The following is a 72,089-nucleotide window of genomic DNA, read 5'->3' as shown; positions in this document are numbered from 1 at the left end:
ACTGCAAGGAAACAACATTATGGAGAGAGTTGAGGGAGATTGATGAGTAGCTTTCAACACTCACCCAGGAGATGGATGACCTGGTGTGGCAAATAAAAGATTTAGAAGTTGTGATCAAAAATAAAAAGGAGCTTCGTGTCAAGGTTGCTGCAGAGCTCAAGAAGTAATTTGATAATAAGAAGTGAGTACTCGAGTGAGGACAAGAAGCAATGCAACGGGTGCTTTTACTCGAAGTCGAGTTTCCTGCTTAGCAGGCTAAACAATTGAAGGCATTGAGCTCAACCCGTGAAGCCATGCGGTGCATCATATAGCATCAATGAGCAGGTTTTGGCATATGAAGGTGATGAACTTCTTTAGGCTACACACACAAAAAATAAATAAATAAAATAAAATAAAAATAAAAATAAAAATTCATGGTTGGCGTTAGGCCAATTTTTAATCACTAGACCTTAGTGGTGGGCATACTTTTTATACGTGTCTGCCACACCCATATTGAACTAAATACTTCTGTGGTGAATGTTGAACTACCTTTATTTATTAATATTTCTTTAAAAATCTGGAATTCATGGCCCGACCGTATTTGATTGGCTATACATTATTGAATTGGAATGAAAAGTAGATACCCAAAACTATAAGATGTCCTATAGTTGGCCATTTGGGATGTCATGTTGGGTTCTTTTATTCCTAAATTCTATTAATACTTAGGCAGTTATCACACCTTGTGTCTTCGGCCTTGCCTGCTTCCAACAAAATTTCTTTATAGGGGCTTCATTAATAGATTCCATCTTGGGCCCTCTTGAGGCAGTGTTTTGCGATTGATATCCTCTTTGCAGTTTTACCGGTCATGGGACGAAGACATCAATCTGCTGGTGAGTAGCTTGCTCTACCTTGTAGTTCCTCTTAACAGCTCTCTTGCTTTGGAGGTGTCTCTTTTTAATCTTGTACAACTCCTCTGTTGGTTGTCTGTCTTCGTTCATTCCTTGAGAACCGCTTGTCTGGCCAGGGTTGGTGATGTCTAGAATGGTTCACACGTATTCATGACATTCATATCCCTGACATACCCACATTGGGTTATTTCACAGCTTCCCCTTAGTTGACCATGAGTTAAGGCTACCATTAGGCTTTGGTCTCTCTGGATAACCTCCACTCGGTCACTGTTGAGGGCTAAGTGCTAGCAACTAATTCTTGGTGTACTTAACCAGGCGCTCCTGCCATCCTGTTGCTTACCGGGGTTGATATGGCCTTAGCTTATTGGTAGCTGCTTGTTGTTCATAGGGAGATTGGTGAGCACTCCTCCCTTCCACTTATTGGCGTCAATCCTGGACATCCTACCAAAATTGACATCTTTCGTTACGAGCTGGCTTCATCGGTACGAAGGTGTCTTTCACTGTCTAAGCCTTGCCTGGGTCGGAAAGGTCTATGGTTTGTGCTGCACTGGGTTCCAACCTTGGTTCTGCTGCCAGAACATCTTCTTTAGGCACATGTCGCAAATGAAAGTTTGAGGCTCGTCCTCATACATTTGCGACTCTAAGCTCTCAAAATCTTGACATGGAATAAGGACTTTCCTTTGTCTTTCACGGGCCCTTTTTTTTCATGTTGGCTGAGCTTTCGGTTGACTCATTCTTCCTAATCGATGGGGTGATCGGCTTTAAGCTCTTGTCTGTAGTGGTGACTGGCATCTCTTTTGAAGTCTTGTCGATCAGAGTGGCGATTCTTCTGTCTTAGCTACCACTGGTTTGGTTTTCGTGAGCGAGGTACCCAGCTTAGGTGAGTACGAGGGTGCAACTGTGTGCTTCTCCTTCAATAGGTCGATTGTCATGATGTTAATCTAGACAACGTTGACTGTGATCATTTCAAAAGTGGGTACGATGTTGACTCCCATTACTTGTCCTTTCAAATTTATAAAGGCAAGCAAACCTTTATCTATATTATCATGGACTAGGTTCCTAAACACAACGTAATTTTTAATAAAGTAATTCCTAGTGCCTAGCCATTTACAATAAATCTCACTTTTGATATCCTCAATCAAGGGTTTTTGATGCATGGGAATTTTGATAAACTTGCTTTCAAGTAAGGAGTCGAATATCTAATCGGCCTTGGAAATGTTGAATGTATACAGTTGGGCAGCATCGGGGGCATCCTTTTTTGGGTTTGCCATACGCGATGCCTTGCACTCGACTCTTTTCAGGGTTGGACATTCGTACAATCGTGTTTTGATGATTTCAGCCATGACCACCTCGAAAGAAGCGTCATAGTCCTCACTTGGCTGTGTGGGTACTATGTTTGCAAGAGCCAGCTTGTAGTCTCGATCACGATAAAACGTGCCCCTGGATGTGTTCATCCGTTGTTGCTCCTCTTGGAGGATTCGCTCATACCCGGTGGCCCTGGTCAATAATTCGAATAGGTCACCAAAGTACACACCATTTGAATTTCTTGTGAAGCTCAAAACCCATGCCTTTTAAGGCTAACCTGGTGAACTTAGCCTCGGGTAGGATCATTGGGCAACAGTTTCTTGCGCCCTTAAATCGGGCAATGAATTGTTCAATCGACTCCTCCACAATTGCCTTGGCATGGACAGGTCGGCTGTGGATACCTCCAACTCAGTATGGTGAAACTACATGTGGAACTTTTCTTCCATCTCGGTTCATGTGAATTAGATGGTAGGTTAATGTACCAAGTGAAGGCAACTCTTGTTAGAGATTTCTCAAATAATCTAATCTTCAAGAAGTTGTTACAAGATGCCTCATCGCATTGCATTTGTGAAGCAGCTGATATGTTTTATGGTAGAGGTCTCGTTGTCCTCCAAAAATAGGGTGAACTCTGAGAACCTGAAACCTTTGAAAATTTTAAAATTTTGGTCAATCTATTAAGGGTATAGTTTCCTATAGATCGATGAACAATTTGTTAGTCATTTATTTTCACACTATACTCTTGGATGAGACTAATAATGTCGTCCCGGCCGAGCGTCCTTTACGGTCCTAACGGGTTCTCTAGGTCGAGAACTCTATGCAATTGTTCTATATTTGGGTTTATGGTTGTGTTTGCAATGGTCGTTGGGTAAGGTGCGGCCATGAATTACCCCTAGGACATTTTTACCCTTTGGTAGTCATTACAGGTAAGATGCATGATTGACGGTAGCCCCCTGAACACCTCCATCTTGGATTGCCATTGGTAAGGCGGAGTCACAATTGGAGGTTGCCCCTCGTGTGGCTCAACCCTTTGATAGCCATTTGTTGTAAGGGTGCAATGTCGAAGGTTGCCCCTTAGGCGTGTCCACCCTTTGATATGTGGCTAACGCTACTTGGGGTTTCCCCTGTTGGTAGTTGATCATCTAGGTTCCATAGTAACTGGTTGGGCCGATCAAAGGTTAGACCCTGAGTAGCTTAGTCACGTTACTATATGATGATAGCCAGGTAGTCGATTCCCCCCCCCCCGATTACTTAGGCCAGCTAGGTATTGATTCCTGGAAGAATAATAACTCTATCGGTTAGGATAATCTAGTAGATTATATAATCGACCATCTTAGTCATTCCTTATTGTCAATGGAGTGATAAAGGGCGGCCTTGCGGTTCGATCTAAATGGCTCTGGTTTGGAGCTCAGTACGTTGTTCTTCCTCATATCCAACGGGATGAAGTGGAGAAAGTCTATCGATGGCTTTAAGCCTCACAATGAGACTTTAGGTCGATTTCTCTCTTCTCTTAAGATATGATCTGCATAAGTTTGTAACATGTTGCATACATCTAATGAATTGCTCGAAGAATGTAGCAAAGTCACCAAAAATCTATTAGGAAAAATTACCTTAGTTCAACCTCAATTATGGGCTCATGTTGCTCCACATCTTCTTGCCCTTCTAAAGCATCGACCACATAACTAACCTTTTTCGATTTGGGAGGCATCTTATTCTATTGAGAAATATGATGAACTTTGTTATGTCCCACCAGGCATGCCAAAAATAGTGTTGTCGCCAAGTTAGTCAAATTGGACAACTCGTGTGATCGAGGGTGTCGATTAGGTTTTTGTGTGTGGGTAAATTGCATGGGCATGCCAGAGTGACTCAAGTTAAGAGTTTGACTGAACCGTTGGTGTTCCCCCGCATTGAGCTGAACATATGGAAATTAGGATCAAAGATCCAGGGTCCTCTCAACCACCAATATTTAAGCCTCTGTTCAAGCGATTTATGAAAGGTTGGGGGTCGACCCTTACGAATGAGTTCTTTTTATCTTGTGACAATAGGCATAAGCCTACGGACTTAAGGAATTGTTCTTTCAACAACACCTTTAGTTCAATATTTCTCAAAGTAATAAGGATACACACGCAAATTAAAAAAGGCAAAATGTTGGCAATTTCATTAATAGTTGGAAATGATGATCACTATAATCGATAAGTTGTGAGATAACCAAATGAATAAACAAAAAAGGAAAAGATAAATACCTGATAGGTTAGACAATCGTGGAGGGTGTGATTAGCTAAATCGGAACTCAGATGATCATGGTCATACAACTTAAGGTTGTAGAAAAATTACTTCTACTCTTAAGGTACTATAGCAGGAGCTACTGGGCAGTAGCTATGTAAAACTAAGATACGCTAGGCTAGGCTTAGAAAGATAAATAAGAGATAATCTAAAGGATGGATTGATGTGTTTGGCGTAGGGCCCCGAGCTCTTCTTCGATTGCTCTTTTTATAAATTGCCAAGGTGGTGAAATCCTTGTTCGGGTTTCCTTGCTGATCCTGAATCATTCGCTCTCACGTCGTAGTTTTGGATACGAGAATTCCCTTAATTACTCTTGAACTAGCGACTTGGATTGGAAAAGGACTCCAGTCAAATCCAGACTCCCTGGCTTCTTGGATCTTCTTCTCATAGATGATTTGTCAAGGAGATATTCACAGTTCACTAAAGACTGAGCCTAAATATGTCTACACCTAGATCAATCCCGTCCACTCAACGTCTCTGCTGATGGCCTGCTACATAAATCCAGCCAGGGACCACTAGAGTTTCTCTTGATCTGGGCCACCAAATCAGATTTTGAGAACTTCATGGACTGATCCATGTGTCAGATCAACCATGGCCACTCCCATAGTATCCCCCCTCCTTCACTTCAAGGTGTTGGATAGTTGGGATCAAACCTCCTTCTGCATTTAACCATCTTATAGGTGATGGTTTGGAGCAATAAATGGATTTCACACCCAATACACCTGTGGCATCAACCCAAATCTGATCTAGTTCTCCCATTCTCTTTATTTTGATTGATGTACGATGGGGAGGATTGATCGAGCCAATGTGTCTGTTTCTCCCAACCTGGGTTGGGTTCGCTTGGACATCGGTCCGATCTTCGGGTCTTTGGAATTTTCTCAAATGCTATAGCTACTTTGAATGTCTCTAAGGAGATATCCCATTTTGAAAGGACTGAAAGAGACGACCTTACTAACAATATCATAGTCGGATTTGTGATAGATCCATTTTCTTAGTAGGTCTCTTATACATGTGCTGAGTATATTGTCTCATTAATGGGAATGATAATCCTGACCACGTGGCATGCGCTGATTCATTTTCCTAAAGGGGGCGTAAGGTTCATGCCTTCACATATATATTTGAATGTGTATCATTGAAGGAAGTTCAAATGGAAATACTCTCAGATGAGAGTATATTTCACGCCAGTTGCGATCATGTAGTGTTGATACGTGGTGACCTTTGATTGGACGATGTCAAGGCATTGAAAATGGATGTAAACAACTACTGCAACTATCTCTACAGTAAAACTATTATTAGCTAGTTTTTTTATGGATAAAATCTAAGCCATTTATGTAGAGAAAAGAAGAAGAACAAAGTATAAAATTCACAAAACTCTTAATTATACAAATGATAACTACAATTTATACTTACAACTTACAAAATTTATACTTACAACTACAACATTTACAACTACAGTTACAAGACTACTACACCACACAACTACAACTTCACACATCACAACTACAACACACTCCTCTGCTTAGGGCCTTTAGATGTTAATGTTGGTTAAAATAAAGGGTTTATGAAAATCCCACGTGCACTAATGTGAGCCATGTGAAAAGTCAATTAAAGAGATACCTACGTGGTTATATCTGCTCCATTTACTAAAGTCAGTGGTTTTTGCCAAAGTTAGTCATTGAAGTCAGTGTTGACTATACAATATTCCCCCTCAATACTGACTTTCTTTAATTGTGAATCTCTTAATCATGTCAAGCACTTTTTAATGTTGTGTGAAGAGTGTGGAGCTAAATCCTTTTATAAATATATCAACAACTTGGCCTTTTGTTTCGATTGGTGATAGTGTTATATCTTCTTATAGGATATTTTCTTGAATATAGTGATAATGTATTTTAACACGTTTGGTCCTTGCATGGAAGACAATATTCTCAGCTAACTTGATAGATGACAAGTGACCGAACCTAAGGCTTGATAATCCCAAGTGCAGGGCTGCGATGCAGTAATAACTCGGTGAGACCGAGATCGAATTCTTAGGGAATGAGGATTATAGCCTAGAATTAATCTAATAGTAAAGGTTTGTCTGGGTTTTCAATCTAGTGACTAGGTTAAAGGGTTTTTAAATGATAAATAAAAGACTAAGGATCCAGGAATTCACTCATAATAATCACAACATCTAATTTACTGATTCAATATATATCTCAATTGGAATCAAAGTCCTATCCTATCCAATCAGAAGATAATTCTGTTAAATCAATCACTAACACTAGTAAAATATGATTTCAATTGAATAATTCTCTCATGAAGCACTTGGACATCAACTGCATGGAATTTAAATTATCTATTATGTCAGGGGTCTACAATAGATTAGAGAATTTTATAGATTGATTCATTCTCTAAATAAGCTTTGTAATTGCACTTCTAAGCATTCAATATGCCCGGAGTTGACAATGGATCAAAGATGAAACAACACAAAAACTTTAAAGTAAAATCTAAATTTACTTCAATCTACTATCATCATTCAACTCAATGTTATTGAATCAAATAAACTAATTAATGTAATTGAAATATAAACTTCATTCCTTAGCATTAACTAAGAGATTATCCTAACATGACTAACATCTGAAAAGATAAACTAGAAAGATAAACTATAATTGAGGGGAAGAAGAAGAATGACGACTTCATGGAAGCTTTGTCACCCCTATGTCTTTCTCCCAAGTCCTAATTCGTACTTAAAAAATCCTAAAACACCCATTTAAATAGAAAAAATCGGCATCGACTTGAAATCGACTTCAAATTTATGTACTTTAGTTACACTTCGGTCGCATTGACTGTAGCCTTTAATCGCACTGAATATCACTTCGATCACACCAAACTGGTCTATCGGTAGCAGCAGATTTTCTTCCAAAAATCAAAATTTCTTGCTAGATTGTTATGTGTACATTCGGTCAGATCGAATCAGCCTCGAGTAGGATCAAACAGTCTGTTATTTCTATTAATAGACTTTGTGATTTTTCTAGCCTTTTCTTCATCCTTTGTCATTGGTTTTCTTGGATCTTTGGCATGTGAAATCTTTAATAATGTCATCTAAATCTCCAATTCTTCATTATCTTTGGCTTTATCTCTATTCGAGTTTTAATATTTTAAGCACGTATTTTTCTTTAAGTCCAAAATCTCCTCGTATATGAAAAATATATATAATTAAATCGAATTAACACTTTAAATGCTAAAAAAGCTAATGTAATTAAACAAATAGATATGTAATATTTAGGCATTATCAACAAATTGTCACAATAAAGTAATTTAGTTTCTCTATTAGTTAATGTAGTTTCTCCAACAAGTGTTGGTTAGGTGAATTCTTGAGCAACAATTGTTGCAAATCTATACTCTGCTTTGGTAGTTGACAATAAAATTTTTGGTTGTCTGTTGCTACATCAAGAGATTGTTGTCAAACCAAGGCTTAAGAAATATCTAATAATGGATCAGTGACTTGTGGTATCTCCAATAAAGCCAATATCACAATATCTAATTAGCTTGTACTTGCCTTTCTTGTGTATAAGATCGTAATTAGCAGTGCCTTTGATGTATCATATGATTCTTCAAACAACCTCTAATGAGGTTTCCTTAGTTCCTACATGAACTGGTTGGCTACTCCAACTATATGCAAAATGTTGGTTCGAATTAGTGTCAAATAGATCAGACTCCCGACGAGTTGCCTATATATTGTTGAATCCTTGAGGGGCATCACCTTCACTTGCCTTCAGTTTCTTATTTATCTCCATTGGTGTTGATATGGGCTTGCAGTCAACCATGCTGAACTTTTGTAAGTCTCTTGTATATTTTGTTGACAAAAGAAAAGACCTTCCCTTACTCCATCTATTATGAATCATATAAAATGCTTGAGTTCCCTGAGCTCCCTCATTTGAAACCATATTAGTAAATTTTCTTTACTCAAGTGATTTCCTCAATGTCATCTCCAGTGATAATTAGATTATTGACGTAGCTGAAAATTATGGATAACCTACTTTTTTAGCTTTTATGAATAAGCTAAAATTTATAGGTACAACAAAATATCCATTCTTTAACAAGAATTCAACAATCTTGATGCACCATACTCTTGGTGCCTATTTTAATCCATAGAGGACTTTCATAATTTACAGGTGTAATTTGGTTTATCCCTATTCACGTACCTTTGTGGTTGCTCCATATAGATGTCCCGATTAATCTCCCCATAAAGAAAGACGTTCTTCACATCCATTTTCCATAGCATCCATGACTTGTTTGCAACCAAGGCTAACAATACACATACTATCATTATTTTTGCCGCGTGACTGAAGTTTTATCATACTCAATTTAGTGTTGTTGTGAGAATGCTCGAGCAACCATTTTGTTTTTATACCTTTCGATTGATCCATCAACACGGGTCTTCAGTTTATATACCCATTTACATGAAATGGGTTTTACTACTGCTGGCTAGGGAACCAGATCCCACGTTTGGTTTACTTTTTGTAGCACGATCTCTTTGTTAATTCATTACCTTGTCATGCTTTTTCATGTGATGTTGGCTCATGATACTAATTGAAATTGCACGGATTATCTACCACGGCACATGAGGAAGCTTGACAGAGCTTAGCATTACAGTTGTGGGGGGGAGGGGGGGGGGGGGGAATTGAAAACTTTAAATTTCTTTGCCTAATTATCTAATTTACCAATTAAAACTAATAAAACAAATTAACACTAATGCTTCCAAACCAAAGTGTGTCCTGCTTCTAAGCCAAAGTGCGTCCTAGCACATAGACTATAAATGATGTAACAATTAAGTAACTAGTTGATAAAGACAGTGAGCTTGTGTGTACTTACAAGCTAAGCACCTAGCATACAACCCAATTTAAGCATTCATATGATTTAACTAATTAAACACAAACATGAATATAATTGTGCTCAAATGACAATCATAAACAAAAGCATATATAGTGGTTTAGTTTTCCTACTCTACTCCTGGCGTATACACTCTTATCAATTGTACCAGTATTCATTATCTTAAGAGTTTTGAATAGGTTCAACCTATCTTTACAATGGTTTCTCTAAGGCTAACCACTAACCTACACGTACACTCCCATGTAAGAAGAACACGTTTTCACCCGTGTTGGTGGCTCCCACAAGAGACTTTAGTTGGTCTTTTATTGGCTTACCACTAACCATTAGTGATCTTAATCCAAGGCCCTACATACACTCCCACCGAAGGCTCCCCATAAAGACTGACACATACACAACTGTGTCTGGTGAATTCTCATACACAAGAGCCTTGGTCCTACATAAGAACCTATTTGAGTTTGGGTCACAATCTCTACACTTAATCCTACACAAGGAATAAGCGTGAATGGACTCTAAAATTGACAACTTACTCTACTGGTGCAGGTACCCGCACGACTGCAGGTTAGCCCGGCTCATCCAAATTCTAACATCAATGATATGGGTGTACATCAAGTTAAACCGAGTCGAGTTGGCCTCAACTCGGCCACTATTTGACCTCAGCTCGAACTCGGCTTAGCTCGGTCCTCAAGCCTGACTGGCTGGCTCGGCTCGGTTCGGTCAACAGCTTGGGCTAGTTCAAGCCAAGATTGAGCTGAGTTCGCCATTGCAGCATTTTTACAAACACCTTAACTGCACCTTCAAAATCTCACTGTATTTGAAACAGTAACAATGGTTTTACAGGTATTTTATTAAACACCTTCTAAGCAACATAAAAATCAAGAAAAAAGGGGTGTTGGTTTCATATACATACCTTCCTTGCCACCAGCCACACTTCTTTAAGTTATTTCATCAAACGCTTAGTGAGCAACATCAATAGCAAAGTAACCTACTCACCGAACTGGTTCGATCCGAGTTCGATTCGAGTTGGGTTCGATGCGAGTCGAGTCGAGCTGGGTGTTGAGGGTTAAATATTGTATATTATGCCCCATTTATATCTTATTTTTATGAACATGATAATGCTTAATGTTCTATTTTACTCATGTTTGTGTTATAAGGTGAATTTAAGAGCTTAAATTGAAAAGGCTGTTAAAAGCATGGATTTGATGCTCAAGAATCACCGAAGCAAGGGATGGATCTTAGGAGACTAAGATTAAAAAATTCATATGTCAAAAATTCAAGAAAACCAAGTGAGGAATGAAGAGAATCAAATATTTGAAGTGAAGAAAATGAATCCTGAAATTGTCCTTAAAAAGCATATTCTGAAACTTTGGGTCATTTTGTGAAATTGCGCAGAGTGAAGTATATTCTAGAAAACTGCGCAGAGTGAAGTCTATTTTAGCAAACTGTATAAATTTGAGGCGGTTTCTAGAGTTTTCCAACTAGGTGCGAAAGTTGGAGTTCCACAACTATAAATAGGACTCTTTAGATGTTCCTAGGTATCTGCGAGGGTTTAAGGAGTAGAGCAAAAGGGTGGAGAAGTCGTGGCCAAGAGTTTTTCTTCTTCTGCCTTAGTTGTTTTCATGTTTTTCTTAAGATACTTTGGTCCAATCATGTCTATGGTTGGCTAAACCTCTTAGCTAGGGGCTAAGAGGTGAAGCTTGTAGCATGATGAGATGTTTCTCTTGCTTTGATTCATGTTTATGTTGAACCTTCTTTGATTCTAATTTAATATTTAAGGAATACTTTTAGTTTTTAATGGTTTATTGTGACTAAAATTATAGTAGATCTGCAATAACTTTGAGTATCTTCTTTTCCTGATGTTGAGATTATGGGATTGGTAAATCCTGTTGTTGGCCATCGTCCCATGGGCATGGTTTGGTGATGGAATCCCTTCCAATTCTCACAGTTCTCCTCCATTGAGAATTAGGTCAAGGAAAGTACAGATTTGATCTTAATAGTTATATCTTTCAATTGGATAGGATATGACTCCAATTCCAATTGTGGTACGAATCAAGTAAGAGGGCTCCCTGATTACTGCAAGTGGATCCTTGGCGCTCTAGTTCACTTTTGATATTCGATAAATCCTTCACAATTACTCTCTTTTATTCCATATTTAGATTTAGATCTTTTTCTAGTTATAGTTCTAGTTCTTTTCAGAATACGTACAAGTTTAGTCCTTGTGGTTTTGACTTCGTTTTCACGAGTTATTACTACATCACAACCCTACACTTGGCGTTGTGAACAAGTTTTTGGCACCATTGCCGAGGACTGACGATTGTGTTTTTCTGAGATTAACTAGTTTTGGAATTAGTTTAAGAGTAGGGTTTTTCTACTTTCTATTTCTAGGTTAGGATTTTTTCTGAATTATTTTAGAAATTAACTTAGCTTTCTATTTCTAGGTTTAAAAACTTTCTTTTTCTGTTTTTAGAAACTAATTTACTTTTTAATTCTAGGATAGAAACTTTCCTAATTTGTTGTTAGAAGCTAATTTTTTTTAGAAACTTTCTTAATCTGTTTTTAGAAACTAATTTCCTTTCCTTTTTGTTTTTTAGAAACTAGTTTACTTTCCTTTTTCTTTTTTAGAAACTAACTTACTTTCTATTTTTAGAAACTTTCTTTTTTATTTTTTTAGAAACTAGGTTGCTTTCTTAGTTCTTTTTTTAGAAACTAATTCACTTTCCTTTTTCTAGGTTTAGAAACTTTCCTTTTTCATTTTTGGAAACTAGGTTTTTTTTTTTTTAAAGAAACTTTCCTAACTTGTTTTTAGAAACTAACTCATCTTTCTATTTTTAGAAACTTTCTATTTCTCTTTTTAGAAACTAATTCACTTTCCTTTTTCTTTTGCTGGATCCTAATATAGAAACTTCTAATTTGGTAACTTCTTTCTAATTCTCTCTCTTCCTATTTTTATATTTCTATTTCCCTTTTTCTTTTTAGGTTTAGGTTAGATTCTAAAATTGAGAGCTAAGAGTGTTTCATGCCCAAGTGGGTCCGTGACAACACTCAATGTCTCTTGAGTGAAGGAGGATTGATTGAGGGGTTATCTATCCATCACATGATTAGACACCACTCGAGATCTACAGAGTTAACTGAAGTTATGGTTGCAAATCAATTGGCCAATTAACCTCCTAATCCACCCCAACCTAGGGTGGAGGAAATCCAGGATGAGAACGAGGTGCATTGAGCACTCCCGCCTCGTACTTTACGAGACTATTTACAATCGGCGGGGGTGAGTAGCCCTTCCTATATGGTTTTTTCAAAAAATATAGGAAACATAGACATCAAGCTAGGAGTGATTCAACTCCTTCCGAAGTTCCTTAGGCTTGAATATGAAAATTCATATTTACACTTAAAAGAGTTTGATGAGATCATAGCCACTTTATACTTTCCTAATGTGTCTGAGGACACAATTCGACTGAAACTCTTCTCTTTCTCCTTGAAAGAAAAGGCTAAGACGTGGTTACATTCACTGTGTCCACGATCTATTAGCAGATGGAATGACATGATAAGGGAGTTCATAAAGAAATTCTTCCCGTATCATAAAATGAACACCATCAGAAAGTCAATCATGAACTTCGCCCAAAGGAAAGATGAAACATTCTTCCAATGTTGGGAGCGGTTCAAGGATCTTGTCAGTTCATGCCCACAACACGGTTTTGAAAAGTGGCGCGTAACAAATTTCTTCCATGAAGGACTGATATCTTTTATGCACCAATTTGTCGAGGCAATGTGCAATGGAGAATTCCTGAATAAAGATGTTGATAAAGTGTGGGATTACCTTGATAAACTTGCTGAAACCACACAATCATGGGACATCTCCCTAAGAACGAGCATCACGTCTAAGCCTACTCAATCAAAGGAGAGAAGTGAAATATATCTTTTGAAAGAGGAAGATAATATCAACGCTAAAGTGGCCAGTCTTACAAAGAAACTCGAGGATATGGAATTTAGGAAGGATAAGGATAAGTAAGCTGTCTGTAGTATTTGTGCTTGTAACATTCATACAATTGAAAATTGCCCAACAATACCTGCGTTTCAAGAAATATTGAATAAGCAATCAAATGCTGTAAACATCTACCAAGGGACTCACTTCGAACACATACAACTCCAGCTGGAGAAATCATCCAAATTTCAGTTGGAGGAATGGACACTCTGTTACACCTCAAGGAATCCCTAATCAATTCTTAAATCTAGGGAAACCTTAAGAGGAATTGGTTCAAAATCCTCAATAGCTCATTCAGCAAAGTACTCTTCAAACCTTACAATAACTCACAAAGGCTATACAAAAGATAGACTCACGCGTTACGGTTATAGAGAAAGGGATGCTTCCAGCTCAACATATCCCTAATCCTAAACCGCAATACGGAGTTAGTGAACCAAGCTCTTCAAATCCAATGGAACAAGCTAAGTCTATCACCACTCTTAGGAGTGGGAAGATAATTGACAAATCTATTCCGGTAAGTGCTGAGAAGCCTAAGGACCCGGATGTAGATGAGGCTGATAAACCTAGCAATGCTCCACATGAGGTAGAACCGGAACTTTAAAGCAAATCGATTGCTCCATTTTCCCAATGGTTGATAGCACCAAAACCTCTCTCTAACTCTCAGGATATTCTAGAGGTGCTTAAGCAAGTGAAGGTCAACATTCCTCTACTGGATGCCGTAAAACAGAATTTCTGAAAGAGTTATATACGACCAAAAGATGGCAAAATATTCAAAAGAAAATCTTCTTAACAAAAAAAGTGAGTGCCATCCTAAAGCAAGATGTGCCACAGAAGTACAAAGATCCTGGTGGCCCAACCATCACCTGTGTAATTAAGAATTACTGGATTGAGCATGCACTTCTTGACTTAGGAGCAAGCGTAAATCTGATCCCATACTCGATCTACAAACAACTGGGTCTAGATGAATTAAAACTCACCCAGACCACATTATAATTAGCCGATCACTCAGTTCGTGTGCCGAGAGGGATAATTGAGGATGTGTTGGTCCAGGTTGACAAATTCTACTATCCAGTAGATTTTATTATCCTGGATACTCAACCCATCGTGGATATGAGCACTCAAATTCTTGTCATCCTTAGTTGCCTATTCCTTACTACATCAAATGCAATCATTAATTGTAGGAATGGAGTCATGAATTTGCCTTTTGGGAATATGATATTAGAGCTTAATATCTTTTTCAATATGAGCAAAGAGGCAGAGGATGATGATGATGCCCACGATGTTAACTTGATTGATTCTTTTGTGGAAGATAGAACTCTGATGACCTTATCCTTTGACCCTCTAGGGACGTGCTTGGCCCACTCCCATAATTTAGATGATGATATGATTAGGGAGATGGGTGTCATGCTTAATACTGTGCCGGTACTTGAAGTTAACTGGTGGAGCCCATAATTTGAAGAATTAACCCAAACGGATATAGTGCTTCTACCGTCTAACCTCGAGGCACCGAAGCTTGACTTAAAACCTTTGCCCTCTTATTTAAAATATGTCTATTTAGGTCAAGATGAGACGTACCTGGTAGTGATTTCTTCCCACCTTGAGCGAGAACAAAAGAATATGCTTATTTCTACTCTCATTGAGCACAAATGAGCCTTTGGATGGTCGATTGCGGACCTCAAGAGAATTGACCCTTTGATTTGTACTCACCGCATTTATCTAGAGGATAATGCAAAGATCTCCCCGCAACCACAACGTAGATTAAATCCAAACGTGAAGGAAGTGGTCAAGGCCGATGTTCTTAAGCTATTGGATGTGGGTATCATATACCCTATAACTGATAGCCAATGGGTGAGTCCAACTCCGGTGGTTCCTAAGAAGTCCGGAATCACCATCGTATCCAATGCTGACAATGAACTCGTGTCTACTAGAGTTATTACTGGTTGGAGAATGTGCATTGACTACAGAAAATTGAATACCATCAGAAGGAAGGACCACTTTCCTTTGCCCTTTATTAATCAAATCTTAGAAAGGCTAGCTGGTCAATCCTATTATTGTTTCCTTGACGGGTATTCGGGCTACAACCAGATAGAGATAGCCCCTAAAGATCAAGAAAAGACCACATTCACATGTCCCTTTGGCACCTTTGCTTACCGAATGATGCTATTTGAACTATGTAATGCCCCCGCCACTTTTTAGCGATGTATGATGAGTATTTTTTCTGACATGGTGGGGCAATATTTAGAGGTCTTCATGGATGACTTCTCTATCTTTGGTCCATCCTTCAGTGATTGTTTGGAGAATCTTAAATGTGTGCTGAAACGATGTGAGGAAAAGAATTTGATACTAAATTGGGAGAGGTGTCATTTCATGGTTCGTAACAGGATTGTCCTTAGACATATCATCTCGTCCAAAGGAATTGAGGTAGATAAGGCTAAGATTGATCTTATCTTTAATTTACCTCCACCCAAAAACATACAAGACGTGCAATCCTTTTTAGTACACGCCGAATTTTACAAGAGATTTATAAAGAACTTTAGTTACATCTCTCGTCCTTTATGTAATCTACTTCAGAATGATGTACCATACGAGTGGACTGAGCAGTGTCAGGAAGCTTTTTTTAAGCTTAAGGGCATGTTAACCACTGCACCTATCATGCAGCCACCTGACTGGAGCATTCCTTTTGAAATTATGTGTGATGCGTCTGATTATGCTCTTGGGGCAGTATTAGGCCAGAGAAAAGAGAAAAAGCCCTATGTTATACACTACGCAAGTAGAACTCTAAATCCTACCCAAGTGAATTACTCAACTACGGAGAAGGAACTCTTAGTTGTAGTATTCGCTTTGGACAAATTTAGGTCTTACTTGATCGGATCCAAGATCATCATCTACACTGATTATGCGGCGCTCAATTATCTTCTTTCTAAGAATCTCTACACTGATGATTGGATGGATCCATCTTATTCGCCGAGGTACGCAAATTTAAACTGATTATGTGACTAAACTTCTTTATAAGTCTTGCTTGATAATATGGATCCTCTTACTCCAAGAACTTGATTTGGAAATAAAAGATAAGAATGGAGTATAGAACGTAGTGACTGACCATCTTTCCCGCCATGACATATTTGATTCCCTTGAGACGATGAATATAAATGACATGTTTCGTTATGAACAACTATTTAAAGTCTCCCATTCACCTTGGTTTGTGAATATTGCTAATTATCTTACCACAGGTTTCATGCCAATACATTGAACTGCATAAGATAAGAAGAAATTTTTTGTCGAGGTACGCAAATTCTTTTAGGATGATTCGTATTTGTTTAAATATTGCCCAGACCAAATCTTAAGGAGATGTGTGTCAGATAATGAACACCAAAGTGTCATCTCCTTCTCTCATTCTCAGGCCTGTGGTAGTCACTTTTCTGTAAAAAGACCACGACTAAAATTCTGCAGTACGGCTTTTACTGGCTCACTATGTTCAAGGACACTCATGAGTTTTGTAAAGCTTGTGAGCGTTGTCAGAAATTGAGAGTATTGTCCCGTCGAAATATAATGCCTTTGAACCCCATTCTGATTATTGAATCATTTGATTACTGGGGCATCGATTTCATGAGACCATTCCCTCAATCTTTTAAAAATTTGTATATTTTGCTAACGGTAGACTATATCACTAAATGGGTCGAAGCGATCTCGTGCCGGAACAATGATCATTAAACGGTCATTAAGTTTTTAAAAGAGAACATCCTTTCCTGGTTCAGAATGCCTCGGGTCAATATTAGTGATGGAGGTTCACATTTCTGTAATAGGTCATTTGCGAACTTAATAAAGAAATAGACATCTCCCACAAAATGAGCACTCCATACCACCCACAAACAAGTGGAAAAGTCGAAATTTTCAATAGGGAAATTAAATATATTTTAGAAAAAATGGTTAACCCTGACTGTAAGGACTGGTCAATCCAATTAACCGATGCTTTATGGGCTTATCGTACTACATTTAAGACCTCTATTAGAATGTCTCACTTTAGACTTGTCTATGGGAAGGCTTGTCACTTGCCTGTGGAGTTGGAACATAGGGCCTACTAGGCGATTAAAAATCTGAACTTCAATTTAGACAACGCTGGCTCACTGCGCAAACTTAAGTTGAATGAACTATAAGAAATCTGGAATGATGCATATGAGAAGTCGAGAATTTACAAGGACAAGATGAAGGTGTTTCATGACCAACACATTCTTCGGAAATCATTCACACTAGGTCAGAAAGTCCTTTTGTATAATTATCGGTTACACCTTTTTTCAGGTAAACTCTGATCTCGTTGGACCGACCCTTTCACTATTACTAATATTTATCCTTATGGGGTTATCAAGATTCAGAATCCAAACAATGGCAATGAATTCAAAGTAAATGGACATCTTTTAAAGCCATTTGTTGAAAAATTAGATTCAGAGGACATGTCAATACTTTTGATTGACCCTGTTTACCAAGATTGACCTCCTAGTCTGACAGAGGTATAGGTAGATTTATTTGCTTTCATATGATTTAGGATTAGGATAATTTGCTTTCCGTTGTTTAGGATAGTTTGCTTTCCACTGTTTAGGATAGTTTGTTTTCTGTTAGTTTAATTCTTGTGCTAACCCATCTTCACACTGAGACTATTTGAAAAGCCTCAAAATTCCTACTTTAGGTATTCCTTTCCATCACTTCCCTTCTCTTTTCATTGCCTCTTTTGCGTTATATGCATATTTCTTTTACATTGAGGACAATGTAGATTTTTTGGTTGGGGATAGGGGATTAGGTGAACTAATTAGTGTTTTCTCATTTTTGAGTAAAATTTTTAAATATTTTCAATGTTTCAAGTTGAAATCTGTTTGGGAAGCGATGAATTGTGTACTTAAGAATGCGTTGGGTATAATAAAAATAGAGATTGAATTTTGGATTGTTGGAGTTTGATAAACTAAGTAATTTATCACTTAAGTTCTTGCGCTCAATTGATTAAAAGATAGTTTGAATATCATATTAATCTAAATTACAAGACACATTCAATTTATCTTCTGTAAGACATGCTGGAAATTCTGATTGTTAGTATGTGAATCATTGATAGATGGTGAGAATCAAGTCTGGAGAATTTTATTCACCTTAAAAGAAGAAAAGAACCAGTGAAAAAACAGGAGATCGACAAAGAGGTCATGAAAAAAATAAAAAGAATGTAAAAATAAAAAGAATAAATAAAAATTGACCGTCGATATAAAATCAAAGACTGGAAAAAGAAGGAAAAGGGGATAAGTTCAGAATCAGTACTTGAAATTCAAACTGATCTTTAAGTAATAAGTATGACTAACATGATGAACTAATAGTATTCATACAAGAAGTAAGTTAATTTTCACTGAGCACATTGAAAAACTTGATATGCAAATTATGCTCGATTTAATGGACAAAGAATTTACTTGATTGGTTGCTTATATGGTTTGGCTCTAAGTTTTCAAAACTCCACTTTCGTATCTTAATTCCACCCATTCATACTTAGGTATACAAAAGATTGTTTTCCTAGAGAGGTTTTGGACATTAAGCATTGAGATTTATTTTATGCATACTTTACTCGGGACTAGCAAAATGCTGGTTGGGGATTGTGTTGAGGGTCAAATATTGCATATTATCCCCCAATTTTATCTTGGTTTTATGAACATGATAATGCTTCTATTTTACTCATATTTATATTGCAAGGTGAATTTAAGAGCTTGAATTGAAAATGGTGTTAAAAGCATGGATTTGATGCTCAAGAATCACCTAGGCAAATGATGGATCTTATGAGACAAAGATTGAAGAATTTACATGCTAAAGATCTAAGAAAATCAAGTGAGGGATGAAGAGAATCAAATATTTGAAGTGAATAAAAGAAATCCTAAAGTCGTCTTAAAAAGGCATATTCTGAAACTCTGGGTTATTTTGTGAAATTGCGCAGAGTGAAGTTTATTTTGGAAAACTGCGCATAGTGAAGTAATTTTAGCAAATTGCATAAATTTGAGGCGGTTTCTAGAGTTTTCTAACTAAGTGTGAAAGTTGGAGTTCCACAACTATAAATAAGACTCTCTAGGAAGTTCCTAAGCATCTTCGAGGGTTTAAAGAGTGGAGCAAAAGGGTGGAGAAGCTGTCACCAAGAGTTTTTCTTCTTCCTCCTTAGTTGTTTTTATGTTTTCTAAGGAGACTTTAATTGTACATATTCTGAAAAGAACTAAAACCAGAATTAGAAAAAGTTCTAAATCTAAATATGGAATAAAAGAGAGTAATTGTGAAGGATTTATCAAATATCAAAAGTGAACTAGAGCGCCAAGGATTCACTTGCAGTGATCAGGGAGCCCTCTTACTTAATTCAAGTACCATAATTGGAATTAAAGTCCTATCTTATCAAATTGGAAGATATAATGATTAAGATCAAATATGAACTTTTCCTAACTTAATTCTCAATAGAGGAGAACTGTGATAATTGGAAGGGATTCCATCACCAAACCATGCCCATGAGACGATGGCTAACAAAAGGATTTGCCAATCCCATAATCTCAAAATGAGGAAAAAAAATATTCAAAGCTATTGCAGATCTTCTGTAATTTGAATCATAGTAAACAATTAAAAACTGAAAATATTCCTTAAATATCAAATTAAAATCAAAGAAGGTTTAACATAAACATGAATCAAAGCAAGAGAAACATTTGATCACGCTATAAGCTTCACCTCTTAACTCTAGCTAAGAGGTTTAGCCAACCATAGACATGATTGGATCAAAGTCTCTTAAGAAAAACATGAAAGCAACTAAGGAAAAAGAAGAAAAACCCTTGGCGACGACTTCTCCACCCTTTTACTTCACTTCTTAAACCCTTTAAGATATTTAGGAATATCATAGGGAGTCTTATTTATAGTTGTGGAACTCCAACTTTCGCACCTAGTTGGAAAACTCTAGAAATCGGCTAAAATAGACTTCACTCTGCGCAATTTACTAGAATATACTTCACTCTGCACAATTTTACGGAATGACCCACAGTTTCAGAATATATTTTTTTAGGACAATTTAAGGAATATGTTTGTTTTCAGGACAATTTTAGGATTCCTTTTCTTCACTTCAAATATTTGATTCTATTCATTCCTCACTTAATTTTCTTGGATCCTTGGCATGTGAATTCTTCAATCTTGGTCTCTTAAGATCCATCCCTTGCCTTGGTAATTCTTGAGCATCAAATCCGTGCTTTTAGCACCCTTTTCAATTCAAGCTCTTAAATTCACTTTGCAACACAAACATGAGTAAAATAGAACATTAAGCACTATTATGTTCATAAAACTAAGATAAAATTGGGGGATAATATACAATATTTGACCCTCAACACAATCCTCAACCAGCATTTTGCTAGTCCCGAGTAAAGTATGCGTGAAATAAATCTCAATGCTTAATGTCCAAAACTTCTCTAGGAAAACAGTCTTTTGTACACTCAAGTATGAATGAGTAGAATTAAGATACAAAATGGGAGTTTTGAAAACTTAGACTTGAACCACACAAGCAACCAATCAAGTAAATTCTTTATCCATTAAATCGATTTGCATATCAAGTTTTTTCAATGTGCTCATTGAAAATTAACTTACTTCCTGTACGGATACTATTAGTTCATCATGTTAGCTATACTCATCACTTCAAGATCAGTTTGAAACTCAAGTACTGATTACGAACTTATCCTCTTTTCCTTCTTTTTTTAGTCTTTGATTTTATAATGACGGTTAATTTTTTTATTCATTCTTTTTATTTTTGCATTCTTTTCCATATTTTTCATATATTTTTTATTTTTTTATGACCTCTTTGTCAATCTCCTTTTTTTTTTATTTAAACTGGTTCTTTTCTTTTTTTAAGGTAGATAAAATTTTCCAGATTCGATTCTCACCATCTATCAATGATTCACATACTAACAATCAGAATCTCTAGCATGTCTTACAGAAGACAAATTAAATGTGTCTTGTGATTTAGATTAACATGATATTCAAATTATCTTTTAATCAATTAAGCGCAAGAACTTAGGTGATAGATTATTTAGTTGATCAAAGTATAACAATCCAAAATTCAATCTCTATTTTTATCATACCCAACGCATTCTTAAGTACACAATTTATCGCTTCCCATACATATTTCAACTTGAAACATTGAAAATTTTCGATTTTTTAACTCAAAACTGAGAAAACATTGGTTAGTTCACCTAATCTCCCATCCTCAATCGAAAAATCTACATTGTTCTCGATTTGAAAGAAATAAACATGTAATGCAAAAGAAGCAATGAAAAGAGAAGGGAAGTGATGGAAAAGTGATACCTGAAAAAGGAATTTTGAGGCTTTTCGAATAGTTTCAGTGTGAAGATAAGTTAGCACAAGAATTAAACTAATAGAAAGCAAACTATCCTAAATAGCGGAAAGCAAACTATCCTAATCCTAAATCATATGAAAGCAAATAAATCTACCTATATCTCCGTTAGACTAGGAGGTCAATCTTAGTAAACGGGATCAATCAAAGGTATTGACATGTCCTCTGAATCAAATAAGAACAGAGCTTGCAACACAAATATGACTAAAATAGAATATTATGTATTATCATATTCATAAAATCAATATATAAACGAGGGATAATATGCAATATTTGACCCTCAACACTGGGCCAGCTCAAACTTGGCTCGAACTCATTTTCGAGCTCAAAAATCAGCTCGACTCGGCTTGAACTCAGCTTTAAACCGAGGCGAATCGAGTGGAGAGTTAGCTCTGTTCGTGTACACCTCTAATCAACGAGGGCTAAAAAAAGAAATAGGGAAAAAAAAAATTACGTCCTCACGTGATTCACGGATTTCGAAAGACTTAACCGCCAGCTTCATTTTATGAATGCCTATTTATCCATTATAAACCATTTATAGACTAGCCAAACACTGAATGATTAAAAAGCTACGAGGAATGTATGTAAACAGGCATCCAAATGACCCCTGAATGGAATGTATGTAAACAGGCATCCAAACGACCCCTGAATGAAACGGCATTTCTCCGTTCCTCGATCACCAAATCCTTTCCCGCTCAAAAATCCATCGGTTTTCCTCGATCGCGAGTAATCGATTACGCTTCCAAATCCCAATCCATTCAAATCACCATCTTCCCCACCTCAAAACCAGAAATCTCATGCGCATTTCGACCAAAATCCTGTAAACCCCAACCCCCAAGCCTTTATTGATTTGGCTTTCCGCTTTCTGACGCTCTATCTATCCCTCTTCTGCTCAAATTGCTCCTGTTTTGCTGTCTTCCCAGTTCGAATTCTGACTTCGTTCGTTCCAGACCGGTCCAAAAGCAGTATTGTGATAAAATTTCCATTTTTCTCGAGCTTGATATGGTAAACCCTAACTCCACCATTTTCTTGAGAAATTAGGCTTTTTTTTTTTTTTTAAAAAAAGTGGTTGATGGGCGGAAATGCGAAAGTGTTGCGATCACATTATCTTTTCAGTTTGGATTATATAAATGGAGATTTTGAGTGATCATGACGTGGCAATGCAATCTTCATTTTGGTAAGGTTTCGACTGTTGGTTTGAGTCGAAAATGCCATTGCAGGCTTGTAGCAACCGGGTAGTGGATCCAAACTGTCCATACTATCTGCAGCTCAATCTTGAAAAACACACCAATTGGATGATCCTAGCCATCTAGTCAATGGCCTTCAAATAATCAAATGAAAGGTGAAAATGGAAATGGTTGATTGCCAAACTTCACCATGAAAAAGAAATGGGTAGGATCATTTCAACCTTTCATTGTCAGACCAGAATCCTCTACAATGCCTGTTTCATGCAGTGTGTAAAACGCCCAAGCTCTTTGGCATCGGCTGCGTTGTATATAGAAGTGTACATGAGTCGAACCGAGTCGAGCTTGGCACAGCTCGACTCGGCTCGGCCACTAGCTGACCCCAGCTCGAACTCGGCTCGGTCCTCGAGCCTGACTGGCCAGCTCAGCTCGGTTCGGTCAGCTGTTCAGGCCAGTTCGAGCCAAGTTGAGCCTGTGCGGCATTTTCACAAACACATGGAGTGCGCTTTCAATTTCTTATTGTATGTAAAACAACAACAGTTGTTTACAAGTATTTCATCCAACACCTTGTAGGCAACATCAAAATCAAGAAAGAAGGGTATTTGTTTCATATACATGCCTTCCTTGCCACCAGCCAACACTTTGTTGAGTCATTTCATCAAACACTTGGTGAGCAACATCAATATCAAAGTAACCGAGTCACCGAACTGGTTCGATCCGAGTTTGATTTGAGCTGGGTTTGATCCGAGTCGAGTTGAGCTGGGGCCAGCTCGAACTCGGCTCGAACTCATTTTTGAGCTCAAAAAATAGCTCGAACTCAGCTTCCAACTGAGACGAATCGAGCTTTTTCGAGTCAAGTCGAGCAAGCTAACCGAGCTAACTTGGTTCGTGTACAGCCCTAGTTGTGTATATGAAATCCACCCCATCTATCAGGGCGCTCTTTGCTGGGACCCGGGGCAAAAAATCAGCGAGATAAAACAACTTAGGTGAGCCACACCACAGGGAACAATGAGGATGGGATGCCAATCATAGGTTTGTTTGAGGGGCCACCTTAGCTTCTATCTTTCATCAAACCCATTCATGAGGTTTGATCACGAGGATGAAGGGAAGATAAAAAAAATTAGCTTGATGCAAAACTCAGGTGGGCCTTAATGTGTGAACGTAGAGGTTTTATATTGTTCCAGTTGGTGTGGCCCATTTGAGTTTATTTTATACATACACACACGCACGCACGCGCGTGCACACACACACACACACAGAGTAATGGTCTCCTGTGTATTGTACCATAGGAGAACTTTATGTGCTTGAGGCTACCTACTTGGATTGGGTGGGCTGGGGTTAGGCTCTACCGTGATGCGTTTGTAAAATCCACTCGGCCCATTAGGTTCTTGATGTCAATTTGGCTGTAGGGTGAAAAGACTAGGTGGATTCGTGATTCATGTGGGCCACACCAAGGGAACCAGCGGGTGATGGGAGGCCTACCGTTGAATTTTTTTAGGGTCTATTGTGATGTTTATGTGAAATCGACTCCAACCATTAGCTTCCTCATAACAATACTTGTATAGGAGCCAAACTTGAGGACCGCATGTGATTTATGTGGGCCACAACAAGTGAAACAATTTGGAAGGTGGGGGTCCCTTGCATTGTTGTGCTCATATGACGCACCTGAATTATGGATGCAGGTGATTTTTTAGCTCTATGGCTAAATTTTCGTCATGCGCCTTGTGGTCAGAATAAATTTCACATATACACCATGGTGGAGCTCGCCTTAGCCCTCCCTCCTTGGTTTGCCTGCTCGACTCTTGGACATTGGCATGCACACTCACCCGCCAGTAGTGACCTCACAACTGGTTGGTGCTGGAAGTGTTGTGGGCCCCACCATGATGTGTGTGTTTTATCCATTTTGGCCATCCATTTTGCTAGATCAATTTATGCATGAGCCCAAAAAATAAGGTAGAGCCAAAATCTTAGGTGGACCACACCACATGAAACAATGGTGATTGAACGCTCACCATTAAAATTTTCCTGGGGGCCACAGAAGTTTTGGATAAAGCCGATATTTGTGTTTTCCCTTCATCGCGGTATGTATGACCTAATTGTGGATGTTTGATCCTAGGTGGATCGTGCTCAGGTTCTTGACTGATGTTTGAACGTGATAGAAATGGTTATATTTTGACTAGAGTCACTACTAGCCAATTAATCTGATTCTATAGTTGGCTAGACCCTGTAGAAACGTTAGGATAGAGAATCCAAAGATTCCCTGTCCTAAAGACTGAATATTCTGAGTAAGGGACCACAATTATAGAGAGGGAAGGGATTAGGCATCTGCTTTGCTTGTATAAACGTATGGTCTCTACTTCACAAGATCTCACGAATTATTGGGGATTAGGATTAGTTCTTGCGCACTAATGATACAAGGTATGTGCAATGCCGTGTTGGATGCAAGGCCTATGACAAATTGTAGCCTAGGCTGGATAAATCTGCCTTGACTTTCTCACTTAACAAAGCGATAACCAACCGGTCCAAGTTTCTGATGGACAAGATCCGATTAACTTGGCGAGTCGTAGAGCATATGCTTGAACTAATCGGGTGCTGAGTGTTATGTATGCAATGTAATTATGTATGTAAAGATGTGTCTGTGATGCAGTGTTAAATGCAACCTATGACAAGCAGCGGTTTCAGCTAGATAAATCTGCCTTGACTCTTCTACTTGCTAAAGCGTAAACTAATCGACCAAAATTTTTGATGGGAAGGATCTGATTATATCAACAAGCCGTAGAGCATACGCTCATAATCGATTAGGTGCATGATGCTATGTGGTGTAATGCCATGGGTTGGATAAGTAGGGGGGTGGAGAAGGGAATATATGTTGTATGATGCTTGTGTAAGATGGCTGAAGTTGATTGAAAGTTGGACAATAGAATGGACAGTGGTGTCGCAAGGATTAGATCGACTGATTTGGATTGAGGCTTTGGTTGCTCAGGCGGCTAAGGCTTTGGGTTAAACCGGGTTGACCTGGGCTGGACTCTTTCCTATTGCTCTTTCCTCTTCTTAGTGGAGGGATGGAATGGCTAAGGAAGGGGTTTCTACTTGAATGGAGAAGGCTTGGATTTTTTGGGATGATTAAAATAAGAGGGGGATGAGGCAATTTATAGCCCCCAAGCATGGTTTTCTTGTGATTATTGGCAAGTGCAGGGCTAAAAAGGGTTTGGATGGCCTGGATTTGAGATTGCCATGTGACAAGATCTCAATGGTAAGATTAAATGGCATGGATTGTAATTTTGGTGCAAGGGAGGGGCACCAAAGTCTTTTCAGTTCTCCTACATGATTATACCTTTCAAAAGAGAGGCTCCACTTGTGTTGCTTCTTCCTGCTAATGCAGAGGAGTTGCCGCTAGAGCCACATGAAGCTCCCTGCTTTGGCAAGTGAGCTTCCATACATGTGTGGAGGCTTTGCTTCCTTTAGTGCTTGGTTTCTAGTGTTTTGGATTTTTTAAAAGACTTTGGATATATGGGCTGGGATAAGGGTTGGCTTAAGGCTTGATTTGACTAGGCGAGTTGACTCAACAGGTTGACCTGGCGAGTTAACTAGGTTTGGCTAGGCTGAGTTTAGCTGGGCTTCGATTAGGTTCTTAGGGTTAGGGTTTAGGATTGGCCATGAGGGAGATCGTAGTCATGGCGGTCGTAATCTTCGTAGTCGTGGTAGACGAGGACAAGGACGTGATGGTTCCCACATTTGTTAGCACTGCGATGGAACCAATCACATTGTTGATTATTGCTGGCAACTCTATGGTCGTCCTACGTGTGCCGCTGCTTCTGTTGCTTCCACAGTTGTTCCTGAGGGACAGTCTTCCACCCTAGCAGATGAGTGGTTCTCTTCAAGGGAGTCTCTCATCATTTCTCGGGTTGCATGTAATGCCTTGATGCGGCTTCATGTTCGTGATATTCTCGAGCCTTCTTATGCAGCTTCGGCCCAGTTAAGTACTGCTCTTCTCGCATCATCATCTCCTACCCTCTAGGTCATAGACTCTGGAGTATCTTCCTATATGATTGGTAAGTCACAACTCTTTTCCTCTTATTCTCCTTCTCCCCACACTCAATATGTCACAGTCGTAGATGGAATCCAAAATCCCATCTTTGGGATTAGTTCTATCTCTTAATGAGGACATCCAAGCACCATACCAGAGGAGGGTTGAGCCAATCTCCTTATGGCTAGATGACCATTATGTGGGGCCCACTTGGCCCAATTCACATTCTTAGCTATGTTGAAGACTCCACACTAGGAAGATGCACGTGGGTTGTGTATTCGAGCTTGATGGACAGATTGGACCGTTGGATCGAGTGGACACGATGATCGGACCGTTGGATCATCATTATCAGACATCTTGATTGTGAACCCCCTTGGGCCATGAAATAGTTTAGTTGTTTAGATTGTTTACATGCTTCATTATTTTTATATAACTTATATTTGTGTTGAGATTAAGGAGTTAGGAACAACTTTTAATTTATTAAGCGTCTTTATATTGAGAATCTTATCTGAGAGCGTCTTTTTATAAAAGGTCTTTTCTGATACTATAAAAGAGAAAGATAGGTGTGTGAAGCCCTAATGCCATTATTATGGGGGAAAAAAAGCTGTGTTTTCTCTTCTTCACGTGATTTGAAGACTACTCCATGTGATTTGGAGCTTGGGTGTGGTGTGATTCCATTCCTTATTTAACGGAGGTACGAGGCTTCCATCTATCATTTTCTCTCTTCCGTTCTATCTAAAAGATGTATTTTTCAAAAAAAAAAACTTCATCTCTCTTCTTCCCTTCCTATCCAAGACCATCCAAATCATCTTTTTCTTCAACATTTCATCATCCAACTTCAACCCCAACCAAAATCAACCATTGAGGACCCAAAAACCCAAGCCAATGACCTACACGTGTAAGCCCCTAGGCTGACCGTATGGACAACTGCTCAATCTTTTAATTTCCCCTTACTTCCCCCATCAAAACGCCTTGATTCCCCATCCATAACCCTACCCTAAACCCTAAACCCTAGATCCCCAATTTCCTATTTTCCCCAATTTCTAAAAACCCTAATTCCAAAATTCTCATTTCTTATGAACTCTAATTTTTCAAATTTCATATTTTCCCCTTCCTAATCCTAATCATAAAACTTACAAGTCTGTCCCTTGAGTGTAAAACGTGCCTATGCTAAATTGGAAGTTTTATCCTTCAATCGGGCCTAGTTTTAATTGATATATGTGATTTCTTAGCATGTGGGCATATGATTTAGGTTCAATCAGATTTTATTTCCTATTGCTTACTCTTAATTACTTAGTGGGTTAGTATATTTTGTTAATTGAATTACTTTATGAACTCTTTCATAATATTCACGTTGCATGCTAGCATTAAATTATGTCCTGCATCATCTCCCTTTCTCCTTCTTTGCCTCCGTCCTCAATCTTGCATGTGCCTCATTTTCCATTAAACCTATTGTTTGTTAGCTCTCTTACTAAATCATTGAATTGTTCCATTACCTTCTTACCTTCTCATTGTTTGTTCTATGACCTACAGACGAAGAGAGTGATTGGTGGGGGGCATGAGCGATGAGATGTTTATCTTCTCACTGATACACTTGTTGTTGCTTCTCAAGATCAAGAGTCCATGACACGGTGGCACTGCCGCTTAGGCCACCCATCATTAGCTAGATTGAGACTTTTGTTTCCCTCCTTATCTGTCACGAAACCATTATGTTGTCATATTTGTGAATTGTCTAAATATCATCGTGCCACGTTTCCACCTAGCGCTTATGGAAATTTTGTCACATTTACTGATGATTATTCACGCATGACTTGGGTTTATCTTTTGAAATCTAAAAGTGAAGTATTTGATGTGTTTAAAGTGTTTTATCATGAAGTGTGCACTCGGTTTTAATGTTCCATCAAAACTCTCCATTATGATATATATATATATATATATATATATATATATATATATATATATATATATATATATATATATTACATGTCCACCGCTTTTATGTCCTTTTTGAATGAGCATGGTATTTATGGTATTTTGTCTCGGACGTCGTGTGCTTGCACACCTTAACAAAATGGTATCGCAGAATGAAAAAATTGTCATCTTCTTGAAGTTGCTCGCACTCCTCTATGGTATGCACCTACCTAAACATTTTTGGGGTGATGCTCTTCTAACTTCTACCTTTCTTATTAATCATATACTCTCACGTATCACGTCTTATAAATCTTTATTTACTATATAGTATCCTTATGATAATCTCTTTCCTCTACTACCTAAAGTTTTTTGTTGCACATGCTTTGTTTAAATTTTGGATGAAAATAATGATAAACTTAGCCCCAGGGCAATTAAAAATGTTATGACCCCTTTACTCATAAGAAATATGTCTCTACCGATGTAACCTTTTTTGAGGATGTTTTTTTTTTCCAGTTCCAAGTCGATCCCTCAGTGATCTTCTTGCGAGTCAGGGGGAGCATGACTCTTAGCCTCTTCCTCTTTCCACTAGTGACTATGGGAAAACTCCTCTCCCCTCCATTTAGCATCCTGCTGGTGATTTGGGTGACCCTAAGCCTCTTCGGGTGTATCATCGTCTAGATAAATCTTCACATGCTCAGCCATCCAACCTTCCACTCACTTTAGATGTTGGCTCAGGTGACTCTCCTACTTCGACTCTGGATCTCCCCATTGCCTTGCGCAAAAGGTCGCGATCTTGTACTTAGCACCCCATTAGTAATTTTGTTTCATATGATCATCTTTCACCGTTCCTTCAGTCATTTGCAGCTTCCCTTTCATCACAGACTATTCCTCGGTTGCTCTCACATGCACTTCAAAGTCCTGACTGGACGAAGGTGATGATAGTAGAAATGTTTGCTCTTGAGAAGAATCATACATGGGAGCCTGTGCCACTTCTTTCAGGGCATAAACCTATTGGATGTCGATGGGTTTACATGATCAAGTTCCTTTCAGATGGCTCCATTGATCGTTATAAAGCTCGTCTTGTTGTTAGGGGCTACACGCAGACTCATGGTGTGGATTACTTCGAGACATTCTCTACGGCTAAGCTTAATTCTATTCGTGTTGTGATCTTCTTGGCTGTCAATTTATTATGACCCTTGTTTCAACTTGATGTTAAGAATGCATTTCTCCATGGGGACCTTGTAGAGGAAGTTTACATGCATCAACCTCCTGGCTTTTTTGCTTCCCACAACCTTGCGCTTGTATGTCAATTGAAGAAGGCTCTTTATGGACTCAAACAATCCCCACGTGCATGGTTCGAAAATTTTAGTCAAGCTCTTCTGGAGATCGGCTTTGTTCATAGTCATGCTGATCATTCCATCTTTATATGTCGTCGATCGACTGGCATCATGGTTCTTATTGTGTATGTGGATAATATTGTTGTCTGGTAGTTATTTGGGAGGTCAAAGAATTTTTGAAGACCAAGTTTGAGATCAATGATCTTAGTCCTCTTCCCTACTTCTTAGGAATTAAAGTTGGTCACTCTTCATCCGAGGTGGTCTTGTCACAACGAAAATATGCGATTGATCTCCTCGTAGAGACCGGCATATTAGGATGCAAACCTGTTACCACCCCCATGGATACTTCACATAAGCTTCATCCAGATGATGGTGCCTTCCTTTCTCATCTCGGGATGTACTGACAACTTGTAGGCCGGCTCATTTACTTGACTAATACTCGCCTGAATCTCTCTTATGCGGTGGGCATTATTAGCCAATTCATGCAAGCTCCTCGTTCTTCACATCTCAAGACTGTATACCGCATACTTCGGTATCTAAAATTAGCCCTGGGTCTTGGCCATTGTCTAGGTAGTACTTATGATCGCCGCTCTATATCTGGCTTATGTACCTTCTTGGGTGTCAATCTTATCACTTTGAAGAACAAGAAGCAACCGGTTGTTGCTTAGTCATCGGTTGAAGCATAATATTGTGCTATGGCTCATGCGACGTATGAGCTCGTGTGGCTTCACACCCTTCTCGAAGAACTTGGCTATCCTTCTTCGGCTTCTATTCCTTTTCATTGCGACAACCAAGTGGCCATCCATATTAATCGTAACTCGGTTTTCCACGAGCCCACCAAGCATATTGAGGTAGATTGTCACTTTTCGGGAGAAAGTTGCCTCTAAGGAAATCATCACCCCCTTTGTTTAATTCGAGGATCAACTTGCTGATGTTCTTATAAAGTCTATGAGTCGAGATGCTCTTCATTGTGTTGGTGACAAGTTGGGCATGATCAATATCTATGCTCCAACTTGAGAGGGAGTCTAGAGAGTGTTAGTGGTTAGTGGCTCTTTTAATGTAAGTGCATATGCATGTGCGCTCTTTCATCTTCTCTTGCAGTGTACTATATGCTCTATTCTAATAAAACATTGTGTTAGGGCATGTTGGCTAATACACAATATTTCCCCAAACTCTCTTCTTTCCTCTTCTTCTCACTCACACTTCTCCTCTTTTCTCCACACCATAATCATCAAATCACTTTCTACCAAGCGTAAAGGTCAATCCTCAACTCCTCAGACTCATTATCATCATTAAGTTGCCAGACTCTTGAAATCATATTCCACCAGCTAGGACAATTGGATAAATAAAAGATGTGCATGGACCGGAATCATCTGTTGCACTTGTTTTACCCAATGCATAAAACACCCAAACTGTGTGGTCCAATATATTATATATGTGAATCCACTCCAACCATCAGGTGGGAACCATTGTTCGAACCATACATACAAAAGACCAACCAAATAAATTTTATACACATACACACACATACATATTGTAGACACCTCACCTAAATCACGAGATACTACTCCTGAACCGTGTGACTATACCCTGATAAAACCACACCTAGGACCCTTAATCACCATTGGATCTCTGACAATATTAAGAGGTAAAATCCCTAGCTCGTCACAGATGAAATTACTAGACCCAATCAAGAGATTTCCGACCCTTAACCCCTCAATCAGAACTAATGATTGACACCTACCAGAATTTGTAACCTAAGCAATATTCACCCATCCATCAAAGGAAACTGGCCCGAAAAGAGACAATGAAACCTAAACTTCTCTCCAAAGGCAATAAACAGCTTAGACCGCCTAATTACAATCCCCGTGGACCTAGATCTAGCCAAGATAATAGACTAGGAAAAGAAGAAAATGCTACAGAATAACACTGGATCAAAAAGAGAAGCCTGGCAGGCCGTCGACTTGCTACATGCCGACGACCACTTGGCACCCTTTTTACCAACCCTGGATATGGATCCGCCCGTTGCAGATCTTATAACGATGGTGAGCCGACGGTTTCACCCTATAAATTCAACCATAGTAGTCGATGAGGGAGGGGGGGATCGGAGGAAGAGGAGAACGTAGGGAAGCATATTGGGGCTTAGAATAAGCTAATGAAACAAGCCAGGCAGAGGGTCTCTCATCCTTCCAGGACGCTCGAAAAGTCCCATTCCAATGCCGAAGTCGTACCCAACTCAGTGAAATCAGCCTTAAAAAGTCAGCCCATCAAAGGAAGACAGTTGAATCAGGATTGGGGTCAGAATTAATGACGTCTGACCATCCCCTTTGAGTAAAAAGGGTGTCCGATTTCCCTTTTTCTTTCTCACATCTCAATCAAAGCTCGAGGAGCACTTCATTCCACACATCCCTAGCATATTATCACTTGTCATTCACATTCTTATTTGCTCTAACTCTATGCGTCTTTTTATTTATGTGGTTCGCCTGCTCGGGTCGCTTGACTTTGTAAAGCAGGGCTAGGACTTTCTCTATTTTTCGCCTACCCAATTCTCTTAAAGGACTACGCGAAGCATGGCTAGTTACCTAACACAGCCGCAAAATTAAATTCCCTTGAATGACATTTATCTCATAAAGTAAAGACCGCACAATGAGCGGGTAGAAGATGGTCCTTAACCCCTTCCTTTTCTGTAACTGAGACCCTTACCCAGACCTTATGGTCACAGGCCAACCATTGGAGTCATTCAGATCGGGATTTTACGATCCCCGATTAAGCTTCAAAGGCATTGCAGAACCAAGGAAATAAGGGATAGCCATGGTGATCCGACGGTGGACACTTGTCATTTTTCTTTGCTGCCTTCAAAAGCATTGCAGAACCAAGGAAACAAGGGGTAGCCAAATCATATAATAAATACCTCGTAACATACCAAAAGTGGCAAGCACGCGAGTTGCCTCCCTCTCTCCTCACAACGGACTGTCGGGGTGTGTGTGTGTGTGCCCGCGCGCGCGCTCGCGTACACACACACACACATATACATATAACATATAACACACACACACACATATAGAGAGAGAGACTATAGAGTGTTGGACTCCTATAAACTAGACCACACACATACATATATACATATAGAGAGAAGGTGTTGGTCTCCTGCAAACGAGACCGCAGGAGACCTTAAGTACAGTCTTGAGCAGTTGACGGCTTAAGTGGGCCCCATCATGATGTTTATGTAAAATACACCCCAAACATCAGGTGCATATCCCATGTTAGGCCCAAGGCCCAAAAATTGGCCCTATTCGTTATTCAAGCGGGCCACACCAAGGGAAACAATTTGGAGGGTAAGCGTCGCTTGTACAATTTCCAATTGTGTGGTCCACTTGAATCACCGATAGAGCTGATTTTTCATCCCTAGACCTAAAATTGGAGTCATTGGCCTGCTGTTTGGAGTGGATTTGGAAAATACATGATGGGGGGGGGGGTCCACTCCAAATACATCATCGTTTACATTGGAAGCCTTTACATGGAGATAGTTTGTACAATGAGGTGGCCACACCATTTATCATGGTGCTAACTGCTAAGACTATGGGGCCCGTCGTGATGTATGTGTTTTATCCACGCTGTCCATGTGTTTCTCCAACTGATTTTAGGGCACGAGGCCAATGTTGAAGCATTTCCAAAGCTCAAGTGGACCACACCATAGAAAACAGTGGTGATAATGACGTCTACCATTGAAACCATCCTACGGTGCACAGTGATGTTTATTTGTCATCCAAAGTGTTCATTAGGTCACACAGATTTGGATGAATGGAAAACACAAATATCAGCTTGATCCAAAACTTCTATGGCCCCCAAGAAGTTTTCAATGGTATGTGTTCAATTTCTATTGTTTTCTATGTTGTGGTCCACTTGAGATCTGGAAATGATTCAATTTTGGGTTCATACCCTAAAATGAGCTGGAGAAATGTATGGACGGCGTGGATAAAACACATACATCACAATGGGCCCCATAGAGTCTTCACACCACGTTAAGGGGCTAACCGCCTTACTACACAATTCTGGTTCACGTAGAAGTCTTTTACCTAAATTGTAGGTAACAAGTTATATAGTTGGCATGGGCCCCACCATCATGTATTTACAAAACCCACTCTAACAAGTCAATGATCCAATTTAAACCTACGGATGAAAAACCAGCCCCACCCATGATTTAGATGGACCACACGATTGGAAACAGTGTACAGACAACATTCACCCTCCAAATTGTTTCCCTTACTATGGCCCACTCGAATTACGAATAGGGCTGATTTTGGGCCTTAGGCCCAACATGTGATGATGCACTTGATGGTCAGGGTGGATTTCACATAAACATCGCGATGGAGCCCACCTCCACAGGCCAAGCGTCCAGATCGCAAATAAACATTTACGGTTGGGTGCACAAGAGACCATTGCGCTACACACACATATATGTATATGTATATGTATGTATGTATATATGGGCCATTGGTCTCCTGCGCACCATACCGCAAGAGACCTTTGTGCGCACCCGACTAAGGTACTTGGACAGGGTGGGTTGAAAGTGGGCCCTACCATGGTGCATTCGTGAAATCTAATCTAGCCATTAAGTCGGTAATGCAAATTTAGCTGTAAAACTAAAAGAACATGTGAGTTTGTGATTCAGGTGAGCCACACCAAGGGAAACAAGGGCAGAGGAAGATGCCAACCATTGAAATTTTATAGGGCCTGCCATGATGTTTATATGAAATCCACTCCAACCATTAGTTGCCTCATAACAATACATGCATGGGGACCAAACTTTAGGCCCGTATATGATTTATATGGGCCACACCAAGTTAAACAATTTTGATGGAGGGCATCTCTGACACTATTTCCACTCATATGGCCCACCTAAATTATGAATGTGGGTGATTTTTTAGAAGTATGGATTAATTATTGGTAGACACTGCACATAAACATCAAGGTGGGGCCACCCCTATTTGCCCACTGACAGGATTTGTAGGACGTGGATTGCACAAGGTGTATCGTTGCGCTAACGGTGGGTGTAACGGTGCCCATTGTTACCAATACGGTTACGGGCCATATCGCCGTAACGGCCAATACACCCCCTTTAACGGTTAGATTATTATTATTATTATTATTATTATTTATTTATTTATTTTTTTTGTTCTAAAAAAATATCCATTAAATCCAGAAATTTCTAAATATTTCAAATATGCATTCATTTATAATTTTGAACATGTTTATGGTGGTTTAACGGTCCACTCTTTAGCGAGAAAGTTGTATTGGGTGGTTTGATTAATTTGTGAACCTAACAGCCTGGAATTGACTACAAAACCCATACATTTAATTTTCTAACTATCTAATACCAATGATTGATATATTAGAATGAATTTAATATCAAAATATTTCACATGTGTAAGTGTTTTCTATTATTTTCCATCATTTACTCTACAATCCTACATTACATACATATCCTTGAGGAGTATGAGGTGAGGACATTTATATGTTATACTATCATTAACACACAATATTCAACCATTAAAACAGAAAAATATTTGAAACAAATATTTTTCCTAATTTTTAAAAATTGACCGAAAATAGTTCGAAAATTAAAAAAATACAAACGAAATAGAAATCAGTTGCATAATCTGTAAATTGCACATTTGTATGTTCTAATTTGAATAACGCATCATATTCAACCATAACAACAAAGATTCAAAAAATGTATAAATACTTATTTTTTAAGATTTTTCGAAAAATGGCCCACAGTGCTTCGATTCAACAAAATTGTTGAAATAACTTGTTTTGATCATCAAATTCAAGCGAAGGGTTGTTGGAATTTACAGTAGAATAATTTCGGAAAGAATTTGAAAGAAAAAAGTGCCAATTTTTTTAAAAAATCGTATCTTAAAAATACAAAAAAAAAAAAAAACTAGTCGTTTATGACCATTACGCCCTAACCATTATGGGGCAGCAACAATTGTTATGGGGCATAACGACCGTTATGGCCCCCGTAACGGCCAATCCGAGCCAAAAACTAGGGGGTGGTCGTTTTGGCCCCTGTATCGTGTAACAGACTCGACTGTTGCCGTTATGTATCATCCGTTACGGCTGATATGTAACCGATTTGGTACTCCTTGGGATTGCATGCTGACGTTGCTAGTAGGGACCTTGATGTTGGTATGCAAGGGCATTTTCACACCAGGCTTGAGTGGGGTGGCCTGTGGGATGCAAGGGCACGCTCGGGGTGGGCGGGTAGCTCGGGTGAGGCGGAACCCATATGATGTGGGGCCCACATGGGGGGTTCAACCGAGGACTTGACCCATGGGATGTGGGGCCTAGGCTATAAGATAAAGGGATTGATTTGACGCACTCTATTAGTTCGACCTTTTAGAGCAAGTGGTTAGTTGTCATGCATTAAAGTGGTATCAGAGCGGGAGGTCTCGTGTTCGAGACTCCTCATCGGGGGTGATTAATGCAGGGGCATTTTCACATCGGGCTCAAGTGGGGGGCACACTGGGGTGGGCAGCCCGTGTGAGGCGAGTGGCTCGTGTAAAGCGGAACCCATGTGATGTGGAGCCCACAAGGGGGGTTCGGCTGAGAACTTAACCCATGGGATGTGGGGCCTAGGCTGTGAGGTAAAAGGATTGATTCACCACGCTCTATCAGTTCGAGCTTTTAGAGCAAGTGGTTAGTTGTCCTGCGTCAATTGGTCAGTGCTCGTGGGTCCCACAATGATGTATGTGTTTTATCCAAGTTGTCCATCCATTTTTCTAACTCATTTTATGGCATGATTTAAAAAATGTGGCTGATTCGAATCTTAGGCGGACCACACCATAGGAAATAGTTTGATTGAACGCCCACCATTAAAAACTTCCTAAGGTCCATTGTAATGTTTATTTGCCATCCAACTTGTTGATTAGTGTAGACACCCCACCCCAGGCCGACAAGCTGATTAAGTTGGACCAAGTCATTCCATAAAACCCTAACCAAACCTAATCTAAAACCTAACCCGAAACCAAACCTAATCTACCACGACCACCATAAGTAAAAGTGCGTCCTGAACTAAGGATGGTGCCCGAAGGCCAAGAAGAAGAGAAGGCTGATTGTTAGCAAAATACGCAGAACGCTCTGGTGGCATACGTGAATGGGGAGGGAGAGTGGAGACAGTAGTACGTTGATACATGGTATAGACTGTCGTCAATGGGGGAAGAGGATCCTGCACAACAACCTTGTCCCGAACATTAAGATAATCGGAGTTCAACCTAGTTAAGAACTACATAATGCGAGTATCATCCCGCTTAAGGTGTTCTGCAACGGTAACGGTAGCCGTAACGACCACCACCATTACCTTTACGATACGGGGCATAACAGCTGTTACGGCCTCGTAACAGCCGTTACGGTCTTTCTTTTTTATTTTTTTATTTATTGAATAAACCCCCGAAAACCTGTATCTGTCCCATAATGTTGATTAAAAAGTATGAAAAGCCTCTATATGTCCTGTAATAGGCCATTACGGGGCTATTATGGCATTTATAGGGGATGTAACGTGCCGTTAACAGCAATTACGGGTCATTTTTTTCCATAACGGCTGTTATGGCCATTACAACCCCATAACGTGTAATAGTTACCACCGTTACCTTTACGTAACGGCCTTTATGGCCCCGTAACGGTACACCATGATCCCGCTGCTTATAGGCATGTTCATGATCGTCTTTACATTTGGAAGGAAGAGGATGATACAGGTCCAACTCATCCCACATGCCCCGAAGTGTCGAATAGTAATCTTTTAATGATATTGAGTTTGTTGGAACCGACTGATTTCTTGAATAAGCTGGAATACCTGTGAAAAATTCTGAGACTCCAAGAACATATCATAGAGTGTATCCCAAATGTCTTTAGCCGGGGATAAAAACATCACTGAGTGGCTAACCGAAGAATCCATACTATTTAACAACCATTCAATAACTTGATAGCTCTCCTTTGTCCAAGACTTGTAGGTAACATCTGTAGAGCCTGCATGATCATCCAAAATATATGACAGCTTCTCACGGGCTCCCAAGAACACTTTTACAGATTGCGCCCCATTGAAGATAGTTGTCACTATTCAACATAATGGAGGTAATCTGCAAGGGGTTGGATTCAAGAGAGCCTATGCCAAGAGATGAGGGCCCTTTGTCGTCCATATGAGACTCTAAGTAAGAAGGACTGATTCAAACAGCTCTTTCTCACTCAATCGTTCAAGAGAATGAGAGATAAATCCCAAACAATCAATATCCTCCAAAATAACAACAAATCCAGTCAGATCTGACTCAAACGAGTGAAAAACAGCCTAGCCGCACATCCATTTGGGGTTAAAACCTACTCAAACATGAATCATATCTAAAAAATCCCCCATGATTAGCTTAGGGAGAAGATTTCGGTTCATATTGAGCAAAAAAACTAAAGAAGTTCATGTTGAGCAAAAAAACTAAAGAAAAACTTACCGATTTGAGGCAGATCAAAGAAAATCTGATTAAGGATCCGGTTTTTTAATTTCTCTATTTCGGCCAAAATACTATGAAAGAAGGTCAAACAAATTCTAAAAAAATCATGACAAATCTTCTAAAATCAAGATCTATTAAACCCCTAAACTTTTAGCTCAAATGGGGTCCATGCGTCCTTACAATGCTAACGTCAGCCGTATGGCTACTGACGTCAGCAAGGTGACGTGACGCTTCTCAACTTTTTAGATGCGGAATGCCTTGATCTATGCTCTAATACCAAGTAGAAGGTAATTTGATGATTATGGTGTGGACAAAAGAGGAGTGAGAGAGAAGAAGTGGAAAGAAGAGAGTTTGGGGAAATATTGTGTGTTAGCCAACATGCCATAACACACAATGTTTTATTAGAATAGAGCATATAGTATACTGTAAGAGAAGAGGAAAGATTGCACGTGCACATGCACTTACATTAAAAGAGCCACTAACTACTAACACTCTCTAGACGCTTTTACCCTACATAATACGGATACCTCATTTATCCAATAGTTGGGTGGCAACTTATTGTTTGGCTTGCTGCCTTTGTATTTAAGCACCTCCCTGCTTGCATTGTGGTCAAGGATATGGTGATTGGAATCTTCTACAATGCTTGTTTTATGCAGCATGTAAAACACACAAGCTCTTTGGAGCCCACCACGTTGTATGTGCAAAATCCACTCTGCCCATTTGGTGCACTCTTTGTTGGGCCCTGGGGCAAAAAATCAGCTAGATAAACAACTCAATTGGGCCAGACCACAAGGAACAATGGGGACGGGACCCTAACCATAGGTTTGTGTGTGGGGTCACCGTGGTGTGTATCTTTCATCAAACCTGCTATCAGATTTGTTCACTAGAATGAAGGGAAGATGCAAAATTTGGCCCGATCCAAACTCAAGCAAGCCACAATGCATGAACGTAGAGGTTTTAGGTGCAATTTTACATTGTTCCAATCTCTGTGTCCCATTTGGGTTTACATCAGGCTGATCTTTTGTATGCATGGTTAACATAATGATTAACACGTGATGGACATAATGGATTTCACGTATACAACATAGTGGGCCCCAAAGGGCTTGTGTGTTTTACATGCTGTGTAAAACAGGTGTTGTAGACTATTCCTAACCAATGTTCTGTATTGCATTACGTATCGCATCCTTGGGATACAGATACATATTGGTTATTGCACGGGATATATCGTTTGTATTGGGGAATTTATTGCACTTTTTAGGAAACATGAGGAAAATGGTTGAATTTTTCAATGAAACTTCATGGATTGTTAGAAAAGACCTTAATACACACTTTTAAATCATAACATCTAAAAAACGAAGTGCACATAATATGTTTACTTTGTATTGGGTCCTAAGCTATGCACTGTCTGACCGAACTAATACAACTATATTCAAATTGAATGCATAACATTTAAATTGTATGTGATGAACATTTCATCAAACACTCCTAAATTCTTTGAGATTAGTCTCAATTGACAGCTGGTTGAAGGGAAATAAAAATAAATAAATAATATCTTAATAAATTTTTTTATTAAAAATGATTTTTATTTTCCAAAAATTGACAAGGACTTAACAAATCAGTAGATCAGCCCTCATGCAAGCTTGATTTCATGTTTGGCGTGCAACATTGCAAGCAATTTGGGAGAAATTGGGTAAATTTCGAATTTTCCCCAATTTCCCCTAAATCGGACCACCTACACTCGAATTTCAAAATTAAAATGTATGTGATGATCATTTCATCAGATACTCCTAAATACTTCAAAATTAATCTCAATTGATAGCTAGTTGAAGGAAATTTTAGAAGAAAAATGGAGAACATGAAGAACCAATGGATATCGAAATCAAAGCTCCAACTCCATGATTTTTCATGCAAAACATGAAGAACCAATGGATTTATAACCATTTGACACTTATTTAACATAATTTCAACAAAAAAGGGGATCGGAAATTGAAAATGCTCACCGGATCGAACATGTGGGATATATTGGCACTACATGTGCGTTTTGTATCACATGGATGGGATACAAGATATATTGTGGGATATATCAGCCGATATCGTCAATATTTAAAACATTGTTCCTGACATGTGTTGTCTATGCATATGATGTGGTAGATGCATGTCTGTATTCATTGTCACACTGGCCACACCCGCATGTAAGGTTGGTTGTATCCCTTCTTTGTTTCCGCTGCATGCATGGAGCAACAAAGATGTGTAGTAAAAACGAAAACTTTAGTTTCAGTTTTGGAAAATAGGGTGTCAAGAATAGAATGGGCTGCCTATAGGTTGTCCCTCTTGGATGCCCCATGGGGAACTGTGGGGTAACCAAGAAGATATGCATGTAAGCAAAGAAAAGTGTAATAAAAAACATGTGAGAAAAGAAGGAAAGCAAAGAAAAGTCTGAGAAAAAAACATGTGAGAAAGGAATGAAAAGATTGTCACGAAAAGGGTGTTTTCGGAGACCAATGCACAAGATTAGCCAAGCTTGAGGCATGGTGAACCCTTAAGAGAATATTAAGATGACCCCCCCAAAAAAAAAGCTCCAAGAATGCCACTCTATGTAACATTATGAAAGGAGACATTTGCAGCCAATTTTCTCTTTAGTCGTCTTTTTTTTTTTTTTTTAATTTTATATATATATATATATATATATATATATATTTCCCCTTGAGTAGTGGCTTTCATAAATGGAAGACATTCCACCTCTGATATGGTTGGTGTTTCGGCATTTTATAATTTCGAGTTTTCTCATGATAGTGGCTATTATCTTTATGCTCAATGTTTCTGACATTCCAAATGTAACTTTTTGTAGCTTACTTATCTTTGGCCAGGGTTTAGCAGGCAACCTGACCATGAATCCATGTCAACCAGTCAACTGCATGCCAATTGCTCTGCCCGGCGTCGAAATTTGGTTGCCTGTTTTCGTCTTTTAGATGTTCATGCAACTGCATTCTGCGAGCTGGACCGCCTCGCAGATTTGCTGGGTCTCACCTCGTCCATGTTCTTGTAAAGTCAACAAATCTGGCAGTGGATGTAATCATCAGTCGAAGGGTCACTCAGGAAGGGTATTTATTGGAATTAAGTTCTACCGTAGGAGATGGAAATGTAGAGCTTGTGTGCTTCCCTCTGGCAGTGGCAGTCATGATCTGAATTTCAAATTTATCGATCCAGCCAAGAAGAGCTTGAAAGCACAGAAACTGTTTGTTGTTGAAAGGCCGTCCAATGAATCTGATTCTGGAGAGCAGGTTTGGGAGTCTACTCGGATGGTATCAAACTTCACCAATTTCCAAGAAGATCCGATGGTTAATAAGTTGCGGACTCAGCTCGGGGTGATCCACCCCATTCCAACGCCTCCTATTGATCGGAGTATTGTGGGCCTGTTTGTGTTCTTTTTCTTTGTTGGAGTCATTTCTGATAAAATTTGGACGTTGAGGAAGAAAAGCAAGTCCGGCCATGATACTCAACCTGGTACCTGGCCTCAGGTGCCCACTAGTTTTTCTTTGTTTCTTGAGAAGGATCTGCAAAGGAAAGAGTCAGTAGAATGGGTGAACATGGTGATTGGGAAACTATGGAAGGTGTATAGAGTTGGGATTGAGAATTGGATTGTTGGGTTGCTTCAGCCTGTCATAGACAACCTAAAGAAACCTGATTATGTGGAGAGGGTCGAAATAAAGCAGTTCTCTCTTGGAGAAGAGCCCCTCTCGGTTAGGAATGTCGAGCGCAGAACTTCTCGTCGTGCTAATGATTTGCAGTGAGTTTGGAATAGTCAATTGAGATTGCATTCATAGAATTTTCAGTGGTAAATTCGATTTGTTTTTTAAAACCTATGCTACCTGCATTGATTTAATCTGTGCTTTTGTTGCTTTATTTAATGCAAAAAGGATTTTCTATTAAGTAGAAACCAGACGCTAGAGTGCATTGCGCATTGGGAGCGAAAACTTGTAACATACAATTTATGACTGTGAAATTAAATTTTATTTTGTAGATCCAGCTAGTTAGTCAATAATCACTTAAATGAATCTAATTCCAATAATTAATTACTTCCTAATGGTCGTATGCATTTCCAACCCCCCCTCCAAAAAAAAAAAAAAAAAAAGAAGAAGAAGAAGAAGAAGAAAAGAAAAAAAAGTACAAGGATTCAAAACCAAGTGAAGATAATTGCCAGGAAAAATGCTTGTGGCACCAACCTTGAGAATTGCTTCTCCCTTTCTTGATAGCCATTAGCAAGTAGCAAACTGGTGAAATCAGCCACACCCTGCTTAGTATCCAAATTGGTAGTGTACCACTTGTGCGGTGTAGCCTAGGAATCAAATCTTACCATGGGTACTCAGTGAGGCAGTGGCAGGCATTGAAATCTTCAAAAAAAAAAAAAAAAAAAAACTCTAGGCATTGACATGGACAGACTGGGCTGCTTATGGTGTTGTCACAAGCTTGGAAGCACAAGTTTTAACCTCAAAGAAAATATCAAGCCTAGCCATCAAAAGAAATGGTTGAAGATGAGCACCTTTTGCCTTCCTGGCTCTGACAAGCAGACCTGGATACTGATGGTGTTGTTCAAGCTTGGAAACACATTTAAACCTCAAAGAGAATATCAAGTCTAGCCATAAAAAAACGGTTGAAATTGAAAAGTTCACTGTTTGCTTTGCTGGCTGTAACAACTTCCCCAGGCATTGACATAGGTAAATCAACAGACTCACTGAAAGCAGGTCTGGTCTTTTAAAATGATGGTGAAAACACTAGTGAATTAAAATTTTGCTGTAGTATGTGATTGAGCTAGCTGCCACAGACATGAAATTTGTTGGACGACCAGTTTAAAGATTGCTATGATAGTATAGACATGTATTAGAGAGCAATAGAATCACGTTGTTGCAAACTGATTATACCCATATGATGTAATCTTTTACCAATTACCTTATGATAGGTACTGTATTACATGTCCATCATTGGACTTGGATGTTTGGTGATCTATAGAAACACGAAATCCATATTTTAGCTGATTCTTTGTTTTCTTTGACGCTATCTAGGTACCAAATAGGCCTCCGTTATACTGGTGGTGCTCGCATGCTGCTGTCCCTCTCACTAAAACTCGGAATAATACCTATTGTCGTACCTTTTGGTGTTCGAGATTTTGATATTGATGGGGAGCTATGGGTCAAATTACGATTAATACCATCAGAGCCTTGGGTAGGGGCAGTTTCATGGGCTTTTGTTTCCCTACCAAAGGTTAAATTCATGCTCTCACCATTCCGTCTTTTTAATCTCATGGGTATGTCTTAGTTGCATACTACCTTGTAATTATGATACTTTTAATATTAATAATTCTTCTTATGATTCATGAAGTGGATAAAGTCATCATCATCATCATGAAAGCCTTATCACTGTTCCGAAAAAATAAATAATAATCATGTAAGCCTTATCACAACTAATTTGGGTCAGCTACACAAATCTTGTTCTGCCATTCCACTCTATCGTGATTCATGAAATAAATAAAACGATTGGAAAATACTGTGCTGCTATTGCTATTCATTGAGTAATTCTTGCATGAAGTCAGACATTTGAAGATATCCTTGTTTTGATGTTCATTTTTAAAAAAAAATTTATTTATGGTATCTCGTGTAAGCGACTAAAATTAACTTCAGAGCCCTTTCGTTAGATGTTGGGGGACATCAATGCAGGTATCGAGATTCAGGATCGTACATTCAAAACAATCTTATGATGGCTACTCATCTTTTATTCTATCAAAGCTTTAAAATTTCTGCACACTTTAGAAACTTCAGACTTCAGAGACTTTCAAATAAGTCACCCAATTGATGTAAATATGTTGTCTGATTGTGATGTCGTGCCTTGTGCTGGGCTGTATGTCCGCTCCTCTATGACTCTCTGCTTGCTTGCCCTTTGGAGTGTGTGTATTAGTTCGATTGGGGGTTTGTACTGGTGGGACTGTGTTGGCATGCGAGGTTTATCAATTTGAGCCTTTGCTATGGCCGTTCCAGAGCCTGGATAAAAGGGGAGGTTTAATGTTCACTGGGCAGCCAATCAGACAACTTAAGCCAATCTTCCATGTAAATGCTGACGTCAAATTGCTGGGAGAATGGCTAAGATGATGATTTAAATTCCAGCAGCTGCACTTGTATAACATATTTATCTAATTTTTTGAGCAATTAGCTGTCTTTTGTTTTCCTCTGCCATGGTCGAGGGATCCAAAACCTTATTTTTTGGTGCTGTTGCTGTAATGGTCCTAGGTCACTCTATGTTTTGCTGTACCTGTCTTTTTTTTATTATCAACATTTGGAGGTTATTATATTTTGTTCTCCTGGACTGTTTTTTCATCTTTTGGAGGTCTCATTTCATTAGTTGAAGTGTGTCAAATGGCTTTGTAGATACTCTGCTGTGTTCCAAACCTGACGCATTTAATCTAGGATTACTTCGTTAATCTTTTTGCCTTTCTGATGCATTTAATATAAGATTAGTTCATGAAAGTTTGTGCCTTTGTGGTATCCAGCCCATGCAATTATCAGACATTAGCTACCCCACAGACCCACTCAAAAAGAAGAAGAAGAGGAGGAGAAAAAAGAAAAACAAGAAAGGAAACACAATTTGCAGAAAATTTTCCTTTGAGAGATAACGGCCTCTTTATTAGAAAAACTCGCAAGAAGCAAGCAAAGAATACCTTTCAAAAAAAGAGAGAAAAAATCAAAAAAATCAAAAAAAAAAAAAACAGAAAAACTAGGGGAGAGGCCTCAAAGGCCTAAACAAAATGAGCCCAACCTTCTAAGGAAGCTTTAACTTTTGCAATTTGCAGTTATTCACCTACCATTTCCTGGAAGTGAATCTCAGCATATTTGCTCCTCTTTCCACATGTGGTGGCCATAACTGCTCAATACTTGTTCGTTGGAAAACAACTGAATAGCTTATATTGGTTTTTTACAATATTCACTCTTGCATCTATGCTGCACGTGATCAAATTTGAACACTTAAAAAGTGCATCTACTTTTCGAACAGTAGATGATGATGATGATGATGATGATCTCTTTTCAAACAGTGCCACATTGTATCCTAAGCCAACTTGGATTGCTGATACATGTTATTTCTTTTTTGCATGTAATGGTTCATGCTACAACAGCAATTCCTGTTCTTTCAATGTAAGTTCACTTTTCTCAGTGCACCTCTCTCTCTCTCTCTCTCTCTCTCTCTCTCTCTCTCTCTCTCTCTCTCTCTCTCTCTCTCTCTCTCTCTCTCTCTCTCTCTATTCTATTGGCATTCTATAGCAATCCATGGAACACGGAATTTTATTTGTCAGAGAAAATGTAGGAAGGACATGCCATTTTGTAAAAAATCATGGTTAACACATTTCGGAGACACATTAACATGGTATGGAAAAAAGTAACTTATTATTTTTTATGAGCAGTAAATTTTTTATTCAAAGATTAAAAAAAAAACAAACACTAGGGACAGGCAGCAATAGAGCCCGAAACAGAAAACAACTTAATTCTTAATGATTTGAATGATCTCTAATACATTTATATTATTCTAGACCTATTCCATATTTTGTTCTTATCAATATCTTTTATTCTTTCTACATATGGATGTGTGGAAAAGTTTGGTCTGTCGGAGTGTCTATGGTGGAAGGAACTATTATTTTGGGAAATTTGTTGTCCCATTTGGGATCACTCAAAAGTTGTATTAAACTACAATTCCATCCAACGATCCAAATTACATTTAAACATAAATCAAACTAAACAATATACAATATACAACAATGGAGGGAGGGAGATGGCCAGGTGAGAAAAAATGGTAAAAAGGTACATCATAATTTATATGTAAAAAGTGCCCAAAAAAACAAGTAATAACAATAATGAACCCAAGAATTGATTATTTATATATAAAACTGTACCCCAGAAATAGGGTTATACTGATGCAATTTCTTTCTTTTGTTGGATTGACATGTTACTCTCATTGTAATTTTTTTCCTTTAGCATTGTCCTCTATTCCTTCTCTTTCTTTCTAAATTTTTAGTCGTTCCATAGAAAAAAAATTCATCATAGTCTTGTCATACTTATTTAGGTTTGGCTTTCTCATTATTGCTTGACAAAATGTTTGGTGATAACCCTTCCTTCTCATGATTAAAATTTGATAGCGCATTGAAGTTATTTATATCATTATATGTAATGTTTGTGCATGTCCTTGTGCGTGCCCATGTCTTTAAAAAAAGACAATAACAGATAAATGCACAAATTAATTTTTTATATGAGCCAGATCTAGGATTGCAAACACGCAGACTGTCTTCAACATGTTGATGCAGCATAATTTAAAAAAAAGCAAGTGATGGAGGAGAAGAACAAGGGAAGAAAACACAATAACCATTAGGGAATAAGGAAGCTTTCATTTTAAGGATTTACACCCAATGGAAGGGCCATTACATTGGTGCAAAACTCAAATACAAAAGAGATTTTATTTTACTTTTATTTTTTCTAAACAAATCAAAATTCTGTCCCCAAATTTTCCTTCTTAACGGTTCTTATATAAACATTTAAACCATTTTCCTTTTCTTTTTACAAATGGAAAATTTATACCCCATTACTTGCAAGAATCCATGCCCATTCAGTTGTTGCCTTGGGACCACATGAAATCATGTCAAAACCCCACAACATTCAACAAAAATGACCTTAGAAATGTACAAAGTCAGTGATTAGCAACCTTTATAAATACACTATTAGACTCCAAGTTGCCACCCTTACCTAAGCATCCTTTTTATCCATCTTAAGAAATATTATTTATTCATAACAACTTCCTTTGTGTGGACTGCTTTGACCTTCCCTTGTCTCATCCACTAACCATGCAGTCATGCACATGTCCCACTGACATGGCCCCACCAAATCTTGCAAGTATTTTACTTCATAGGTCCCATTATCAGGTGCTACAACATACAAACACAAAAGAAGTGTGGTGTCCTTGTTGCATAGCTTTTGATAATTCATTCTTTATCTAGTTCAATCTCAAGGGTTTGTTAGCTTCCTTTTCAGGTTTTTGACAAAACTACTTACTGAGGATCTGCCTCGGCTATTTGTTCTTCCAAAGAAGATTGTCCTTGATTTTCAGAAGGTGAAAGCAGTTGGTCCTGTTCCAGATGATTTTAGAACTGGTGCAATTCAAGAAGGGAATGAAGATTTTGTTGGAGAACTATCAGTGACTCTTGTAGATGCTCGGAAGCTTGCTTATGTTTTCTATGGTATCCATTTTTCCTCAAATATTAAAGTTTTTTTTTTTTTTCAATATGCTCGAAAGCTTGCTTATTATTCTATGGTTAGGATTTTTCTCCATCTATTGAAGTTCTGTTTCAATGCGATATTCTTCATGTGTTGAAGTTCTGTTTCAATGCAATATTTTATTGGGTTCTTTTCACTGTTTTTTCTATTAAAAAAACTCCACATGGTAGCAATTGCACCACCTGATCTTAGCCTGGGTAAAGGAGGTTTGATGTCAGGCGGGCAGTGCGTCGTCAAACTTTTGCCAAGCTGCTGGGCAAACAGAATTCATAAAGCTGATCACAAATAGCTGGGCCAAGGGTATGATGATGATGATATCATTTTTTTTTTCTATCATGCTTTAATGGTCTACATAGGCTAGAATATAGTGTTTGCCATTTTTTTCTGCTTAAGTTTTAAGTGATTCAATTTCAAACACTCGGGGAGCCATGCAAGATCTGAACTGGTTATCAGGTTCTCTACCTTGGATTTCCAATACCCCGAAAGTCACAATTAGAGAATCATCGTTCATAACCATTCCATTGGATGGTCTTTTGGGAAAATAATATGCTGTTCATAAGAAAGTCAGCCAAAGTTCCTATGAGTGACTGTTCTTTTCATAAAGGAACTGTCCACTTCAAGGTTGCGATTTTTTTATCACTGTGCACTACAGATATGGCCCATCAAAGATAGATAGTGAGAGGGAGGAATATTTTCAGGGAAGAGTCCACTGCCTTCCGTACACTCCTTCAAACTCGATTTACCACTGCCTTACATAGTGTAAAAGTCATTTTCTTTGCCTAAGGTTTTATTGCTCATATCAGGGTGCATCTGGCATCTAGTGGTCTTTTTATATGTTCTTAGGACCTGACTTTGGATAAACTATATGAGTTCGATTGTTCCACCTAATCATATCTTACAAACACTACTTTTTGTGGGAATTGTCAGGGAAGACAGATCCATATGTCGTTCTACGACTGGGTGATCAAGTATATCGGAGTAAAAAGAACAGTCAGACCTCCATCACTGGACCACCTGGAGAGCCAATCTGGAATCAGGTGATGCCTCTTCCTTCAAGCCCATTTTGCTTGTTTCGATCTATGGACTTCATTGGTTCATCCTCTGTACGCAACCATTCGATGTGCCAGCATGCTTCCACTGAATGTACTCCCTATCTGAAGCAAAATTCTCTACGAATAACAATATCTGTTTGCCTGGGGCAGGATTTTCTTTTGCTTGTTGCAAATCCAAAGAAACAGAGGTTGTCCATCCAAGTGAGGGACTCATTTGGTCTCACAGATTTCACCATTGGCACAGCAGAGGTAAATTATCCAAACCATACTCAGGTTGATCTTTGGGAAATGGGACACTGAAAATGTAACTGTTTTGAAGCATGGTATTCTAAAGCAGTGTTGGATATATTCAAAAATAAAAGAATGAAAAGATTATCTTCTATTAGGGCCCGTTTGGATTGTGGGAAAAGAAAAGAAAAGGAAAGAAAAGAAAATGGATGACTTTTCCCATGATGAGAAATTTTATCATGTTTGGATAGCAAAGGAAACGTTGGATTTTAAAATGCAATCATTACCCAAACACCATAGTCAAATTTTCATGCATAAAATACAAGGTGACTTTTGTGAGAGCTTTATTTGGATTTTCACTTGTTATCCAAAGAAAACCTCCAACATTGAATCCGTGCTCATGGAGAATCTTGAAAAATCATCATGGGATAATTATTATATTTTTTTTCTCACCATCCAAACGGGTTCTTAAAAAAAGAAACAAAATGTTATCTTCTATTCTCATTGATATCTTGTAATGTAAAAGCCAGGTGTGCATGGCATTAACATCCTTAATTCAACGTAATGTAGAAGAAATCATCACAAGGATGCTCTCAACTAGATAGATATTAATATCTAAATTTAACGCAATAAGAAATTCAACGGATCTTTTGTTTGAAAGTACTTTAGGAGCAACATTTAAAGGAAGAAAAGTTTAGTGACTTGGTCTTGAGCTTGATAATTTCCTTCAAGGCTCTAAAAGGGCAATTGGAAGGCCCAACAGGATGTGGATGGTGTAAGTAAGAAAGGATTTGATGACCTATGTTTTAATTGAAGGTATGACCCTTGATAGATTGGAATGGTAGAACAAGATTCATGTAGCTAACCCCAATTAATTACGATAAGGCTTAGACAATGACGATTTAGATTTATAGTATGACATTGTACAGTTTATAAATAATTGTGTATTAACAATCACACTCTACCAGAAGTAGTGTTTTAAATAACGAATAGTGTGTAGCGTAGCATTCACTCCTCTGAAGTGTGAGGCGCAAGCTATATAATGTGCAATGTTTTAAGTATCGACAATATCGGCTGATATATCCCACGATATATCTTGTATCCCACATGTGCGATACGAAACACACAAGTAGTGGGATATATCCTACATGTTTGATCAGATGAGCACTTGCGATTTCTGATCTTTTTTTTTTTCTTTTGTAAATCATGATAAATCAGTGTCAAATTGTTACAAATCCATGGATTTGGGAGCTTTGATTTCGAGATTTGAAGGAGATGAGCTGATTTGTGGAAAATTAAAAAAAAATAAAATCAAAATTTCCCAATTTCTCATGAATCGGTTGCAATCTTTGTGTCCAAACATAAAATCAAACATATATGTAACCTGATCTAGTGATTCTTCTTTTGCTTTTGAATACATCGCTTGTGTTTCCACATGTCTTCTTACATTTATAAATTATATAAGTAGATTCTGAATATACTTGCATCAATTCAGTTAGACAACGTATAAATTAGGACCCCATACAAAGAAAACCTATTATGGGCACTTGCTTTTTGTAATGTTTTGATTTACAAGTGTCTATTAATGTCTTTTTTAACAATCATTGAAGTTTTATTGAAAAATTCGACCAATTTCCCAATGTTTCCCCATGTCAATAAAGATACATTATGCGATACATTACGCGATACAATCGATATATCCCATGCGATAACCAATGTGTATCTATATCCCAAGGGTGTGATACGTTACGTGATACCGATATCTCGAATACTGATAGTGTGTAGTGTAAGCTACATGCCACTTCTAGATTTTTAATTAAGGCTGTGTTGGTTGTGCCAAATTTCATGATATTTTGCACTAAATTAGGCCGACTAATAAATAATAATGAAATAGGGCAAAGATTAATTATAAAGATAAAGAATGAGCAACAAAACTGGTTTGATATTGTTTTTTTATTTTATTTTATTTTATTTTTTATTTTTATACTATATATAATTATAAGATAATGAAAAATTTCACTAATATACAAAGTACAAGGGGCAGCCCAACACCCTAACAAATTACAATAGAAAATTATTTTTCATATAGAAATCTTTGATCAACGATAGAACAAGATCCATTTTGCATCATATCTAATTGATTCCTTGGTTCGGACTGAAGAAGCAATGTCACTTGATCATTATCAAACTGACTGCAATAGTTTTCTATCTATGAGGATTCCACCAGAGCATCTTTTACTTCTAATAGGCCATGAACTAGATCAAAATCATTCTCACAAGCAAAGAGGCCCATTTGATAACCAAATCCCTCTCCTTGAGAGCCACCCATTCAGAAGAGTGGCTCGTATTTTGAAAGCACCTCCCATTTCTTTATTTCTAAACAGCCCAAAGGCCTGTTAGTAAGCACAGTTGCCAAATTCCTTTCATCTCCTTCTCGACCTCCATTTCGTACCAAGCCATAAGTAACCAATAGAGCTCAACGAAGCCTAGTAGACATTGAACTTGGATAAGACACTATTCCACAACTTATTAGCAAATGGGCAATGAAGGAAAAATGATCAACCGACTCAAGATTGGCCATGCACACCAAGCAAACGTTTGGAAGCACCATCCCCAATTTCTGAAGATTATCCGTTATTAGTGCCCTTTCCCTTCCAACCAGCCAAGCGAAGGCCGCAAACTTAGTGGGAGCATCGTATGACCAAATGCACTAGTATTTTTGAATTCCCCACCCATCCCTTGTTTATGAAGCATCTTGTATAAAGAGTGCACAGAGAAGCACCTAGATTTACCCCTTCGCCATATCATCCTATTCTTTTCTCCACTAATTGGGTGACATAAATTAATATGATTTAGCAACGAGGCCAATTCCACCACCTCGTCATCATAAAGGAATAAACAACAACCATACCATAGAGTCGCCACACATCGAAAAACATCTCGCTATCAAAGCATTTCAATCCATATACATATGAGCAATTCTTCGAAATAATGATTGCAAAGTTTCCTCCCCAACCTACACATCTCTCCACAACCAAATATTCTCCCCATCTCCAAGCACAAGCCTACCCTTTCGCTAAAGCATGGTTTTATGAAAACAATCCCTTTCCAAATTGATGAAGCCCTATAGATAGAGGAATTGTTAGTGAACCATCCACCTATGCTATAACCATATTTGCTAGAGACTCTATCCTCCAAAAAGCATCTTCCTCAGTCCCAAATCTCCAAAGCCACTTACCCAATGATGTGCTATCCATCACACCCAAATCTCTTATACCAGCTCCCCCTTCAATGAAAGCTTTACACACCTCCCCCCAGTTTAGCAAGTGAAACTTATTTGTTCCTTCTGCCCCTTATCACAAAAGGTCTTGCCTCAACTTTTCAAGTTTCACCAAAACCGACTTCGGGCATCGAAATCAAGACATAAGTATGCAGAAAAAATTGATAAAGCTGCACTAATGAGAGTGATACGGCCCCCGAGAGATGGATACTGGCACGTCCACCTCGCAAGCTTCCTTTCCACCCTTTCCACTACTACATCCTCCAAGTGTTGTGTGGGTTTGCCAATACAGGGGCAAACCAAGGTACATGGCAGGGAACTCCCCCACATCATAACTGAATAATGAAGCTAGCCCCAAAAGCTCCTCCTTAGGCAAGTGGACAGCCACTATTCCGCACTTAGCAATATTGACCTTCAACAGGTTCAGAACGCCGGATAACCATCCTCCACGTTTCCACCACACCCGCATTTGCGTCATAGAAAAGAAGTGTACATCAGGGAATTGAAGGTGGGCAATTGGGGAACTCATCCTTGTGATAGAAAAGCCACAAAATAGCCAATGTCCTGCGCGTGTTCCAACATGTTACCTAAGGGGCCGTTTGGATGGGAGTAAATGGAGGTAAATGGGGGGAATTAGGAGTAAATGGAAGTAAATGATAATTGAAGTGTGTTTGGATGGGAGTAACTGCGTGGAAATGAAATGAAATGAGAGTAAATGGGCTTGCATATGAAATCATCTCTACAAGAGAGGATTTGGAAGTAAATGGGGTGAAATGCCTTTTTGAGGTCCTTGGATAGTCAGTACACGAGTAAAAAAAAGTGCCGGTATGTACATGTCCACCATACATGTGGTACACTAATGGTACTCCAAAACAATCTAATTATTGGCTACGTCACACCAATAAAATGATCCAAACCGTCCAAAGGTTGACCATCTAAATGGACGGTTAAAAAACGTTGTCAAGTTGCTTCTTTGTGATCCTTATGGTTGTGGCCCACCTGAGGCTCAAAATTTCCTCTTTTCTGGCTAAAGTATATATTTAAATGGGATTATTATAATCATTCTAATAAATATCACATATGTGCACTGATTTGAGATATTAAAGCTGATTTGGGATATCATCTACATTCTTGTGAATGTATTGAAAAATTCCAATGCATTCCAATTCCTCCCATTTACTCTCATCCAAACAAAATATTTGGATTTCAAATACATTTTATTTACTCCCATCCAAACACAATTGAGTAGCCATTTACTACCAATTCATTTACCTCTAGTTCCATTTTCCATTTACCTCCATTTACAACCTCCCAATCGAGCCCTAAAGCTTCAACTACCACCACAAAGATGAGGGGATCTCCTCGCCTTATCACTTGTGATATTTGGAAGAACCCTTTCAGCAGCCCATTTACCAAAATTGAAAACCTGACAGAAATAACACATTCCTTCACCCACACCCTCCACTTTGCTCCACATTCGATCCTCTCGAGCATGTAGTCCAAAAAACCCCACTCCACGTGATCGTAAGCTTTTTCAATATCTAACTTGCATAATCCTCTACCCACATGAGGTCCTCTACCAAAAACGACATAACCCAATCCACACGGAGTGAGGTAAGGAAATAAGCCCATATTTTGTAAGCGAAAGAACAATGTAAGAATAGATGATCGATAGACTCCGCGTTCTCCTCGCACATCAAGCACATATTGGGTAAGATAAATGCTCTCCTCTGGAGGTTATTGATGGTAAGAATTCTCTTTTCCCATAGAAGCCAAACATGCACTGCCACCCTTGGAAGAGCCCCATAGAACCAAGAATGGAAAGGATGGGCAGGAGATGAACCTGATCGATCCTCACCCAAGCACATAACCATAGACCAAATAGAGAACTTGCCTGAAGGATGACTCCAAAACATGGCATCCAGGAGGGATGGAGAAGGGGTAAAATGCAAAAGATGAGCCAATAGAGCAGCAAAATCCCCAAATTCAACATCTGTCATATGCCTCCTAGAAGGGGGATTCACTGGCCTCGGCTCTTTATCCTTGCCCAAGGCATCCGTAGCTTTTTTGACCTCATCTTCGGAGAACAACTTCTTAAGCGATTCACTTCCACCCTCAACAAAGTATTGAACTGCAAGTTATTCATAGTAGGCCTCTTTTAACCTTCATCGATGAGCAGCTCCTTGTAGAACCAAACTATCACATTGCAAACCTTATCTTTTTCTTCCAGTCTTTCTCCCTCCTTTTCAATACTAGTCAACTTGTTGCACCTAGCCCGACCATTAGTTGTATTGTGGAAAAATCTTGTATTTTTATTACCCTCTTTTAACCAAGTAGCCAACGATCTTTGCTTCCATTTGATCTCTTCATTCTTTAGGCAATTCACATAATCTTGACTGAGCTTTCCACAAATATAGTTATCCTCCGGTAGATTCATATGCTCTACCTTGAAATCGAGCTCATGAATCTGATTTAGAATTTCCTCGGTTTCAATGTCCTCCCACCTAAGACTTCCTTTTCCCATTCAAGAATTTTCCCTTTCAAGAATGTTTCTTTTCAAGAATGTCAATTTCTAGGTTAACTTAAAACCCGTAAACTCTTCCACCATCATTGTTCCCTGACAAGACTAGAGAACCCCTCCACCTCAAGCCATGAAAGTTCGAACCTATAAGGTTTCAGGTTTTTATTTTTCTCCTGTTTCTCAAACAAAATTGGGCAATGGTCTGATACTAGTCTAGGTAACCCACATTGTGACATAAGTGGAAAATTTTCCACCCAACTAGGCAAAACCATAAACCCATCAATTCTAGTCGTGATGGGTTAATCTTGATCGTTAAACATCATCTCGTGCGCCTCCACCCATCTTGAGAATGAAGACATAACTCCTAGTAATTTTCTCCCCTGGAGACATTCCAAAGGGGAATATGGTGACATTAAAATCATCCCTAACGCACCATAGGCAGTTGCTTTGCCCCTAGCTGAATTGAGCTTGTCCCCAAAAGCATCCCTCTCGGCTACCACGTTCGGCCCATAAACCGTTATAAATAACTAGTGGAAGCCATCAGACAGCCCAAATAACAAAACGATCTAGGAGAACCTCACACCCCACCATGAAACCTTGGACCAAATGCTAGAACCCCAAGCAATAATGATACCCCTGGCTAGAGGTGTACATGAACCGAGTTAGCTCGGTTAGCTTGCTTGACTCGACTCGAGAAAGCTCGATTCGACTTGGTTCGAAGCTGAGTTCGAGCTGATTTTTTGAACTTGAAAAAATTTCGAACCGAGTTCGAGCTTGCCCGAGCTCAACTCGACTCGGATCAAACCCCAACTCGAATAGAACTCGGATCGAACTAGTTCGGTGACTCGGTTACTTTGATATTGATGTTGCTCACCAAGTGTTTGATGAAATGACTCAACAAAGTGTCGGCTAGTGGTAAGGAAGGTATGTATGTGAAACAAATACCATTTTTCCTTGATTTTAATGTTGCTTATAAGGTGTTTGATGAAATAATTGTAAACAACAGCTGCTGTTTCACCTACAGTGAGAAATTGAAAGTGCACTGCATGTGTATGTGAAAATGCCACAGAGGCTCGATTTTGGCTCGAACTGGCCCGAGTTGCTGACTGAACCGAGCCGAGCTGGCTAGTCAGGCTCGAGGACCGAGCCGAGACGAGTTCGAGCTGGGGTCAGCTAGTGGCCGAGCTGAGTCGAGCTGAGGCCAGCTCAACTCGGTGTACACCCCTAACCCTGGCAACCCCATTTGAACCAACTACCACCTAATCCTTACAAAGAACCCTAAACAGATTCCAACAACCAGTTGTTGAAATCTTGAACCTTAGTATCCTGAAAAATAATTACTTGCACCTTCACTCTTCTACAAACATCTTGGATTTGAGCCTCTTATCTTTGGAACCTAGACCCCTCATATTCCAGCACAAGATCCTCATTTGGGCAAAGATGTTACCCTGTGTCCCACTCTCTTGCCCCTAGATAGAGCCCTGACCTCATAAGTAACTAAAGTATTAAGACGTACTAATTCTTTGGTGATCCGTAGAGATCATTGTCCTTTCCTTGGGGACATGGACTATTGCCTCTTTCTCCCATGGGATTCCACAAGCTGAAATAGGTCGTAGTAATCCTCGTCTCTGTCTCCGAGCATGACTTCAATCTGTTTGCCACATGCAACAAAGCTTCCATGACCCATCTCTTTCCTTTCGCTATCTCCACATGGCACATAATTCTGTTATCGGCTTCATCGGAGTTAAGATTGCTTTGTTTATTAGAATTCAACCCCCCTTCTCCTACTATTGTCATCTACAAAGGGATAAGTCGAGCACTTTCCTTTGACCCGCACAAACCCACCAAGGCCTCGGCTTCTTCCCAACGAACTCACTAACCGTGGTTTCTAAATAACCCACATCTTGACTAGCCGCTATATTGTCCATATCACCTCGTTTCGCCACTGCCATAACATGAAGGGCTTCACGGACAAGTAGGTCATCACTTCTCGAGTCCTCCTGGAGACAATAGAGAATTATCTCAGGAAAAAGCAATCGTCGCTCGACTTGGGCAAGTTCCTCGCTCGACTTGGCCCCAATCGTCTCATGGAAAAGCAAGAAATCCCTTGAGAAACGATTTAATGACCCTCGCACGTGCTTCGGTTGTAAGTAGTCATCACACGTGTTGCCACTGGGGATATATACAAATGTGCAACAACCTCCCCATGTGTAGCATTGGCTGATGTGAACACCTCGAGCCCTGAAGAAGCCGACGCCTTGTTGCACATGTCGGGAGGAGATGCTAATTTCTTGCCCAAACCTGACACCACTGGAGATGAAAAAGACATTCTCTCTCTAGCCTTCGCTTCAGACCTTTAATGCACCATGAAAAATTCGAGCCACAAGGTCAAGGCTTCGTACGACTAAAGAGAGCAACAGAACCTCCACCCTGAGCTAGCTTGACCCTCCAAGGGACTAAGATACACCACCACGTGTCCCACCTCTCACCCCCCTCTTGAAATACCAAAGCCACGAGGGACCACATGTCTATTCGTGCCTAATGATTGGTCAGATGATTGCCACTCGTCCTGCCCCTTAGTTGGTGCTCGACAAGAGCATTGGGCTTATACACCATCATCTCCACCCACCTTTGGATGCCATTGCAGGCATCCCTCCGCCATCACCCACCATTGCGTCTTCCTCCATCTACCTAACCTCATGTCAAATGGCCTCCTTTTCCACCCTGATAGTCACTTGACCTCCCCAATTGCAATAACTATCCTTTTCGACAATGGGATCAGTCTCTTTCTCCTCACGTGTAGTCTGGCCCATCTAACCTCCTCCCTTCTCTCTGCTGCGGGATCCGCCACCACAAGCTAGCCAAAGCAAGAGGCGATGAGCGAGAAAGCCTCCAGGAAGCAGTGTTGTCAAAATCCTACGATTTACAATTTATGAGTCAAGTCGAAGCTTAAGAAAAACGATTTGAATCCTACCTTTAAATGCCTTTTTATATCAATCCTACGAGTTATGATTTGAATCCTACAGTCAGTGTTGTCATATGCGAATCGCATATGCCATTTTGGGGGCATATATTGCATATGCCTAGGGCTGTACATGAACCGAGTTAGCTCGGTTAGCTCGCTCGACTCGAAAAAGCTCAATTCGAAACTGAGTTTGAGCCGAGTTGAGTTGATTTTTTGAGCTTAAAAAAATTTCGAACCAGTTTGAGCTTTCCCGAGCTAGACTCGACTCGGATCGAACCCCAACTCGAATTGAACTCGGATCGAACTAGTTCGATGACACGGTTACTTTGATATTGATGTTGCTCACCAAGTGCTCGATGAAATGACTCAACGAAGTATCGGCTGGTGGCAACGAAGGTATGTATATGAAACAAATACCTTTTTTCTTGATTTTGATGTTGCCTACAAGGTGTTTGATGAAATACCTGTAAAACCGTTGTTGCTATTTTACATACAGTGAGAATTTGAAGGTGCAGTCCATGTGTTTGTGAAAATGCTGCACATGCGAACTTGGCTCGAATTGGCCCGAGCTGCTGATTGAACCGAGCCGAGCTGGCCAGTTAGGGTGGAGGACCGAGCCGAGCCGAGTTTGAGCTAGGGTCAGCTAGTGGCCGAGTCGAGTCGAGCTGTGCCAAGCTCGACTCGGTTCGACTTGTGTACACCTCTACATATGCCATAGTAGCATACACGGTTTTATGACCAATAGACATGTGTGATGGCATATGCGATGATTTGTGCGATGGCATATGCAATTGAATATGCGATTATGCCATCACTTATGCAATGAAAAAATGTAAAGTTTTTGGAAGGCTATGCGAGCATAGGCCCCTTGGGTCACATATGATAACTTATGCTATTTGACAACAATGCCTACAATTTATGATTCAAATCCTGAATTTTCAAACTATACTTGTTTTCTTCTATTTAAGCTTCACCAGGCTTTCATTTTATCTTTTTAAATTGGTGGGGGCTATAAGAATCATTCAAAAAAAAAAAAACCTTTATAAAAAAGTTTTATGACTAGTAGGCATTATGCGATTATGCCATCACTTATGCAAGGAAAAATGTAATTTTTTTGGAAGGCTGTGTGATGGCATATGCGATTATGCAATCGCATATGCGCACAGGCCCCTTGGGTCGCATATTATGCTATTTGACAACAATCCTTACAATTTATGATTCAAATTATACTTGTTTTCTTCTATTTAAGCTTCACTTGGCTTTCATTTTATCTTTTTAAATTGGTGGGGGCTATAAGAATCATTCAGGAAAAAACCTTTTTAAAAAAAAAAAAAAAGAAAAGAAAAAGAAAAAGAAAAAAGAAGAAGATTTGTTTAGAAAAGGTAAATTGTTTTAATTTTCTTTATAAGAGACTAAATTATGTAATATTTTCTTCAATGTTAAATTGTAGATCTTTTATTTATTTATTTATGATTTCTTACTTCTTAACTGGTCAAAACAACAAATTGATAACTTATCTGTAAATTTTTTTTTATAGATGGTTACAATCATGTTGACTTATATGTATTGTGGAATGATGGTTAGATATCAAAACATCTTTTTTCGTCGGTTTACGGAATCAAATGCTGCTTTTCCAATGTGATTCTACATTCAAGAAAGGTAACAAGTATATGAATTATTAAAGGATCCTTGTATTTTTTAATGGAAAATTTCTTGAAAGACAAAAAGAAGAAGAAGAAGAAGAAGAAGATAGATAAGAGTTATTTAAATTTTTAAGTACCACCATGTCATGATAGTGTTAAAGTTTTAAAATTTTCTGATTTATTTATATTTTTCATATTTTTAAGAAAATCATTAAAAAATCTTACAATTTATGATACGATTTGTGATTCAATACGATTCAACCTTTATTACAATTTATGATATGATAATGATTTTGACAACATTGCTAAATAGAACCAGTCGACTGGCTGGTTCATAACTTTGAACTAGTCATCCTCCCACTCGAGTCGGTCCATTTGTATAACCCGATCACCAGCCCCTTCCAGAAAAGAGCCGCTGCTAGAAGAAGACAATCTACATCCGCTTTTGGAAGGGGTTGGTGATCGGGATAAATAGATGGACCGACTCGAGTGGGAGGATGACTAGTTCAAAGTTACGAACCTATTGATTGAGTGGCTCTTCTTGGCAATGTTGCCAAAATCATTATCATATTGCAAATCGTAATAAGGGTTGAATTGTATCGAATGACAAATACCCACACCTCGCTATCAGAGAGGGCCTTTAGCATAATAGATCCTCCATCCCCCACTGTCAATCATCCAACAGCTCGCCTCCTTAATGGCAACTCCATTTCCAACAGCATGACTAAGCTGAAAGTTCGCCTGTGGCGTAATGGGATTACCACGGCTGTATGTGCGGAAGCTTGACAGAGGAATGAAGACTAAGTCCGGGGGGGGTGTGGGGTTAGGACCAATTTAAAATTATGTATTTTAAAAACTTAATTGCCTACTTAAACTAATTAACAATTAAACTAAGTTATTTTAAAAACTTAATTACCTACTTAAACTAATTAACAATTAAACTAAGTAAAGCAATTTAACTCTAAGGCTTCCAAGCCATTAGAGGGTCCAATCACATAGACTACAAATGATATGCCAATAAGCAATTAGTTTATAACATGATAGTGTATGTGTGTGTGGGATGTGCTAACTATCATCACCTAGCGTTCAACTAATCATGCATGCATATAATTAAGCATTCAACATATAAGCATAATTAAAAAGATGCGCCAATAACAATCCCAAACACAATAATGTACAGTGGTTCGGTTACTTGCCTGCTCTACTCTCTTCAGACGCACTCAACTCATAAGTGTACCAGATTTCACTATCAGAGGTTTTAAATCAAGTTAACCTCAAACATTTATAACCTTACACAAGACTCTAAGATTTAGGATCTACACAAGAGCCAAGGTCCTACTCAAGAACCTGGGATTTAGGCCTTACATAAGAGCCAAGGTCCTACACAACAACCTAGTATATACACTCCCGCAAGAGACTTTAGTTGGTTTTCTTTAGGCTAACCAATAACCTCGGTCCTACACAAAGCCCTACGTTTACTCCCGCCAGAGGCTCCCATGGAGACTGACACGCAAATACTCATGCGGGGTGACCTACATAAGGACTTAATTTAGGCCCTACACAAGAGCCAAGGCTCTACACAAGAACCTATGATTTAGGCTCTACACAAGAACCTATGATTTAGGCTTTACACAAGAGTCAAGGTCCTACATAAGAACCTGATCGAGTTTCGGTCAAAAACTCTTACCCTCAATCCTACATAAAGAAAGAGAGTATATGAACTCCTACACTTGGCAACTTACTTGTCGGATTGAGCCCCTTTTGTAGTGCCATCTTGGGTAGCTTGATCGATGCTCTCTCATGCTTTAATCAGATCCTGTTTGCTCCCCCGATCATGATGCCGATGCTTTGCCAAGGCTCCAGTTGCACGATCAAACACTTTGCATGCAGTGCTCCTTGGAGGTGACTAAGGTGATGGAAGGTTGGTTGGATTTCCTACAATTAATGGAAAGTTGTATTTCTTAGGGGATTCACCTAGATGGGTCTTCTAAAGGATTTAGACAATGGTATGCCTATAAGGGATAAGTCTAATCTCTAGAAAATGGAAGGGTTCAAGTACATTTTCAAGGTTAGAACTCAATGGTATAGAGGCTTGGGATGAGGGATATAGACATGGATTCACTTAAGCTTTTATTGCACCAAAAACCATAGAAATGCTCAAGAACCGAATGACCTTTATAAAAAGGTTCTAGTTCTAACAGTAAAAAAACGGGCAGAAAACAGCTCTGTCAATGCCATCGAGGTCACCTTCGATGCCATCAAGAAAATCAGATACTGTGATGTTTTCTTGCTGGACATATCTGAGTTACCTTCGATGCCATTGAGTGAGTCTTCGATGCCATCGAAAGGGACCTCGATTACATTGAAAAAGTCAGTTTAAATGATCAATTATTGTTGGACATCTGATTTTACGTTTGATGCCATCGACTCGAGATATGCTCGATGCCATCGAGCATCAATCGAAAACTGTTGTTTTGGGCGTTGGTTTTCATAGCATCTTCGCACCTCTTCTAACCTTACTTATCATGTTCCACTTGGGTTCCTAAGGCTAAAGGATAATCAATTAGGTATTCCTATTATGCCAAGATCATCTAGAGGTTTAAGGTTGTTTTGGGTCAAGGGTTAGGGTCACCAAGGTAGCTTATTTTACTTGTTCTTCACTCCTTGATGCTCTATCTTCGCTTGTGTCTTCGGTCTTTACTTTCCAAGGGCTCAACCGACTACGTGACATAAGGACTCACGTGATTGACAAATAGGGTGCAAAAATAAGTGTACTAACATAAGATCCACCGTAGCACTCGCCAAGCAGACTCAATAATGGTAGGGTAAAATCTCTTTCTACTCACACACAGTCTAGCCCATCTAACCTACTCCCTTCCCTCTGTTGTCGGATCCACCATCACAAGTTGGCCAAAGCAAGAGGCGATGAGGAAGAAAGCCTCCAGGAAGAACCACTCAATTGGCAAGTTAGTAACTTTGAACCAATCATCCTCCCACTTGAGTCGGTCCATCTATATATCCCGATCACTGGCTCCTCCTTGAAAAGAGCTGTTGCTAGAAGAAGCCAATCCACATCCACCTCTTGGTTCAGAGGTACCCACACTTTGCTATCAGAGAGGACCTTTAGGCAGAAGAAATCCTCCACCCCCCACTGTCAATCGTCCAATGATTTGCCTCCTCAATGGCAACCCCATTCTCCAACAACATGACTAAGCTCCACCGCAACACTCCCCAAGTAGACTCAATAACGGCCGGGTAAAATATCACCACCGGCTCCCCTCTTCCCTCCTTCCAAAGTGTTTTCTCTATACTCTTCTCATCCCTCCTCCCCCCCTTTCTACTCTCCCTCCACTATCAACCCCTCTTGCGTCAGCCCCCCACCTGCTTCAGCATTCCGAACCCACCTTCCCACAAAATTCCTCAAAGCCTTGCTCACTATCTGTTGGTTCATAGAGTCAGGCCCATACCCAGCTCTTTGGACTGATAACTTTAGACCTTCCAATCTTCTGTTCAACGTCTTCATCACTACCTCCACCTCTGTTGCATTCTCCAGCCGAATGAACCAAAAACTCCTCATTTCTCTGGATCCTTTCTTCGGATGACTATCTTAGCTATAGCTGCAAATCTCCCAAAGAGGGCCTGGCTACGTCACTGCTTTCTTCCCAACCATCGGACCCTTCTTAACCACCTTTTTTAGCCTTCTCCTACCACAACCCCTCTCGAGCAATCTCCAAGGAATCCACTACCCCCCGCTGATGATCCCCCCTTAAGAGTTAATCGATTGCTTCCCTTTTGTTGTCACCTTTTCTAGGGCCCATCTCTTCCACTAGCCCCTGATTTGCTTTGCCGATTCCCTACCTTGGCTGCCCGAGTCATCTTTGAGCCTGCCTCGTTACCCGCTAATCTTTGCTTTCCGATCTCTTTACTGCCTTTGCCGATGACCTGGATCACGATCTCTCGACCTCTAGATAGTCACTCACCTCATCTCTCGATGTTAGATAGTCACTCGCCTCATCTCTCGACCCATATCTCATGAATTCTATAAAGAGATTGCCTTTTAGATGTGATAGAGAGAAAGTTGCGGCAGAGTGTGAAGGGATTCCTCCTTTTCTTACTTTTATTATTTTACTAAAATTATTGAACAGATTTACTATTTTTTATTGAAAAGTAGAAAAATGTAACAAATCATGAAAAATTAGTTTATCTTTGTTTTAGTAAAAAATAACTTGTAGTGTAAGCTATGTAGCATGTAGTGCAGGCTATGTACCATGTAACGCATGTAAATTAGCATTTAATGTAAGCTATGTAGCATTTAGTGTATGTAAATTAGCATGTAGCATAGGCTACATGCGACTTGAGCTATTTTCATAAGTTATGTAGTGTTAAGGCTGAGCTACATGCTACATAGTGTAATCTATTTAAAGCACTAGCCAGAAGTATTGAATGACTCTCCTTTTTCCTCCAATTTGTAACCCCATTACCTGTTTCTCTTCTTCTTCCAAAAAAAATGACAGGCAGCGTACGCCATAGAGATTGGAGAGAGGTTGGATTGGAGTAGAGAAGCATATGAATATAAACATTGGGTTTCCGTCTTTGTTTCCTTCAGTACACGGCTTTCTTTGTTTTTGTTTTATTTTTATTTTTATTTTTCTTTTGATTTTTGGCTCGTAAGAGTACCATTTACTTGGGTGGGTGCAAGACTCATTCGTGACTCAGATGAGTCAGCTGAATCCGTGGACAACTTGACCCAGTCACCCAGTTGGTGACTGGGCTGAGTTGACTTGTCTGAGTCCTAGGTCAACCCATTGGGTAGGCGAGTTGTGTCCAATATTTGTCTTCCAATCCTATACCGAGATAAGTAAGCATAATTTTTGGTTCATGATACATCTAAACTGTGACCCATAATTTGGCAGTTTAAGTGGACTTGGTTGTATTCCATGCACACAATTTCTAATCATCATCCAACACATTCTACCAGAGTATCAAAGTTTTTCTCTAAACCAATTATGCCAAGTTATTTTTGCAATGTTTTGAGTTCTTAGTGTTTGTCTTTTAACTTCTCCAAAAGTTTCATCGAACATTCCATTATTTTTCTATTTTTCCCCCAATGTTCCTCTCATACTGCCATATATTCCCTGATGCCTGTGTTATTTCCCATGGATACCAATATGTTTCCATATCCCAAGGGTGCGATACTGATACTAAAACATTGCTTGTGAAATGATAGTTTTTATAGGACGACTATATTGGGCTTCGCCTTCCGGTTACTGTGGCTCTTGGATGTTCCAAGAAAGTATTTTGTTCGTGCAATTTCCTAAATCTTCCACCGATATTGATTATTATGATTCCTATTTCTTCCGAGAGAGTTTCTATTATACTATTCTGCTTATACTGACAAGGTTTTCAGCAATAATGACTATTATACCTCCATGCCTGCATTAGAACCTGTTCATCCACACTTTTCCAAGTGATAGAGCTGGAGGTGAAAGTATAAAACATGGCCTTGTTCCATTTTTTGCTATCTGGGACTTTTTAAGTAGCTAGTTTTAGTCTGAGCATAAATTATAATTATGATAGTGTTGCTGAAGGGAATTTTTCATAAGAGAACCACTACCAGGAAGAATAGTATTAACCTGTGTGGTTTGAGAAATCTATGCAGTAAGTTGGCTATAGAAATTTGATTGTGTTTGATTTTTTACCGTGTGGAAACTATGTAATCCAATTGCACTTGCATTTAAGGAGTTGATCTTTCATTCAAGAAAAAGAAAAAGAAAAAGAAAAAGAAAGAGAAAAAGAAAAAAAAAAAAGATTCCAATGTAAAATTGCCTAAGAATCGTGGTTACGTCCATTGGAGAGATGGCTCAATGAATTTAAAGGTAGAATGTATTTGGGACGATTTTCACTATCACTGGAATGTTTGTTCAGATATGTGATTGGCAAGTGTAAGTGAAGAGGGTTTCCATGACAATTTTTTTAGATCCCACTATGCGTATCTTTTCCTATAAGTTCCAAATTGGATTTTTAACTTCAGAATGGTCTAATGCTTCATATGAACAAGAAAACAGACGTATGGATGTTATCAGTTTAAATTCCACTATGCATATCTTTACAGGAGAAGTGTTTGATTATGCTGCCTTTTTCTGTTCAAAAATGAATACGCTGTTTTTTCATCACTGCTTGTGTCTGAAAGTTAAGATCCAGAGCTGCAGGTGTCTTTCTTTAGTTATACTTGTGCCGTTTAAAGAATTGTTTCTTTGATACTCACAGTTTCATCCACCATTCATTATATTGTTTATTTTCTAGGTTGATCTGGGATCCCTTCAAGACACTGTCCCGACAGATAAAATCATTGTCTTGCAAGGAGTCTGGGGAGTATTTGGGAAGGGATCTTCTGGGGAGATATTACTCCGACTCACATATAAAGCCTATGTGGAGGATGAAGAAGACGAGATGAAGGTGGAACCCTTGTATAGCGATTTATCTGATGGCGAGAGTTTAGAATCTGATGAATCAGACATTACATATGAACAGAATCAAAGGGACCTCTCTGTCGAAACAGGGAAAGAATCTTTTATGGATGTACTAGCAGCTTTGCTCTTAAGCGAGGAATTCCAAGGGATAGTAGCATCTGAAACAGGAAATACAAAACCTTCTGATGAGGCTGTGAATCTCGATTCAACTGTTTCAAGTGGTCGACGTGCTGAGTTTGTACCAGTTGATTCTGAGAGCAGTTCTGAAGCTCCTGAAGGTAACACTGGAAGAAATATACAATGTCGATCGAGCATTTGGTTGGTTCAGTAAACTATATAAGCTGGGACCTGTTTTGGTGATCCAAGCTGTTCAGGTGGTGGACATCACAGTGGGTTGAGATACCTAAAATCCTCCCCTACTGGATGATCCTGTCTGATTGGGCAGCACTAAATTTGGACCAGTCTATGTAATTGTCCACTCTTCAGAGTGCTGGGATCATCTAATAGTGGAGATATTGGAGCCCACCTCAACCCATGATGAGGTCCACCTGATTAACAGCTTAAATTACTGAAAGATGGGCCCCACATGGTCCTTTGTTGAGGTCGAACAGAAAATGTCATTTCCTTCGACCACTCGTGCTATTGATCATTTGTGTTTTGCAGGATCAGCATTATTTTGGTTTGCTGTGATTACTGGTATAACTGTGTTGATTTCTATCAACATTGGAGGCTCAAGTCTCTTCAATCCCTAATATGTTAGTTTAACACCAACAAAGAGCCAAAATCAATGCTTCCATTCGATCAGGTAATTATGAAGAAATCTCCCTATTTGTTGAAGGTTGTTGATCTCTTTGATGTTCACAATCTTGGAGTTACGCTATCATAAGTGCTGGTGGATTTTAACTGTAAAAAGCCTAGAGAAATGTGTAGGCTACTTTCAAGAGAATGATTTTGAATCTTATTCTCACCAAATGCTGCACGTGTGTGTGAGATCAAGGCTGTGTATGTGCCATAACCTGAAAATCAGGCTGCACATGCGCATGTTTGAGAAAAACCGTACACAAGAAAGACCAGAAAGCACACAATGTGACCCATGTTGTGACCAAACTGACCTCAATGTGGGCAAAGGCAAAGGCCATGCATGATGGGGTTCATGGGCCGATTGGCCACGACCTTGCACAATCTTGTAGCGAAAGTAGGGAATGGAAGCCTTTACCCTCGGGTAGAGCCTTGTTAAGCTTTCTAAAGCACCATGCATTATGACTGTTGTTCTCTGTGCCGGTGGGCAATGATTACCCTACACATGGAGTCGGATGGCAAGTGATGAGGTGTACACACATTTCTCTTATCTACCCATCATGAGTAAATCCGGAATGCCAGCAGAGGTTCTCTTGGCAGCAGATTTTGATCCCTTTTTCATATTACATTGTTATGTTTTCCGAGCTTTGATAATTTGCAGGAAAGGCAGAGTCTAATTTATAATGGCTTCTCATTTTAGAGAGGCAACACATAAGTCAGAGCCCCATTCATTTATACACAAGTTCTCAGCTGCAAGGTGCGCTTTACCTCTTCCCAGCCTTATCTTGATTGAAGACCTCTAGTTCTTTTAGGGCTTGCTTGATAGGAGGGAAAACAAAGGAAAATAAATCTTTCAGATACAGATTTTTTGGACAAACAGAAATGTAATGGGATCTTGCACTGACTTATCGGAAAGTTGGTCCATCCTTATTGGGATTGTCCCAGCTAGAGAGGTTCCAAATTTACCTTTTTGCAAGGAGCGTTGTGAAAGGATAACCGTATGATGTGTTGGTGCATGGCCTGCCATGTTCTGGATACTTCAAATATCCGTATCTTAAAGATTTCATGTTGGAGCTGGTCCTTGCACATTCACCTAGTCCGACACAACGGTGACCTGCCAATATTTTACATTTGAGTTTATTGGTCACATGTGATTGTTATTATTATTATTATTATTTAAAGAGAATCTAATGCAGTCATGATTGTATGGAAAAGAAAGAAGCCTGGAAATCTGGGGATATGAAAGTGAAATCCTCTCGTGTTTCAGCCTGATTGAAGGGCCATCAATCAAATGCGTGACCTCAAAAAAGGCTTAAGGCCCAATATTCAGCCTGATCCAAAACTGGAGTTGGCCACGATAAAGGAAACAAGCTGGGAGGGAACACACACCCTTGAATTTCAAGGGCCACACCTGAGTAATTAAACAACCCTTCATCTGGCTTGAGTGAAGGGTCTGATTGGACTGGATTCCATATATATACAACATGGCAGGGCTCCCCTTCAGATAAATGGTGGGCTTTTTCCTCTCAACTTGTTCCATGTGCCCACCTGAGTTTTGGATCAGGCTGATCTTGAGAGGCGTGGAGTTTTTTGAGATGAAGCATCTGATGAATGGGTTGGATTCTGTGAACACATCACTGGGTCCCACATCTGCCCGGTGCCGCCCGTAAGGTTACAGTGGTACTAGTACCGCTGGAGCATGCTTGCCCCATTTCAGGAATAACACATCAGGTGGATACCTAGTGAGAAACCACGCTCGAATAAAAATTTTTAAAAAAGGAAAAAAAAAGAAGAAGAAGAAGAAGAAGAAGAAGAAGAAGAAAAAACTCTGGTGAGAAACTTGACATAAAAAGGTCAGACAGAAGAAGAAAACTAGTTTACAAAATATGTTGCAGGGTTATAGCAGTCGCAACTATCTCAGTGGATTTTGTTGCTTCTCTTATCAAATCATGCTCTTCAACTATTTCAATGGGTTTAAACTACTGTTCTATTTGTCTGACTTCAAGCTCATATTCTTTAATGGGATTAATCAGGTCCTAGTACACTGTCTGTGTCTGCTTGCTCGTTTAACATTGTCTGCATCTGCTTGCTCGTTTAACATCCAACACTGATACTTTATAACTATTCTTCAGGTCCTCATCATCTGCAGTGGATGGATTTTTTCAAATTCAGAAGTCCGAAGAGTTTGCTGAATTTTCTGAATTTGCAGTGTAATGGGCTCAGTCAGTCAAGAATCCCATAAAAATCACTTGAAGATCATGTTTCATAACTGCAAATCTGTCAGAATCCCATATAATCCATATTTAAGATCATGTTTCATTGCAACAAATCTCAAGTGCCGACACAAAGTGAATGCGTTTGTGTAGTTGCAAGGAATGCTGTTGTGATTTGCACAACCACACACATGCCAACTCAGCACGTGTGCAATTACGGGGAAGCAGATTGCGTCCTGAACCTGCCTGGACAGAAATTGGTCCAGGCAGGGGCTCTGTGGGACCCACCGTTTTGTATGGGTTTCATCCACTCCATTCATCCATTTTTTCTAGATCATTTTAGGTTATAGTCAGGTTAGCCTTTTCAACATTAAATGCAGTTGGGGAAGAAAAGAAAGAAATATTACAATGTTAATCTTAATGTTTAAAAACCTGGACTTAACCAGACAGTTGGAACTGTTTGGATCTGAACTGGCCACCAAAACGGCAAGATCACCATAAAATCTGGTTGGTTAAGTGGTAACCGTTTTGTAGAAAAATGCAACCAATATATGCCAACGGTGGAATGCTTCTTATGATTTTGGTTTTCAGGCTGAAATGGGTAAGAGAACGGGCCTGAAAGGCTGGAGAGGTGCTTGGACCTAACCGGCCACAAAAACAAGCTTAGTTCCAGTTCTGGTTTTAAAACAATTTTCTTTTTTTGAAAGATGAGAATTTATCAGCAAGAACCCAAAGCTGCAAGGGAAAGCAAAAACAAAACAAATCAGAAGGAACAGAAGAAAATTACAAAGCTAGCAAAGTAGAAAACAAAACACCGCAGCCCCACGACTGCAACCCAACCTGACCTAACCCACAATTGTGGCGTGCAATTCCTAAAGAGTCAAAGAACTCTAGAGAAGATCTCAGTAGCAGAAACACGACTATTGCAGAAACATTGGTTGTTTCGCAACGTCCATATTGCCCACATCACAGTATTGATTACGAAGGGGGGAAAAAAAAGGGAAGAAGCTGAGATGGGTTGAAACTCCCTTTAAGGATATGGGACACTAAAATGTGGATATTGAGATGTTACATGGAATTCTCAGAAAATGGAAAACCCTCTATTCCATTTTTCCTTTTGTTTATTTGGGATTTCAGTTTTACATGGATTCTATGTATTGTCACCTTGCTTGTCTTCTGTTTTGAAATCTATTTGATGCCCTTATTATTATTATTATTATTATTGTAAAATGGAAATTGCCTTTCAATTGTGTTTCCTACGTTCCCAAACGCTATTGATTATCAATGACTGAAAATACAAAAGGCCCTCGTACCGAATTACGGCCTTGGCCGTGAGTTTAAGCTAATGGAGTACTACTCCCACCAGGACCTAGCAAGAGACGGACGGTCCTGTCAAGGGCTTTGTGGGGCCCACCGTGATATGTGTTTTATCCAAGCTGTTCATCCATTGTGAAAGATCATTTTAGGGCATGAGCACAAAAATGAGGTAGATCTAATGCTCAACTGGACCACACCATGGGAAATAGCGGGGATTGAATGCCTACCGCTGAAAACCTCTTGGGGGCCACAAAAGTTTTGGATCAAGCCAATATTTATATTTTTCCATTGATCCATCTATGTAACCTTATGAACAGGTTGGATGGCAAATAAACATGGTGGTGGTGTTGCATGTTGTTTTCGATAGTTGGAATGCAATCATGTCAGAATTGAAATTGCGGCTCAATTCAAACCGAACAACTATAAACCCAAGCCCAAGATAAGCAGACACGTAGTGTATAATTGAGATCCGATGAGATCGGCTGCTTATTTAATCACTCACTCAATGTGTAAACTAGGATTAAGTGATATTCAGAGGGTAAGGTTCGTCCTCTAATAATGGGTTACACCTTTACCTTCCATATGAAAAGATTTTTTTGATGCAGATAAAAGAGGAATGGGAAAGGTATTCTTACAATCGGTCGTGAAAAAAAACCACAAAACACCTCTCCTGATGCAGAATTGAATTCAACGTATGAGCGTAAACTTAAATTATAGTTAAGATTATCAGCCACTTGATTAATGTTATGAATTACACTACAGAATGTAAGCAAGCAAAAAGATAAAAAATTACACTAAGAAATGTAATTGATTTGGTAAGAAAAGTAAAACAATTTACACTACAGAATGTAAAAAAGAAATGGTAATTGAAAGATAATGTTTGGTTTTAATTGAAAGGAAAATTGAAAGATAATATTTGATTTTAATTGGGTTAGTATGAGATGAAATCTTTCTGCTGCATATTTCTTCTATTTATAGCTTTACTCTGGCCATCTAGTTTCTTCCTACATTTTGACGGTTCCTATAATTGTTGGATACTGCGTGGCTTTCTCTGTCTTTTCTTCTGTCCTCTATCCCGTAATCACTTTTTTCACGATTACTCTTCTATTGGCCACTTAAACAATGACGTAGCTTTGTTTGATGTGTTCCAATTGTTTTGCTAAAAAATTCTCTTCATACAACTCTGCAGACTTTCAAATACACCATGCAGATCCATCCAGATCACACATAACTTGCTCTGATTGGTTCTTATGAAAAATGACAACAATAGGGATGAACAGGTAAGCCCTAAGAAGGTTTCGAGAGTGGGATCATTGTCAGAACTGCTTCCTGTGGTGTGGTCAGCTCGAGCATTCAATCAAATGAAGAAGATCGAAATCTAAGGTGGATCAAACCATAGGAAACAGTGGTGATTGAACGCCCTACCATTAAAAGCTTTTTAGGTGCACCGTAATGTTTATGTAGTGTTTATTTGCCATCCAATCTGTTGATAAGGTCATATAAGCCTGGATGAAGGGAAAAAACAAATATCAGCTTGATCGAAAGCTTGTGTGGTCTATTAATCGTCAATCACCAATGTTTCCTATGTTTCCTATGGTATGGTCCACGTGATAATTGGATCTGCTTCAATTTTG

At 39.1% G+C, this 72,089-nt stretch overlaps 1 protein-coding gene and 1 non-coding gene across 12 annotated transcripts; one reads left to right on the top strand and one right to left on the bottom strand.

Annotated features, from left to right (window-relative positions):
• Nucleotides 1–12,930: 12,930 nt before the first annotated feature.
• Nucleotides 12,931–13,037, bottom strand: LOC131244905 (small nucleolar RNA R71). The gene has a single exon (XR_009170674.1). It is a non-coding gene; the product is annotated as a small nucleolar RNA R71 (small nucleolar RNA).
• A 9,285-nt stretch (nt 13,038–22,322) lies between these two features.
• LOC131242960 (synaptotagmin-2-like) lies at nt 22,323–69,897 on the top strand. Of its 11 annotated transcripts, none has more exons than XM_058241964.1 (12): nt 22,323–22,529; nt 22,633–22,714; nt 41,534–42,453; nt 43,727–43,968; nt 45,826–45,844; nt 47,726–47,931; nt 48,896–49,005; nt 49,171–49,269; nt 65,961–66,405; nt 66,791–66,934; nt 67,411–67,682; nt 69,730–69,897. In XM_058241964.1, the coding sequence occupies exons 3-10, from the start codon at nt 41,636–41,638 to the stop codon at nt 66,877–66,879; spliced, it is 2,028 nt and encodes a 675-aa protein (XP_058097947.1). In that variant the 5' UTR covers nt 22,323–22,529; nt 22,633–22,714; nt 41,534–41,635; the 3' UTR covers nt 66,880–66,934; nt 67,411–67,682; nt 69,730–69,897. The 11 variants fall into 11 exon arrangements, with proteins under 11 accessions (XP_058097947.1, XP_058097948.1, XP_058097952.1 ...); XM_058241965.1 differs by having other exon boundaries at nt 41,515–42,453; XM_058241969.1 differs by having other exon boundaries at nt 22,323–22,714; nt 67,411–67,455; nt 67,626–67,682.
• The last annotated feature ends 2,192 nt before the right edge of the window (nt 69,898–72,089 follow it).

The sequence above is a fragment of the Magnolia sinica genome, chromosome 4 (genome assembly GCF_029962835.1).
Source record: "Magnolia sinica isolate HGM2019 chromosome 4, MsV1, whole genome shotgun sequence".
In the NCBI taxonomy this organism is placed as follows: Eukaryota; Viridiplantae; Streptophyta; class Magnoliopsida; order Magnoliales; family Magnoliaceae; genus Magnolia; species Magnolia sinica.
The sequence above is the reverse complement of the archived record's forward strand: the minus strand, read 5'-3'. Positions and strand labels throughout refer to the sequence as shown.

Excerpts from the sequence above, each read along its gene's own strand:
- LOC131242960 (XM_058241964.1), top strand. The coding sequence starts at position 41,636 with ATGTTCATGCAACTGCATTCTGCGAGCTGGACCGCCTCGCAGATTTGC. Across the intron at positions 47,932-48,895 it reads GCTTGCTTATGTTTTCTATG|GGAAGACAGATCCATATGTC; the intron begins GTATCCATTTTT and ends GGGAATTGTCAG. Across the intron at positions 49,270-65,960 it reads TCACCATTGGCACAGCAGAG|GTTGATCTGGGATCCCTTCA; the intron begins GTAAATTATCCA and ends TTTATTTTCTAG.